The sequence below is a fragment of the Lygodium microphyllum genome, chromosome 1, assembly GCF_053477565.2.
Source record: "Lygodium microphyllum isolate KBCC chromosome 1, Lygodium_microphyllum_v1.1.10, whole genome shotgun sequence".
In the NCBI taxonomy this organism is placed as follows: Eukaryota; Viridiplantae; Streptophyta; class Polypodiopsida; order Schizaeales; family Lygodiaceae; genus Lygodium; species Lygodium microphyllum.
In genome coordinates, this window is record NC_141135.1 from 48,154,133 (window position 1) to 48,226,221 (window position 72,089).

At 40.4% G+C, this 72,089-nt stretch overlaps 1 protein-coding gene across 1 annotated transcript; it reads left to right on the plus strand.

Moving 5' to 3' along the window:
* Positions 1 to 38,483: 38,483 nt before the first annotated feature.
* CRSH (Ca2+-activated RelA/spot-like protein) lies at positions 38,484 to 59,745 on the plus strand. Its single transcript, XM_087676623.1, has 12 exons — positions 38,484 to 39,944; positions 40,436 to 41,374; positions 41,502 to 41,786; positions 41,876 to 42,787; positions 43,065 to 43,131; positions 54,018 to 54,196; positions 54,278 to 54,535; positions 54,621 to 54,722; positions 54,859 to 54,969; positions 55,163 to 55,264; positions 55,367 to 55,468; positions 58,936 to 59,745. The coding sequence occupies exons 1-12, from the start codon at positions 38,925 to 38,927 to the stop codon at positions 59,206 to 59,208; spliced, it is 4,350 nt and encodes a 1,449-aa protein (XP_087532749.1). The 5' UTR covers positions 38,484 to 38,924; the 3' UTR covers positions 59,209 to 59,745.
* The last annotated feature ends 12,344 nt before the right edge of the window (positions 59,746 to 72,089 follow it).

Below are 72,089 nucleotides of genomic sequence, written 5' to 3' on the forward strand. Positions count from 1 at the left end.
AGAGACAGACATCCACTTGACAGATTTCAGCCCTCTATGCATTATGTTTTGGTTACAAATGCAGGAGAGCCTTTCACTTATGATGAGGCTATGCGCAGGGGTGACAGTCACTCCTGGGAGAGGGCTATGCAGTCTGAGATAGACTCCCTGCATAAGAATGAGACTTGGGATTTGGTTGCCTTGCCTAAGGGCAAGAAGGCTTTGCCATGCAAGTGGGTGTACAAGCTGAAAAGTACCCCTGGACACCCCAAGCCGGCATACAAGGCTAGATTGGTAGCAAAGGGTTTTAAGCAGGAACATGGTGTGGACTTTGATGAGGTCTTCTCTCCTGTGGTTAAGATGACCACCCTGCGCTTAGTCTTGGCTTTGGTTGCACAGCTTGACTTAGATCTATATCAGATGGATGTCAAGACGGCTTTTCTACATGGGGACTTGCATGATGAGATCTAGATGGATCAGCCTAAGGGCTTTGCAGAACCTGGCAGGGAGCACCTAGTGTGCAAGTTGAAGAAGAGCTTGTATGGCTTGAAGCAGGCACCTAGGGAATGGTATCATAAGGTTGATGCCTTTATGCAGTCACAAGGCTATAGCAGGAGTGCTATGGATCCGTGTCTTTACACGAAGAAAGCCCGTGATGGCAGTTTGCTTATCTTGGTACTCTATGTTGATGATATGCTGATAGCAGGGAAAGCTCATGATGAGCTAGATGCTCTTAAATCTCAGCTGAAGAAGAGCTTTGAGATGAAGGATTTGGGATAGGCCTCACATATACTTGGGATGCGCATTAAGCGCGATAGGCATCAGGGGCTTTTGTATCTCTCATAGCGGGAGTACATTCATAAAGTCCTTGAGCGCTTCCGCATGCAGGACGTAAAGCCTATTGGCTGTCCATTACCTTCTTATGTGAAGGTATCACAGGCCGATTGTCCGCAGACAGATGAGCAGAGGGCCGAGATGGCCAAGATCCCTTATGCTTCAGCTGTGGGCAGTTTGATGTATGCCATGATAGCCACTCGTCCAGATATTGCGCATGCAGTTGGTGTTGTGGCACGCTATATGGCTACACCTGGCAGCAAACATTGGGATGCCGTGAAGGGTATCATGAGGTACCTGAAGGCCACAGTAGATATGTGTATTTGCTATGGCAGCCAGGATACAGGGGTCGTGGGGTACACTGACTCTGATTATGCAGGACATGCAGATAGTAGGAAGTCCACTTCCGGCTATGTATTCACCTATGCTGGAGGGGCTGTCTCTTGGATGTCCAGGGTTCAGAAGTGTACGGCTTTGTCTACCACTGAGGCCGAGTATGTTGCAGCCCACTGAGGCTTGCAAGGAGGCCATATGGTTAGGCCATCTAGTTGCTGACCTTGGGATTGATGCTACACCTACACTGCATTCGGATTCTATGAGTGCCATTCAGTTGGCTAAGAATCCGGTCTTCCATGCGAAGACGAAACACATTGAGGTGAGGTATTACTTCATACGTGGTGTCGTGGAGGACAGGTCTGTTGACCTTGTCAAGATCTCCACTGACGAGAATCCTGCAGATTTGCTCACGAAGAGCCTCACTACTGAGCGCTTTGCCTTCCTCAGGAGGTTGATGGGCGTTGGATGAGATGTCGCCTTTCCTCATCCCTTGTACCTATGTACATTTGTACTGTCTTTTCTTTTTCTTTTCTCTCTCACTAGGGCAGATTCGCCTTTAAGTGGGAGGTTGTTGGGGGTAAAGGCGCCTCCGCCGTGCCGCCCCGTGTATTACTACACTGACAGTACCCGCCACTGCACACTGCAGGTGGCGGGCGCCCGTCACGTCACTTTATTCTTTATTCTTTTAGTGACAGTTTGAATAAAGGAAGGCCCGGTCACACATTGTGACCGTTGGAGTTCCCATTTCTTGTCTCTCTCTTTCTTGCTCTTGCTCTCCCGCCATAGCTCGCGTGCAAGCTTCGATCCTTCTCACCTTTCAAATCTTCCATGGACTCAATCCATATTTCTGCTTCAACCTCGATATTTTTGCCTTGGCCAGGAAAAATAACTCATATCTCAAGCTACAATACCAAGTTTCTGATTTCTTTTCGCTCTGATACTACTTGTAGTGTACTCGCCTTTGATTACGTGACGAGTAATGTTTTAGTTGTCCCCCAGAGTTTACCTTCTAGCCGTCGCCATCCATACTCTAACCAGAATGATTGGATTTTGTCCGGCTAGTTAACCCTAGATCTACCCCCCAAGGGAAACGTTGTAAGTGCTCCAATATTTAATTCAATCAGGATCTAGTCTAAAAAAATCACAAACAAGATTGATGTCTTCAAGAAGTTATGACTTCAATCAATCATGCAACTTTCAAGTTCAAGTGATGCTTAATCTAGTAGCAATTGACACTTGAGTTTCAAGTAATGAACCCTTCCCCTTGGAATTTAACTAGGGGTATCTAGAATTTGAGTCTCTAACTTCCCAATTCTTGTAACCAAGTTCCTTGACCTTAAGTCAGCATTTCTCAAGAGACTTATCTTATTTCTATCGAACTTGAATAGAACTATTTTAGAAAAAAAAACCTATGGTATCGGGGTTGGTAAAGGGACGTTATCCGTGCCCATGACTCCGTTTGTGACTCCCGTGCTTGCAACTCCAACTATTGCTTCCACATTAGTGGGGATTTCGTGATTTTTGCTTCTGAATTCCTTTTCTTTCGGGCCATAATAGAATAGAGGTGAGAGTAGAGGCATGATAGAATAGGATAGAGTTATTCAGTGTCTTCTCTTCTCGGATCAAAGTAGAAGAGGATGAGAGACCTTCAGCATATATCCTTCCTTGGGTTGATGCATCTTTGTCTCATGGAGCAAAGTCTCCTCCCTCTCGATCAGTGTCTCGTCCTCATCAAGATTGCTCTTGTTGCTCCTCCTTCTCGATCAGTATCTCGTCCCGTGTAAGGAATGCTCTTGTCGCTCCTCGTCTCATGGGAGCCATGGAAGAAGCCTGATGGGTTTAGGCAGCGCTTTCACGTAGGGTTGGAGAGAGAGAGAGAGAGAGAGAGAGAGAGAGAGAGAGAGAGAGAGAGAGAGAGAGAGAGAGAGAGAGAGAGAGAGAGAGAGAGAGAGAGGGAGGGAGGGAGGGAGGGAGGGAGGGAGTGAGGGAGGGAGGCTGATTACAGCAGAGCTTCATTGCATCAATAGCAATAGTAGAGAAACTTTTGCATGGGTCGTTGTGTGTTTTTTACTTGATGGTCTACCCCTATTTATATAGTAGTGAGACAGGGGGGTAAAGAGAGTGCGCCTCCTTTTTGGTATTTTTGATGATATCATCGATGACAAGATTTCGTTTTTTTCTACCCTACAACTTGTTTGGATCATAACTTCGTCGTATGAACTTCATATATAGACATTCAGGTACTTAAAACGATCGAAACGCATGTAGTCAACAAGCAAGGGTGGGCAAAATTACGAAAGTCTATCAAAAATAAACAAGAATAGTATTTTTTGTAAATCACGTTATTTTTATCTATCTTTTGTCTTGGACAACTTATTTCCTTCAAAATAAGTCACAGTATATATTTGAATCCATCTAAAGTGGAAATTAAGTCATCTAAATATGATACTAGAGATTTCAAACTATTCTAGTAAACCAGTCCTACTTCCTATAAATCTTGTAGAGATTTTGCAGTTTTTTTTCTTCTATGTGTGGACGTGTAACACCACGTATACGCACCTTAAAATAAACTAAGTAATAGGGACATTACAAGAGCAAGGACGGACTGGTTCAAATGAACCCTAACCCTAGGTAGAGGACCCAATAAAGTGGTGTTGAAGTTGTATGGATCGCAAAAAGGCAACGTCCATCGAAGTCATAACAGACTCCTCCAATAAAGTAACAGATGGTACATCAGGAGACAAAGAGGCTGTCAAACAAATCTTTCCCAATAAAACAAAGGCATAGTCCCTAGCAGTGGACATTGTAAGCCAACTACTGAAGGAAGCAAAGTCTTTATTCATGGGAGAATACCTCCTAGTAAAACCTGAATTGACTTCTAAAATCACCTCTAACAGCGAAATAAAAGCATGGATGTACTATTCTCACTGTTACATGGCGGTCGCAGAGTCAGAGATAGAGTTAGAAGCAGAGATAGAAGTAGAGACAGAGACAGAAGCAAAAGCAAAAGCAGAAGCAGAGGACATAATAGAGAGCTTATTCTTCTCTTACAGAACACCCACAGATGTAGAAACAGAACTTGAAGAGGACAAAAGTGATAATGCATATGAAGATTATGAATGCGAGCTAAAAGGATCTATCCTACTCACAGAGGGTAGAGATTAGGAAAACGTTCATGACGTTTCTGAAGCCTCAAAAGCAGAAGATCCCTTTTTGTTTGACAGAATGATTGTGGTACCCTTTAGACTGATCCATGAGTCATGTCATACGCAAAGCCTTTATAAGAAATGGATTAAGATGAATAAGCATTCCTTTGGCAGTGACTCTTGTCATCCAAAGTTACCCTTCCTTAAAGTAGATGATGACGATGCAGCTTGCCAACAACCCCCAGTCCTACAGCTCAAACAAAATGCAAGAAATTCCTGTTATGTGACATTCTCGAATGCATCTTTAGAAGAGGAATTCTCAAGCCACCAAGAAGTAAATCATCCCCAACCCAAACTTGAAACCTCAATGATACCCTTTCAGCCTCCAAAGAGCAAGCTAAGCCTCCATTAAAAGACAAGAGTAGTTCCAATGCATCATCAAAAGATGAGACCACTTCCTTGAAGGAGTCGGATATGTATCCAGAAGCAGTTCATGGGACATTTATCCGTGAAGTGAAAGATAAGATGTTGAAGGTACCAAATGACACCTGAAGGTGGGTTTAAATCTTCGAGAAGAAGGACTAGTGGTCCTGCGACACCTACTAAAGAAGAACTTAGACATGTTTGCATGGTCGTATAAAGATCTAAAGGGGATTGATCCCATAGTATGCCAACACCACATCGATCTAGAGCATGATGCCAAACCTGTGAGGCAAAGACATTGGCATATGAATCCCAATTATTCGGCTCTAGTGAAGGCCGATGAATTATTGAAGCTCCTTGAATCTGAGTTCATTTATCATGTGGGTAACACTGAATGGGTTTCACCCATTGTGGTCATACCCAAGAAGAACGAAAAACTTCAAATATGTGTGGACTTTCGAAAGCTAAACTCCAAGACAAAGAAGGATCATTTTCATATCCCTTTCACAGACCAACTGTTGGACACAGTAGCAGGCCATAAGCTCTACTTTCTCTTGGATGGATTCAGCGGGTACAACCAAGTTCAAATCCCAGAAGAGGACCAATCCAAAACAACCTTCACAACAGAAACGGGAAGCTATGCTTACAGAGCGGATACAACCAAGTTCAAATCGTAGAAGAGGACCAATCCAAAACAACCTTCACAACAGAATGGGGAACCTATGCTTATAGAGTGATGCCGTTTGGGCTGTATAATGCTCCTGCTCCTCTCCTTCATAAAAAAAATGTAAGAATGAAGACCTCATGTTGCTGGAAAAATTTCTCTACTTCTCTTATCCATTGAAGCTTTTAGGCTTGAAAGAGAAAAATACCCCCCTTCATGTCGACTGAGATAGAGAGAGAAAGAGAGATTCATAGGCCATCATATTGTGGAAATTTGAGAGTGAGAGAGTGTGAGAGAGAGAGGCCTTCTCAAACGTCAGGGGCGGAGGCCATTTTGATCCCCTCTTGCTAAACTTCTACCTCATTTTCATTTTCTCTACCCCCTACTACGCCTTTGTCCCATACAACCATATCGCTAAGGGAAACGCTCGCGAAATTTTTTTGGGCGACTACCAACTCTCTCTGAACTACCACATCAATTTCGCGTGACACAGCTGATGGCTCCGCGAGGTTGCAAAAATTCAAAAAACACATTTGAAGTAAGGGAAGCAAGGAACGCGGCCAATGGAGAAAATGACCCAGTAGGAATTGGCGAGACCCCCATTAGAGCAAACTTGAGAGAGGTAACATCTCTTGGTTCGGAAAAAATTAATGTCTTATAAGCTACTTTATTTGGCTTTATAAACGCTTATAAATGCATTCTAATGAAAATACATATGAATTGTCGCTTAGGAAAATAACCTAAGTGTAATATAATAATTAGCTATTTAGTAAAAAGACTCTTTCACTTGGAAAAGGATTATACTCTTGTCATTAAGAAAATATCTTAATTATGGTTTATTTTGTAATATTTATCATTATTTCATTAATGATGCATGTGACATAATAAAGAAAAATGGTAGACATTGTTAGGGAATAGAATATTTTATATTTTTTTCCTGAAAGTGACTATCTCTATTTCATTTTACTAATGATAAACAAATACATATGAATTTTATAATAATTATAGAAAGCCATTTAGATAATATCATGAAATAGTCAATGCATTAAATCAATGAAAAATTGCATAGGAAAATATATACTAGACGCACGTAAATTAGGTGAGTGGAAATATAATTTTATGTCTGAAAGATGAAAGAAAAATTACACTCGATTAAACCATAGAATATGAGCATAATAAAATAAAAATTATTTTCTTACTGAAAACACACATAATGTTAATATTAATGATTATATTAGCGAGAGTGTCAATATCATGAGTTGACCCACGTATGAATCAACGAGAAAACCTAACCTAAAATATCACAAATGTTGAAGCGAAAACAACTATGAAATTCTTGATAACCCTAAAACTACAATTATCAAGAAATTAAGGAATTCTATAGGACTTGCTAGACATTGATAATAATTTGTCGATATGCATTCCAAAGTCTAAACAGACTTGAAAAAGTATTTAAAATCTTGCTAAGCACAAGTTAGGGCAGGATAGCGCATGAATTGCCTGCCATAGACATAAATGCCCATATTATCTTTTAGGGTGAAAATACCAAATTTTTCATAAGGATAAAATAAACTTCTCATAATTAATTAGATTTACGAAATAATTTGCAGATCCCGAAAAAGAGTTGCAAGTAGGGAGTGAAACCCTAAGAATAAGGTGGGGCCTTAAAAGAGAAACCCTAGATTTGGGTGGGGCTCCTTCCTATGCTAAAAACACTTACTACTGTTTCTTTTTTATTTGTGCATGCATTGATGGTTGCACAGGAAAGATTGATTGTGCTTGCACTAGCTAGATCTGATTGTAAATATATAATCAAGATAATAAGAGGAAAGATCGCTCTATGCCTCCCCTACGGCTAGATGCAGAACCTTGCTCCAAGGGGGATTGTTTTGTACCCTTGCGAGGAGCTTTGGACCAACCCCGATGGTGAGAGGTCGCTCGGTGAGGAATCCATCAGGTAGGAGGAGGTGGGCTCTAGCAGTAAATCTCTCGATCGCTCCTAGGAACTGCCTGACCCTCACAAGAACCAAGATGGGATCTTGGAGTCCCTGGTACTAGTGAAATGACAAAATCTTAGAGATTTTCTTTTCTTCTATACAAAGAAAAGGGATTTTCCAATGAACGGAGGTTTATCTTCTACATAGGCAAAAGGGAAAAATCATTGTAAATAACTTTGTGAAATAATAAATAAATATGATTTGCCAAAAGATGGTTTTCTATGTCTTTGTGTTGTGTCGTAAAATTACACGGAGGAACTTGTGATAATGGGTTAATTAATGAAGTTGCTTTTATATGTCATAACTTAATGTGATAGGTAATTAGAAAACTAAAGAAAACCATTTGTGGAAAGCGGGTGGGCAAGATCCCTGATGATCCATCCTAATGATGGGTGGTCCCAGTAAGCTAGGAGCTTCTCTCAAGAGATTGAACGAAACGTTAATTAGGAAAAACTAGGTAGATCCGAGCATTGACTTACCTAGTGTTAGGTCTTAAAACCTTGATCAGAAATTATCTTAGGAGAAATGTGCCACGACTGTGCCAAAACTCCATTAAGGTTTCTTGAATCCTACCCAGTTACTAGAAAAGAGTGTTGCACTCTATGAACCAAGGGTAACTACGATCGCTCCAGTCGAGACGAGAAGCCCTTGTGGGACACCTCTGATAGAGCTAGCTAATGTATCGAGACCTCAATTGTCAAATTAGGATCTCGAGCTTGCATGTTGATCCTTGTGGGAATAGCCAATACCTTATGTCATGGGGTGGACTCGAGGAAACCTATACGATAAACCTCGTGCATTCTTGCGAGTGCCGAGTGAAGCCATCTAGGATAGTTCCCCGATGAATCACTAAAACATGCTACCAATGAATTGTTAGGTAGGCACATGACACGTGGTAATAGAGCATAATTGAAATTAAAAATATCTATGGTTTTTAAGACCAATTGTTCTAAGATAATTAGATTGCTAATTGTTAAGGGATAAACTTTGGAAGAATAATGAAGCTTGGAACCAATTCCTTGTTTTTCAAGCTATGTACACATCTACACTAAAGCCCACGAATGATGAGTGGAGAAGAGAAATGATGAGGATACTTGATTGCCTATATGATCCTTCCCCTGTGAATCGTGAAAGAAGATGGTTCTAGGATGAGTGTTACTGTTACATCAAGGCCGATTGATTCTTCAAGCAAACTAATCTAAAATGTCATTAATGGGTGGAAAATTTAAAAGTAGTTGAGGCCTTTATCTTTTGTCCGTCCAGAAGAAATCCACTTATGATTATCAATGGTCGGCAAATACGTCTAGACCGTTATGTCTATGACAAGGTAGTGAAGGTAATCCCAACCAACAAGATTATAATCCAAGGACGTTGCAACTATCAAGATTACTGTATCCATGGTTTTTCAGATCTGCCATTTCCACGGTATAGGTTTCTAGACAAAGACAACAATCAGCTGTGAGGTGCCCGCCCATCGGCTTTCCAGGCACTCTTTTAGTCGTCTATCAAGAAATGAATCTAAGCATCGCTGCTCGGCACTCCCAGGGAATGTTCCGAGTTTTGTCGCCTAGGGTTTCCCGAATCCGCCTCACAATGGAATGTTCACGATCCAACCCACTAGGATCGACCTGAAATTCGAGTTCCTAGTTGTCAAGGTCTCCTGATAGCATTCTAGAGTCGAGTTTTGGACATCCTACTTTACGCAGAGATACCCAATCCGAAGCAGACCCATGCCAAACTTGGTTCAAAGAGAATGGGAAACGAGAGGGATGCGTTGCTCAACCTCTCTGTCCATAGGGCATAGTCCCATTCCGGTCCCCTAAAACGGCATGAATCGAGGTTCTATCCTAATAATTTCTAAGGTCGAAGATGGTAAACCTTGTGATAAGCCTCCCAGCTTTTTGGGACCACCCTGTCGTAGGACGGACCCGTTGGGGGATTCCGCCCACCCGCTTCCCTTAATAGCTTTAGTTTTCTAATTAGGTCCTACCACATTTATGTGTGACACTTAAAGTCAGCTTCATTAATTAAGTCTTTTAGGGAACAGAGTTCGTTCACATAACTTATAGCACAGACACAAAAACAGAGCAAAGCAATCTATTGACAAACAAGTTCAAACAAGTTCCTTAACTTATCTTCAAGTTAATCTTTGTCTCCCGCCCATACAGGAGAAATTATGTATTGCTTCTGTCCAACAGAAGTATCCCTTTTGCCCTGCAGAAGTAACTGGTCCAATTCACATGGCACCACAAACTCAATCCTTTATCTAGAATAGGATCTCCCAACATGCCCAGATGTTGGGGGCCATGGAGGTCTTCAACTCCATTCTAGACCTAGCAAGGGGTGTCCAGAGCTCCAACTGACCCGCAAGCTGTCTAGGAGCGAAACATCATTCCCGTGGTTGGCCTTTTCACCACTCGACCTTCGGCCCATGAATCGAGCAGTGCCCTCTCGGGTTAATCCGCGGTGCGATCATGGAGGTGATCCACCTGTGCAATATATCTTTCCTTAATTAAATCCTTTAAGAATCAAGCACAAACAAGGCATTCAGTCCTAATATCATTTTTCAAGAAAACATTCCTTTATTCCCATGGCGACTTGTCATCACAGACCCTTGCCATGCATTTACCATAAATCACAAGCACTTGGAATAATTATCCAAACAACAACTAACAACCAGTTGAATGTAAAAGCATTTAGGATGTTGTTCGATCAATCAACAAAACCAATTGTATTCTTTCCAACCAATGCAAGAATAGACGATATAACATTTCCATCGTATATTTGCTCTCCCCCTTGGGATCTAAGAGCAATACTATGCAAAAATGTTTCTTAGCACTTCCTTCCTTCGGCTAGGGCATATGTTAAGGGTTCAAACACTATTCATGATGTAAGTTCTATAGGTCACTTACCTTGATTGATAACCCAGCCCTGGATTTGGATTGGCAAAAGTCATTGTTATCGAACGGATCTCAAGACATCTTAGTTTTAACCCTTGTGATTAATTTCTTGTACTAGCTCTTAGTCAAGTCATGAGGCAACTAGAAAATTATCCTCATATATCAAACATGTTATAGGCATAACGTGTAAATACTTGATAAGATAAGTGCGAGATGATCTCAAGTAATTAGACTCCAACAGGCCTTGCATTGAGCTAGAATCTAGTTTTTCTTAATATTTGGGCTCTTAGGCTAAGTACTTTTGAAGTATCTAAACTTTAAACTAGTACTTTCTATTCATGATTCTCAATGTCATATTCTTTTAGTAATTATGCTATTTGTAACCCTTGACTATACTTTAATCTAGCACTTGTATGCACAATCTTTTAATGTCGTTCTTTTGACGACTATGCCATTCATAACGCTTGACTAATTCTTCCTTGTAATTGCTCTACTAGTAAATAAGTCATATGTAACTAGGTGCAATTTTCTTCCCTTGATATATGCACTTCATAAACTCCCTCTTTCGAGTAGGTGAGATGAAATTTATCTTTTCCCATGACCTATACTCGTGCATTGTAGTATGGGGCCTAACGTATCTCATACGAGAATCAAAGCAAGCATCTATTAATTTGAAAATACATTACTTACGACCGGAACTGCAGTTGGATTGACAATGATGCCTTTTCCCGAAGCCTTGTTGCTAGTTGCAAGATTGTCATCCGCTCGCGACATTCTTCGCTTGGAGGCCATCGTCCGCAAGTAGACTCAAGAGATTAAGAAGGTGGAATAGATTCAAGATGGGAGAGCGTAAGAGAAGATGGTTAAGTCGAGGATCGAGATAGAGGGAATTGAGCTAATTCTCTTCTTTGCAGCCTCTCGGGGTGACTCTTCTTTCTCTCTCTCTCTCTCAAGCTCTCTTTCAAGCTCTTCCTCACAATCTCTTGGAGGGGTATCCTTCTCTCTACCTCTCTCTCGCAGCCTCTCGGGGTCTCCTTATGCGTCTTTATGCCTCTCCCATGCCTCATATTTATAGTGAATTAGAGAAAAGGGCTTGTGGTTGAGAAGTGGAGCTCTTTGTGGAGGGGGATCTTGGAAAGATCAGTGATCTGATGCTCAGATCATAAATCCGATGGTTCCATTTGGCTCCGAAAGGGGGGTAAAACTCCAAGACACTTGATTAGAAAGCTCTTAGTTCACTCCTTCTTCTTTTCTCTGTTTGAAGTGATGTTATCTATCTGTGGACTACAATCGCGGCGCACGCGATTTCGCAAATCACTTTTCTTTCTTTTTCTTTTTATAAATTCTCCAAATCTAACAAAAACATCACTTGTCTTTTCTTTTAAATGACATCTAGTTCTAAAAATCTCCATATCTTTTTTTAGGATAATATCTAAAATATCTAAAATATACTAGTTTTGCCCAAAATCTAATATTTTTGGACCATCCAAACTATATACATTAACCTAGTGATTAATATAACTCATAAGTCTCGTTCACATTGTAATTTACGTGAAGGATGGCTACGTTCCTTGCCAATCCGAGAAAAATATCGAATTTACGAATCGATTTTTCTAAATAAAATTTATTAATAGTTAATGCTAGTTAGTTTTTATCTTAGTTAGTCTTTAGTTAGTAATTTTACTAACTTATTAATTGACTAGCTAACTTTCAAACTAACCAACTAACTTTTATTGTGTGGAAATATTACATTAGCCTACTTTCTTCTACATGAATATAAATATCCATCCTTGAAAAAGAAAGCTATAATGATATCTTGTTTTGGAAATTGTACATAGCATCTAGTCTATCCTATCGATGCTAATGTATCTCTACTTGTAAACATCTGCCATTTGTAAATATTCCTTACTTATAAAAATCATAGCTTATTGCTACTAATAATAAAAGATAACAGTGGGGCTAGATTTTATAAAAATATTGTGCTCTTTGGCCCATCATTGTTTTACAAAACTAGTAAGATATGCTAATGTGGAAACGAAGCTGAAAAGTTTAAGTGCTAAACTAATTCGTTAAACTTGTTATTACCCAAGGTAATACAGCTATCGCTAGTCCAACTGAAATTCAAGAGAAAAAGTATCTCCTTAAGCAAGTTAAGCCACCAAAATTTGATGGCAAGGGCAAAGACGTTGAAGCTGAGATAGAGATTTGGATTGAGACCATGGAGGACTACTTTACTGCCATGGGAACTACCCCTGCTAATCAGGATATGATCGCCAAGTTGAAATTGGCCGGTGAGGCATGCCCATGGTGGAAACAGTGGTGTAAAGACCATGGACTTGCTGAGACACAACTATTACCTAGGAAAAGTTGAAAGAAGCTGTGCATGGTCGATATTTGCCACCAGCTTATCGCATGCTAAAAATTAATGAATTCTTTAACTTAAGATAGTTGGGAATGAGCCTCTGGAGGCATGTTACTCAAAGTTCATCTTGCTGCTTTAAATATGCGCCTTCCGTTGACTATTTCTCAGTAGGTGTCTAAGTTTTGTCACAGATTGAATGCTTCTCTAAACATATGCCTTGAATCTATGCGCCCAACTGATCTACAAGATACTTTGATTCACACAATACCTCTTGTTCAAGAGATTCAATCAAAACCAAGGAATAATGCGCTCTAGAATCAAAACAAAGGGACTTCATGGGGCTATGTTAAGCGAGCCCAATGTCAGTGTTTACCTGGTCAAAGAAAGAGGGCAAAAAAAATGCAATCAAAAACTTCATACCTACGGGAAGTAATTCAGGAGTACCTAGGTGTTTCCACTGTAATGAGCAAGGCCACTTTAAAAGGCAGTTCCCAAAGCTTGGCCAAATTCCAACATTACAGAGATCAGAACCAAGCTTCAATTGCAAAAGGAAAAGGATCTATTGTAATTCTTAAAGAGCTTGAAGAAGAGGGAAACCCAACTATGGAAGACGATATGGAGAGGGTATAAGTTCATTCCACCCTCCATAAGAAAGGCCCAAATCGCCAATTTTTGATGATTCAAACACCAGCAAAATATCAAGGTAAGTCCTTTAAAATTCTAATTGACTGTGGAAGCGCACCCTCATTCATGTCACCAAAGTGTGCCAAGAAATTAGGTATAGATAAAATACCTGCATCTAAGTTGCTTGTGGAACTTGCCAATGGAAAAGAAATCATGTCTACTCAGTCATTTAGCCTGGGAAGCAAACTCTCTAAAATGGGATTTAGGATCATGAATTTAGGGGCCTACAAATATCTATTGGGTATGGATTGGCTAATACCCAATGATGCACATATTTAGTGCAGAAAAGGCCAATTGACTTTTCAAAACCTAAAGGGGAAAAAAAGTGATGACCCAAGGTGAGGGAGGAAAACCCAAGGTCCAACTAGCCAAATCATCTCACATAATAAAAGTGTTAAGAAAAGGATTATATGTGTATCTCATAAAATTAAATAAGGTTGAGCAGAATAATCAAGACGAGGGAGAGCAATATTGGCTAAAGGAATATGATGTCATCTTCCCAGAAAAGCTGACTGAATTACCACCTCTAAGAGAAGTCTCAGACTTGCACCAAGAGCTGCTCCAATCACCAAGAGTCCATATAAAATGTCTATCCCTGAAGCAATTAAGCTAAAAGAGCAACTCAAGCAGTTATTGGATCAAGGAGACATCAGACCCAATAATTTGCTATTGGGAGCTTCAATATTGTTTCAAAAAAAAAGGATGAAACTCTCTGCCTTTGCATTGATTACCGAGGTCTAAACTAGGTAACAATCAAGAATAAGTATCCGATCCCAAGAATAGATGAGCTACTTGATAGGCTACAAGGGGCAAAAATATTTTCCAAGATTGATCTCTATCTGGTTATTACCAAAATAAGGATTAAGGAAGAAGATATCCCCAAAACTGGCTTTAATACCATATATGGATATTTTGAATTTCTTGTAATGTCTTTTGGTCTAACTAATGTCGGTGCTACATTTAACAAATCAATGCATGACATTTTTCGACCTTATCTTGATGATTTTGTCCTAGTCTTCTTTGATGGCATCCTAATATACTCCAAGAGAGACGAAGACCATGAGCTGAAATTGCGCATTGTGCTGGACTCAATGAGGATGCACAAGCTCTATGCAAAGAAAAAGAAGTGTGTCTTTTTCAAAAGATAGATAGAATATCTCAGGCTCATAGTATCTACTAAAGGAATCTCTGTAGACCTAGCCAAAGTTAGAGATGTTCAAGAGTGGCAACCACCAAGGATATTGAAGGAAGTGAGAAGTTTTTTAGGGCTGACTGGATGGTATAGAATTTTCATCAAAAATTACGCCCTAATAGCTGCACCTCTCACTAATTTGCTAAAAAAGAAAGCTGCTATTGTGTGAATGCCCATTGAGCAAACCAATTTTGAGTAGCTCAAGAAAAGTTTGGTAACAGCACCCATTTTAAAGCTACCTGACCTAAGTCAAGAGTTTAAGGTTGTAACAGGTGCAAGTTCTCTTGCACTAGGTTGTATGCTTATCCAACAAGGTCATCCGATAGCCTATCAGGCTTCAGATAGATATATATATGAAAGTAGAAATGTGCTAAGGGTGTGTTCACACCCGTACACATATAAAAGGCACTATGGCCCTTTATTTCCAACAACCTCCCACCTAAAGGCAATGTGCCTTAAGAGGACAAAAGAATCAACTAAGTCTAGGTATGTGTAAAGCTGAAATACATATACCTATCTGAGGGCTGAAATGATGAATGGATTGCCTCTTACCCATCCAACCTCCAATCCTCACCAAGAGAACTAAAGAGGGGCACCGCCTAGCCAAAGGGAGGATGGGCTAGGACATCCCTTTTCTCAAATAGAATCAAAAGAACCAAGACACAACTTCACAAGAGAGAATATATGTACTAGATACCATATTAGAACATGAGAGAGAGAGAGAGGAGAGGAGAGGAAGACAAGAGGAGAAGAGATAAAGAAAGCTTGCCACTATGCATTCATGGAATGAGAAGATGAGAAGAGAGGGAGACAAGAGGAGAAGAGGTAGAGGAAGCTTGCCATTATGCTACATAATAAAAGAACTCACTCATAGCTTACCTCAAAGAGATGGACTAGCATGAGGGTATTCTAGAGTGCTCTCATGTATTTGTCATTCTCCTTCTCCTTCTCCTTCTCCATGGGCTCTTTATATAGCTTCCATGAGGGATTAGATTAAGCTAATCTTCTTGATTAACATAATCCTAGATTATGTATGGCATCTTTGAAAATATGGAAAATAGTGGATGGGACAAGTCCCCACCTTGATCATCATGCAAGAAGCCAAGGGTGGTGGTAGACAAAATAGAGAAAGGGAGCTAGATTACAAGAGGTGGGTACCCAAAGCACATTATTATAATATATTTACAAGAAGGATAGAATGGAAAGTTGATGTGGTGAAAGAGAGAAGAAATTTGCATGTAGCCAGCAGTCTGTGCCTTTGTAACTTCAAATCGGTGAAGAATCTGAAAAAAGTTTCTTCTGCAACTTTGTAGATCAGGCCGAAACCAATCGGGTAACGCAAGAATTTTCTTGAAATTCGCTTTTCCTTGGGAGTTATTGAGATTATAAAAAATGGCTTCCAAAAGCTGCTTTGACTTTAGTCCCCCGTACATATATAAATACATATAAGCATATGACAAAAGGGATCCATGCTTGTAAGCTTTTGTGTAAGATCCAAATGACACCATGATGTGGATATTGACATAGGATCCCCTGACTTGTGGATAGGTACAATGGTGTGCTCCACGAGTCAGGGAACCCCTCAGACAATGCACGGTTGAAGAGGTGAGCAATGAGTGGAGTCAATGTGTCTCTGCCATATATAATATGCTCTGCCTGAAGATCAAACTGGTCTCGAGCGCGGCCATGCTGTAATCGTGAGATAGCATGTTTTTGTGTGTGAGAGAGAGAGAGAGAGAGAGAGAGAGAGAGAGAGAGAGAGACTCTATGTGTGTGTGGTATACTAATATCGGTCGTGAAAGGGAGCACAAAAACAAAGCACTTACATATCACATATAATAAGCTTCCATCTACAAGCACTTTAAAAACATAAAAGAGATATTTAATGAACAAATGCAACTCATGTATCGTAATAGGAGCAATGAAAGGACGTCTAGCAGTGACATTTTACTCCATTGAAATTTGCAAATCCTTTCTATTTGACACCATTTGCATGACTTAAGGTAGTCAAGTTGTGCGGGAAGAATGAATTTATTTTAATGCAAATTTGAAATATATATTAATACAAAAATATTTACAACCTTACAAAAGAACATAATGCTCTATTAGAGCATTGTAGCTTAGTAAATGCATTTTTCCAACTGATATCCTTAGCGCTAACCGTTATTAATGCTATCATCCAATCACAAAATTTGGAATCACTACCCTTAATGTCATATTTGGAAGGTAGACTTTTGTCAACACTTTGAAAAGTTGTTGTATGTGAACTCACCTCCTACACCATTACTTCATCTTCCCCTCATCGCCTCCTTAGGATTGGATTCAAAAATACCAAACCTTTCTTTCTATTTTCTTTCGTGAAGGTTGCTAAAATTAAAGAACAAATCTCTCTCTCTCTCTCTCTCTCTCTCTCTCTCTCTCTCTCTCTCTCTCTCTCTCTCTCTCTCTCTCTCTCTCTCTCTCTCTCTCTCTCTCTCTCTCTCTCTCTCTCTACACACACACACACACACACATGTGTGTGTGTGTGTGTGTGCGCGCACGCGTGCGTGTGTGTAGTTAGCTTGTATGCCCACCTAATGATTCAATGTGAAAGGAGGTTTGAAGATGTCTTATAAGACCTAGGATTGGAAAGGACAAATCTCTCTCTCTCTCTCTCTCTCTCTCTCTCCAACAACCCATGTATCTAATATGCTTACTCCCACATCACATGGCAAAAACTGTGAGGCCAAGTTAACAAAGAAGAAGAACAACAACAAAGGAAGTAGAAAAAAGAGAAAGAAGAGTGTGGGGCTTATAGTTTTCATCTCAATATCAGAACATCAGAAGATGATGATGAAGAAGAAGAAGACAAGGAGGAGGAGGAGGAATAAGGTGCATACCTATGGATCTATCTATGGCTTTGTTGACCCTATTTCTTTTGTTGCTCAATTCTTCATGTGCACTAGCATGGTCTTATGGTGTCACTATGGTCAACCCTTTTTCTTTGTTGCTTAGTTTTTACATGCACAACTTAGCCAACATGGTCTTGCCCTTCTACCCTCCTCCCCTATGCCCTAATTCAATAGCCAATACCTAGCAACACTCTTCAACTCCTCTTTCCTTTATACATTCACAACTTCCTTGTAGCAAAACCTTAGAAAAATGCCTCTTAGTACATGGGCATGACCTCTTATCATAGGCTTAGCATGTCCATGGAGAGAGAGAGTGTGTGTGAGTGAGTGAGTGAGTGAGTGAGTGAGTGAGTGAGTGAGTGAGTGAGTGAGTGAGTGAGAGAGAGAGAGAGAGAGAGAGAGAGAGAGAGGACCCATGTGACATGGGGCTTTCTTATTGTAGCTATTGTGACTATACATGGACACCATGTAGGATGGCATTGAATGATATTTTTAATTTTTGTTTCTTCAAAGGAAAAAGAGGAGATCTAGGGAGCATTATATAGATGATACATAGGATTGGTTTTAGGCTTGTGAAATCTATAGATGTGTTTTGTAAAACACAATCATTGGGTGTGATAGTACCTAGAAGTCAAAAAGCTTAAGCCTCACACATAGTTTTGAAAATTAATCCTCCATATCCCACAATTGTCATTCACACTACAACAAGCTCAATCTCACCTAAAGGGAGAGCTTGCTTTTAGTAGTGCCAAAATTGCTTTCAATAATGTCTATTTATACCCCTAATACATTAGTAAATAAAGATGTAGGATGGTCAAAATTGTAAAGAATGTGTGGTGATGATAATGCAATGGTGGTTGGAAATTGGAACATGACATTGCATGATGAGGATCTCTCACATGGTAAAGATGATATGCTAATGTAGAGAGAGAGAGAGAGAGAGAGAGAGAGAGAGAGAGAGAGAGAGAGAGAGAGGGGGGGAGGGTTTGGAGAGAATACACGATTTGCTGGATTCAGCACTTGTATTTAATGATTGATATAATAGACCAGAAGATATAACATAGAGGGGTGCTAAGGTTGATCGCTTATGGTTTATTACCATATTGTTGTGCTTCATGTACACAACATGTAGGGCTTAAGTATGTACTCTCATTCCTTCAAGAGCTCAAACACACAAAAGTTGGTGGTGTCAAGGCGTATGAGGTAGAAGGCCTTAACCACAAGGGTTGAGGTAAGAAGGTTGGTAAGAGTAAATACAGAAAAGATTAAGAAGAATAGCTGGTTATAGAATTCCAAAATTGAAAGACACTATATGAAGCCAAATCAAAGCCCTTCAATTAATGACATGTACATCAATCCAAGATCAATGGATGTACTACAAGTAATAGTGTAAACCCCTGATGGGATGATTTCCCAAACACTCTGAGTTAATAATTTAGTTGATACCTTGACATTGATCAATTCATTGCTATACATAGGTTCCCAAATCCATAAAATCCCATATAGACCACTAAATAGCACTTCAGCCCTATTATGATAGTTTGTTACATCAGCATAAAAAGTCCTCTTTGCTGCTCTAAATCTAGTCCACTCTGTCATTTTGATAGAGATAATAATTCCACTAATAGTTGCTTTAAAAAGCAAGTTTGAAGCTTTCTAGCATTATGGAGAGCATGTTGCCTTGTTTTACCTAGTTGTAGTCTGTCAATTTCAGCCCATAAACTTCAAAAGAAACTCATCACTTGCTGCCCAAGTGCACCCAAAGAAAGTTCCTCATGTACATCAAGCCTCTATCTCCTGTAGACAAGCAAAAGTCTTCATTTGAAGTATCCACATGTAAGTTGTGCTGTGAATTTTTCATTACCCCATACATACGCTAGCGTATACCTTGTTTTCATTCTCATGTTTAGCCCTAAAAGAGCCACAAATCCCTTCACTTGATGCCTCGATTCTTAGGCTATGATAGGGGTGTATCAGAGAGTGTCTCTGGCCAAAATCTTCATGAACTTTGATGAAATAGATGAAGAAAGTTCATTGTTGCTTTAGTGTCCTGTTCAGGATAGCATAGACTCTTTCAAATCAATCGTAAAATCCCTTCTTCAAGTCCTTTGACACAAGCTTTGATGGCTCCCCTCTATCCCCTGATTTGAGAGTTTCTCCAAGGCAATAAGATGCATGCATCTCCTATCCCTTGCTTCCCACTTTTGCCAGCAAGAAGACACTAAAATTTTGCACCTATTTTTCTCCTTTGCTGCCCACAATTGGTTCCGCTAACTCCCTCTTTTTTCTCTATTGCTTTTGTGCATAATCACTATTTTGACACTCTCTTCCTTGTCCCATGGATATTAGACACTCCTTCTTTGACCTTAGCATGGGTAGCCCATAAACTTATCCCTTTTTACACACTAGCATGTCTTCAATCCAGTTCTCCTACTTTTGACCATGATGAATAGTCATTGGACACTATCGCTTATAAAAGCTTGAGATTCAGTCTAATATACTGAGTCCTTTGGTATCGTGTCTTGAAAAAAAGCACTTATGGGAATGGAAGAATGAAAAAACAAAAGGTTAACACGGTACTAACTAAGAACATTGAAATCATGTGAAATAGTAATCCTTTCGGGTTTTTCGTGAGTGTACACAGTGCTACGACATCCATCCCCTCTAAACCGACACATCCTCTGACATGTCCCAAAGTATCAATCATCTCTAGGTTCAAAGCCCTCATCCTCCTGTCAAGAATCACGTGGTGGGGGGACTTCCTTGAGCTACGGCACCAAACACACACTGTATACATGATGCCATGAGGCATATTCCACAGTGGATTCCGTGCCACGATGGATTCCGTGAGGTTTTACAGTGGATTCCGTAAGATTTTATTAACGGGGCTCATACACAAAGTGGATTCTTTGTGCGAAAAGTCGATGGGGATGCCTATCCTTTTCGGGCGTTTTGTTAATTTTATGTGTACATGGGTGATTCCATAGCGGGTGATTCCACAAAATACATATTTAAATTAATAAACGTTTATGAGTTTAGAGTGTGCACTCATGATAAATTAAGGTTAGGATTGATTTCTAACCAATTTATTTATATAGCTGAAGACTGCTAGGTATTCACTTTTGTCGGTTTAATTGTATTATTTTTCTAACAATTGTGAATGCTTCAGTTGATGTGTAGAGCAAGCAACGGTGGCAATGGAAAGCATTGGAGGATAGCGTGTATTCAAATTTATCGTCAATATTTTGATGGGCGCGTATCTTAGGCATGGCGCCTATATTTTTGTCGCACTTATTTATCAATGCGCTTGATATTTATTTATTATTTTTGTATGCGCATGGGCACACGATTTAGATATTTGTATTGGACATTGTATTTGGGTACGCCTGACTTATTGGGTGCCCATTAGCTTTAATTCTTTATTAGCACAAAAGCAAACTCAAAAGCTAAAGCGTGCTATTTTGTAATTTGGGCTATTATTTGAGCTTGAAGATGAATAATATATGAAATACATGCTTTGTGGAGCGCTCACACAAGGTATGGGGGGAGATTGTACCCAATTGGTCTCTTGTTCATGTCGTGCAAGCTTTCTACATTGATTTGTGTACAAAAAGTAGAGTTCTTTTGTTCTTGGGGACCTTCTGATGCTCACTACGCGCGCATACGGCGACCGATCTGTGCACCAGTGGTATCAGAGCGAAGCTGAGATCGAGAGCTTCCAATCGCTTACCATCTTGCGCGAAGGCGGAGCTCCTGGAACGATCAAGCTCTATAGTCAGTTTTGTCGCGAACGATCGATACCAGCGTGTTCCTGGCGATCAAGAACCCCCTTCTACACTCTTTGATCGCGAAGACCAGCCTGTGGAGGCGGAGGACCACGTGGACATCTTCTTCTTCAAGTCGTCTTCAAACAGTAAGCTCCATATCCAAAAAGCTTCAAAGCTTTAATTTAAAGCTTACTAAGCCTTAATAATAAGCTTTAAAAAAGCTTACTCCATAAAATTTGACGAACGGCGGCAAGAGTATGTCCTGGACGGCGTCGAATCTGTCGCCAACATCCTTAGATACCCGAAAATCATGTAAGCTACATAAAGCTTAAAGCTCTTTAATCCTCCAAGTCTTCCAAGTCTACTAAATTATGCAAGTCACAGAGGTCCATAAAAGACTTATTCAACAACTCCCATAAAGGCAGTTCACACGACGTAGAAGCACAGAATCCGTCTATTGCTCTCTGGTAGACCCTGTTCATACCTGCAGACTTGCTGAACCAATTTCAGCAAGAACAGAAGGTCATACACAGGTTATACGAAGATTATACGCCATTTCTACGAAGACGGTTGTGACAACGAATACCGCATACGTAAAAGAGAAAGACCATAAAAGCCAAACAAAAATATACAAGCCTTGTACACCCGCCTTTGAGCTATGCTCATCTCACTAATAAGATTTCGAGAGTGTGAGGTCTTTTGGATTTTGCAAGATGGCTGAACAAAACATGGACGATTTTATGGCTGAAGGTGATTTACCCAAACCAACGATGGAACAAAAGTTGGATTTGATTATGATGCAGCTCGAAGAAGAACGAAGAGCCCGACAAGCTTTGCAAGCTCAATTGGCCAATTTGCAACGATCTACCACTGACCAAGATGGATCGCAACCCGAAGATCTTATACAACGTACCATCGATGCGACACTTGAAACTCAATCCATCCGCAAAGAAACAAAGATAAGTAAAAGAAACTTTAAATTTCGTACTTTCAATGGATCACGAGATGGAAAGACTGTACTTGCATTTATCAGTCAATTTGATTATTACTTCCATGAAGAAACATACGCTAAGAAAGACAAAATTAAATGTGTCACTAACCATTTATTTGATCGAGCATCCTTATGGTGGACTGTCGTCCACAAGAGCGTTGATTGTCCCACTACCTGGGAGACTTTCCAAAAGAAAATTTTGCAAAATTTCCTTCCTCCTAAATTCCATGAAAAAGCCATCAAGCAATGGGATCTTCTACAGCAAAGAGATCGCGAACCTATTTTCCAATACACTGAACGTTTTTGGAATGCCCTACTGCAACTACGCATGCTCGAAGATGTACTTGAAGCAACTCACAAATGCAAGTTTATGTCTGGTCTACTTGGACATTACTATACAGAAGTCAATATGTTCAATCCAACAACCCTTGAAGATGCAATTTCCTTGGCTCATGACACTGAAGACAAGATTCGTGGAAGAGACAAGCGACCACAACAATTTCCAACTAATGGTAACTATGGTTCCAAACAATTCAATTCAAATTTTCGAAGATTAATTCAAAGTCGTTTTCTTCCATTTTCATTCCGTAAGTCTTGGACACGACCACCTGCTTTGCCATCAAATACCAATCCAAACCCTAAGCCATCCTCACAGCCAAATCCCAACATTCCTAAACTTCCTACCATTACCAATAATGTATCTAAAGCCAAACCCATAGTTTGTTACAATGACATCAACCTGGACATCTAGCAGCCAATTGCCAAACCAAAAAGCCACCTGTCCATATCAATTATCTTGGCGCAATGGAAGAAGAAGAACGTGAGGAAATGCCTGACTTTACGGAAGATGATGATGACATTAGCACTACTTCGGATACTTTGCCAAGTATGCCAACTCCACATTCTTTGTTAACAATGAAATGTTCTGTGCATGGTAAAGAAAATACTATTTTACATGATGATGGGAGCACACATGATTTTATTTTTGCAAAATTAGTCAAATAATTGAATTTACAAACTGTTTTTACACATTATCGCATTAAAGTTGCATTCCTAGGTACAAGATATAATGGAACACAAGAGGTGCATAATTTAGAAATTAAAATTGGTGAATATATTGAACGAAGAAATTTCTTAGTTATACCTTTGCAGTCTAGTGACATTATCTTAGGAATGCCTTGGCGTCATCAATATAATCCTGACATAGATTATTCTACGCATTCAATTAAAATTTATTTTCAAGGAAAACAATTCACATTGCATGGTATGCACGCTTTTAATAATTTTCCAATGCTTATTCATACTCAAGCTAAACGTGCATTATGTAAAAGTAGCAAATCTTATTTAATTTGGGTGAATGAACTTCAAGCTAAAGAAATACAAACGCATCCTAGGCATACACAATTTCTTGCCCAATTTCATGATTGTTTTGCTATTGATTTACCACCTGGACTACCATCCTCATGTCCTAAAGATCACAAAATAGATTTAATTCCTGGAACACAACCACCCTATAAAGCACCATATAGGCATAACCAAATTGAACAGAAAGAAATTTAAAATCAAATAGAGGAATTGCTTAACAGAGGATTAATTAGACCTGGTAGTTCTCCATTTGGTGCATCTATCTTATTAGTGAAGAAGAAAAATAATACTTATCGCATGTGCATTGATTATCGTGCCTTAAATAAAATTACTGTTAAGAATAGATATCCAATTCCTAGGGTAAATGATCTTATGGATAAATACAAGGATCTACCATATTCAGTAAGATAGATCTTAAATCTGGTTATCATCAAGTAAGATTGGATAAATCTGATATATTCAAAACTGCATTTAGAACACAGTTTGGACACTATGAATTTCTAGTTATGCCTTTCGGTCTAACTAATACACCAGCTACATTTAGTCGTATGATGAATTGCACATTTCTGAAGCGTCAGCATTGTGTCATAGTATTCTTAGATTATATATTAGTATTCAGTAAAAATGAGAATGAGCATTATGAACATTTGTCTTTAGTTTTGAAGTTGTTAAAAGATAATCAATTGTATGCTAATCCAGAAAAGAGTGAATTCTTTCAAACAGAAATTGAATATCTATGACACATTGTTTCATCAGAAGGTATTAATGTTGACCCTAAAAAGATAGAAGCAATTTTAAATTGGCCCATACCCAAAAATGTGCATGAGTTACATTCTTTTCTAGGTCTTGCTAGTTTTTACAGAAAGTTTGTAAGGAATTTCTCATTACTTGCATTACCTTTGACTAAACTTTTAAAGAAGGGTATTGTGTATAACTGGTCTGACAATCAACAAAAATCTTTTGATTTATTGAAACATGCATTGACCCATGCTCCTGTATTATAACTACCTGACTTCAATAGACCATTCTTTTTAGTAGTTACTGACGCTAGTGGATCTGGAATAGGAGTCGTCCTTATGCAAGATAATCATCCCATAGCCTACTCTAGCTGTAAACTTAAACCATTTGAACTTAAATATTCTACCTATGATAAAGAATTACTAGCTGTAGTACAAGCCTTACGTCAATGGAAACATTATTTAATGGGATCTGATTTTATAATCAAAACTGACCAACAAAGCATTAGACATCTCCTTAGTCAATCCCAAATATCTGACCGACACATTAAATGGACAGCTTTCATTCAAAGTTTTCATCCCCTTATACAATATCAACCAAGAAAAGAGAATGTTGTAGCCGACGCTTTAAGTAGAAGACCGACAATTCATAATATTTCTATGATATCATTTGATTTTCTTATTCCTATGAAAGATACTTATCATCAAGATCTTACTTTTCAAGCTGATTGGAATAAATTAGTTGCAAATAATTGGATTCCTATTGATTCATTGTCTTACAATAATGGATTCATATTTTATGAAAAAAGATTATGTGTGACAGTTCCATTTAGATCATTTGTTTTGCATGAGATTCATTGTCCTCCATATCAAGGTCATACAAGAATTATATCTACTTTGCGTACATTGACTGAAGATTTTTATTGGCCACATATGGACACGGATGTATCTAACTTTGTATATGAATGTTTAGTTTGTTAACGAGTTAAAAGACACCATGGTAAACAATATGGTTTACTGATGCTATCATCTATTCCATCACGACCATGGGAACAGATTTCAATGGATTTTATCACTGGTTTACCTAATACTAAAGCTAACTATGATATGATTTGGATTGTTGTAGACAGGTTTAGCAAACAAGCATATTTTATTGCATGCAAGAAAACTTTAACTGCATCTCAAGCTGCTCAATTATTTTTGAAAACTGTTTTCACTAATCATGGTTTACAAAAGTTATTATTTCTGATCGTGATTCTAGATTCTGTAATAATTTTTGGATTACTTTGTTTGCTAACTTAGGAACAAAGATTGATTTTTCATCTGCATTTTATCCCGAAACAAACGGACAAACAGAAGCTACTAACAATACTATTTTAGATCTTTTGCGTGCTTACACAATTTCAAAACCATACACATGGGATACACATCTACATTTACTTCAGTTTGCATATAACAATACACCACATACAGCTACAAAGACAGCACCATTTGAAGTTATTTATGGATATAGATTGTCTGCACTTGTTGCATCATTATCAAACAAAATTCAAACTGCTGATGATATTGCTAACATGCATGCCGGTATTTTTTATGAAGTTAAAGATATGATTGCCAAAGCCCAGCAATCATATACAAAACAAGCAAATAAGAAAAGACAGGCTATGAATTTTAAAGTTGATGATTATGTTTGGTTACGAATAGAAAAACGTAGATTACAAAGTGTAGATAAACACCCAGTTGTGAAATTAGCACCTAGATTCTATGGACCATTCAAGATCATATACAAAATCAATGACAATGCATTTAAACTAGAACTACCACAACATTGGAAAATCCACAACACCTTCCATATCAATTTATTACGACCTTTTAGAGGCCAATTACATGTACACCCTGTTTATGAAAACCCTCCTTTACTAGATGATGAAACTAAAATCCTTGAGCCTGAAACTATTATAGATACTGACTTCATGACCACTAGAACTGGCCGTAAATATTCTAGATATTTGGTCAAGTTTAAAAACCATCCTGTTGAAGAGGCCCAATGGATGCACGCTAGAGACTTAAATGCTTTCCCTACTCTCTTAGCTCCACATTGAGCTAATAGCAATTGAGGACAATTGCTATCCCACCTTGGGGGTATGATGCCAGGAGGCATATTCCACGGTGGATTCTGTGAGGTTTTATGATGGATTCCGTAAGATTTTATTACCGGGGCTCATACACAAAGTGGATTCTTTGTGCGAGAAGTCAATGGGGACGCCTATCCTTTTCGGGCATTTTGTTAATTTTATGTGTACATGGGTGATTCCATAGCGGGTGATTCCGCAAAATACATATTTAAATTAATACACGTTTATGAGTTTAGAGTACTCACTCGTGATAAATTAAGGTTAGGATTGATTTCTAACCAATTTATTTATATAGCTGAAGACTGCTAGGTATTCACTTTTGTCGTTTTAATTGTATTATTTTTCTAATAATTATGAATGCTTCAGTTGATGTGTAGACCAAGCAACGGTGGCAATGGAAAGCATTGGAGGATAGCGTGTATTCAAATTTATCGTCAATATTTTGATGGGCACGTATCTTAGGCATGGCGCCTATATTTTTGTCGCGCTTATTTATCAACGCGCTTGATATTTATTTATTATTTTTGTATGCGCATGGACACACGATTTAGATATTTGTATTGGATATTGTATTTGGGTACGCCTGACTTCTTGGGCACCCATTAGCTTTAATTTTTTATTGGCACAAAAGCAAACTCAAAAGCTAAAGCGTGCTATTTTGTAATTTGGGCTATTATTTGAGCTTGAAGATGAATAATATATAAAATACATGCCTTGTGGAGTGCTCACACAAGGCATGGGAGGAGATTGTACCCAATTGGTCTCTTGTTCATGTCGTGCAAGCTTTCTACATTGATTTGTGTGCAAAAAGTAGAGTTCTTTTGTTCTTGGGGACCTTCTGACGCTCAGTACGCGCGCATACGGCGACCGATCTGTGCACCAATATACAAGAGAAAGCTCACTCAAGAACACAAGAAAAGAGGTGGAGGCCAAAACGTTTTCTTGCTGGTTTCTTCTTTTTCTTCCACGCACTATACAATGTACACAAAGTACAGATAAGATATAACATAAAGGAAAGTGGTCTATTAAGTCAAGCAATGCATAACCAACTACGCTAATCGACTGGCGCTATGTCTTTGCCAGCTGTAGGTCGGTGTAACAAACTAAATGTAATAAGTGATAAGTCCGTGGCCATGTGAGTATCATAATGACCACCAACGTGCTAAGTGTAGACATGCGAACCCATCTAGCCAGGCGGTCCATCATCAATATCCGCACATGTTGAGCTTGCCGTCTCAACACTCCCCCTTGCTCAACTCTATCTCTGCAACTCCAAGTAAGCTTCGAAACTTTCGAAGCTTCTCTACACCCAATGCCTTTGTGAAAATGTCAGCTATCTGATCCTATGTGCTGACATATACCAAGTCAATCTCTCCTACAAGTACCTTCTCTCTCACAAAGTGGTAGTGTACCTCAATGTATTTTGTCCTAGCATGGAACACTGGATTCTTAGCTAGCTGTATGCTGCTCATGTTATCACAATGAATGACAACTGGACCATCTCCCTGCACATCCAAATCACCTAATAACTTTTGCAGCCATACCACCTCACATGCTGCCATAGCAGCACCTCTGTACTTAGCCTCTGTACTCAATAAAGCAACTATAGGTTGCTTTTTGCTGCTCCATGTAACTGCTGCACTACCAAGGGAAAACATGAATCCACTTGTAGATCTTCTGTCCAACATGCTACTAGCCCAATCTGCATCTATGTATCCAAGGACCTGTATGTCCTTACCTGCCTCATAAAAAAGTCCATAATGTAAAGTAGAATTCACATACCTCAATATACGTCTAACTGCATCCAAATGAGGCTTTCTAGGCATCTGCATAAACTGACTGACAAGGCCAATAGCATAGCTCAAGTCTGGCCTTGTGATAGTCATGTAAATCAAACTCCCTACTATCCTCCTGAACATAGTAGGGTCTTCTATCTCATCTCCAACATCAGCACTCAACTTCACATTTTGCTCCAATGGTACTAAAAGAGGCTTACATGCTGTCATACCATACTTAGATAACATATCCAAGCCATACTGCCTTTGGGACAGCCATATACCATCATCACATCTGATCACCTCAATACCAAGAAAGTATCTCAGCTCACCCAAATCTTTCAACTCAAACTTCTTCTTCAAGAAGTCCTTAACTTCAGCAATACCATTGTCACTGTCACCTGTAATAATCAAGTCATCCACATAGATGACTATGATGACCAATCCTGCATCTCCCTTTCTCACATAAAGTGAGTGATCAGCATCAGAAATACAAAATCCAATATTGACAAGATACTCTCTAATCTTGTCAGACCATACTCTAGGTACTTGCTTCGGCCCATAGAGCGCCTTCTTTAACATGCACACATATGTGGGATGCTCTAAATCCTCATAACCTGCTGGTTGCTCCATATACACTTCTTCTTGCAATTCACCATGCGAGAAGGCATTCTTAACATCCATTTGCTACAAACTTCAACCTTTGGTTGCTGCCATAAGGCAATCACACATCTAACAGTTGCCATCCTAGCAACTGGACTGAATGTCTCTTCATAATCTATGCCATATGTTTGAGCATAGCCTTTTGCAACCAGCCTAGCTTTATACCTGCAAACTGAACCCTCTGCATTATGCTTGACTTTGTAAACCCACTTACAGCCAATAGCTTTCTTACCCTTAGGTAAGGATACCAAATCCCAAGTCTTATTGGCTTCTAATGCAGCCATCTCCTCATCCATTGCTACATCCCAATGAGCATGACCAACAGCATCCTCAAAACAAGTGGGCTCAACATCCTCAACTAGTTTTACCATATAAGCATAATGGTGAGCTGCATAACCTTCAAAACCAAATCTTTTAACAGGGTATCTGACCCTGCTAGATCTACATACCACCAGATCACTCACTGGAGCCTTTACATTACTATGAGCTCTCTGTACACCTGGTGTCATGACTGAAGGAATACCAAGCTCATCATCCAAACTCTCTGAACTACTGGAATCTCCATCAAATCCCAAATGATTGGTAGATGCATCATTACCATCCAACACTTTCTTCTTTCCTTTGTCCTTCCCTGCAGCACTTATAGATCCACCTGAAGATGTGGGACTACTTCTTAGTCTCCCAGACCAAGGGCTCACTGTAGGTGTAGTACCAAATGATGTTTATGGTTCACTAAGACTTCGTTATTCTTGTTTATCTTTCTGCACGTAGCTGTCCTGATCATTATCATCATCCAAAACATCACCAGCAGGTGTATACCAACTTTCCATCTCATCAAAGATAGCATCCCTGCTCACTCTGAACTTACCTGTGATAGGGTTCTAACAGCGATACCCTTTCTGCTCTAAAGAGTATCCAATAAAAACACATTTTTCTGCCTTTGGATCAAGCTTCTTCTGTAGCTCATCTGGCACATGAACGTATGCAACACAGCCAAATACTTTCAAGTGCGATACATCAGGCTTCTTATCAGTAAAGCATTCTTCAGGAGTCATCCCATGAACTGCAGCTGTGGGAGTTCTGTTCATAATGTAAATAGGAGTATGGACAGCCTCAGACAAAAAATGTTTGGGCATATTCTTTTCAGCCATTAATGCCCGTGCAACTTCTGCAATATGCTTGTTTTTTCTTTCTGCAACACCATTTTGTCGTGGGGTATACCTGCAAGTGCATTGCCTCTTTATCCCATGAGTCCTCAAGAAGCCACTGAACTCATTAGAGAGGTACTCTCCCCCTCCATCTGATCTCAAGCACTTTACTTTTAAGCTTGTTTCTGTTTCAACAACTGCCTGAAAATATTTGAAGTGCTCAAACACATCACTTTTTTTCCTTATGAAGTATACCCATAACTTCCTTGAACAGTCATCAGTAAATGTGACAAAGTATTTGCTGCCACCAAGAGATAATTCTATGTAGGCCCCCAAACATCTGTATGCACTACATCAAGTATTTTTCTACTCACTTCTTTGTCATGCGTGAAGGGTTGTCTTGCCTGCTTACCAAACTGGCATGCTTCACAAACTTTATGCAATTCTGCAACTCTAAATGAAGGCAACCCTGTAACCAATCCTCTGGACTGCATTAATTTCAGCCTTTGCACATTTGCGTGTCCAATACGTTTATGCCATATTTCAATATCTGCAACTACTCCTTTTCCTTTAGCATGCATAGTAGCATCCATTGCAGGAATTCCAACATCTAAAGTGAACATTTAGCCAACTCTACTTCCTTTTGCGACCAACCTGCACTTATCATTAAAGTCTTCCACAAAACAACCTTTTTCATTGAATTGGACCTGCAACCCCTGCTCTACCATTTGGCCAACAGATACTAGATTCTTTGTAATTGATGGCACATGTAATACATCTGTCAGACTCTTTGTCTGGCCATCAGACAAGGGAACCTTTCCAATGTGTGAAATTGGGTGGCATGAATCATCACCCATCTACACATAACCTGGGTTTTGTAAGTCCTGCATCTCTCCAAACCATTCAACATGACTGGTCATATGATTAGATGCACCTGAATCGACATACCATACATCATCATGTGTCCATTCTCCTGTAACTGCATTCATCATATGCTGCATAACAAACATACGCTCATTTTTTTCTTCAATCTGTCGTGAAGACGATGCATAGTTTCCTTGCTGCAATTTACCACAGTGAATATCATCCTTCTTTGCATAGCAATGGGTTGCAATATGGCCTGTTTTGCCACAATAATGGAAAACAATAACAGAATTTCCAAAACCTCTATTCTGCCATCCACCTCTTCCTCTAGAACTCCCCCTGCCTCTAAAGTTTCCTCTGCCTCCAGAAACCTGCATTTCACCAAACTGTTGATTGAACCTGTTTTGCTAGTTATCGCCAGCACGTTCCATACCACGGTCTCTCGAAGAGGATCTACCACGTCCTCTTCTGAACTTGAGTAAAATTCTTGAACCTGCTCACCATTTTTTTCAGATGAGTCACCCTGCATATTGATCTCTTCAGTAATCATGAGAGAGATCAACTCATCAAAATCTGGAAATGGCTTCCGTACATATATTGAAGTAACAAACGATTTCCATACCTTCTCATTGTTAATGCCACTCAGAGTGGATGAAACCAAATCATCATCATCCGGCATTACATCAATCGCTGCTAAAGCATCTGCAATGCTCCTCACCTTCAACGCATACTCATTAACAAACATTTTTCATTTCTTCAAGGCATTCAACTCTTGCTTGAGTTGAATCTTTCGTGCCTTTGTATTTACTGAAAACATGCTCTCAAAAATTGTCCAAGCTGCATGTGAAGTTTATGCATTCCTGATATGTCCTAACATAGTATTATCAATGACTGCAGATAGCTAGTACATCACCTTTTTGTCTTTCGCATTCCACTCTTTCCATGCTTTTAACTCATCTGCAGTCGGAGGGATACCCAGCTCTGGCTCCTTTTCTTCGCCTAAAACAAATTCATAAAGGCCCTTTTCCAACGAGGAAGTTCGTCACACGGAACTTCCATGAAGGGTAGTTGTTCTTGTCGAGCTTCTCAATAATGGGATTTCCACTGTTCTCTGCCATTATCACAAACAAGGATACAATATAGCAAGCTAGTCTTCTGCAATCTTTCACAACACGTACACAGCAATACACCAAGCAACCTTTTTCATTGATTGCTCAATAGTACATGTAATCTACAACCTGTTTGCAGATAAACCTTATGTTTGCTTCCTGCAAACACCTCAAAAATTATAGATTCGCAATCTATAACCTGCGCACCCACTTTCGATCAATATAGTCGAAATCACAGTGTACACTGAAACTGTTGTCCGCAACCTTGCGGATCTAAAACGGGGCCTGAAACGGCCTCAGACACCCAAAATAACTGCTTCTGGCGATCTTAAAAATATACAGTGATCTGGTCGCACACCAAATCTCACAGCAATCTGAGATTTTTGCTCGACCCTGCTTTCGATGCCTCCACAGGCACTATCCAAGAGAGAGAGTGGAAGAAAGGGAGAGCCGTTGTTTTCTTGCTCAAACCTTGCTTCTTCTCCTTCACTTTAGCCTTCGAAATCAGCCTCTCTCAGTGGCACAGCTCTGATACCATGTCAAGAATCGCGTGATGGGGGGACTTGCTTGAGCTGCGGCACTAAACACACATTGTATACACAAGAGGAAGCTCACTCAAGAACACAAGAAGAGAGATGGAGGCCAAAACGTTTTCTTGCTGGTTTCTTCTTTTTCTTCCACACACTATACAATGTACACAAAGTATAGACAAGATATAACATAAAGGAAAGTGGCCTATTAAGTCAAACAGTGCATAACCGACTACACTAATCGACTGGCGCTATGTCTTTGCCAACTATAGGTAGGTGTAACAAACTAAATGTAATAAGTGATAAGTCAGTGGCCATGTGAGTATCATAATGACTACCAATGTGCCAAGTGTAGACGTGCGGACCCATCTAGCCAGGCGGTCCATCATCAATGTTCGCACGTGTTGAGCTTGCTGTCTCAACACCTCCATCTCCACATCATCCTTTTTTTCCTCTTCTGCATTGTCATAAGTAGTATGTGTCTTTAGTTTATGTATCTCATATGCATATGACTCTTGTCTCTTAAAGGGTTTGATCCATTTCCCTACAATGGGAATTCTTAAGGCGGCCCCATCTAACTCACTAAGAGAATAGGTAGCATTATCACTTACATGTCTCACCGCATATAGACCAAACCACCTCTTAGAGACATTTCAAATAATACTATGCTGATTCTCTAAGATATTATCATAATTGAGCACCTAATCACCCTCATGTATTGCCCTAGGCCTGAGTCTATGCTTCTTGTCAAACCTTTTATTGTTTTGAAGCCTTGTTGTTTGCAACCTTGAAACTGTTGTCTCAATATCCTCCAGTCTCCTCTCCAACTATCTAATTCATAGAGTAAGTAGTTCCTCTCTACTCAACCCTTCTTGCCAAGGCATCACACTCCATGTAGAAGCCACCTCCTTAATTGGCATAATAAGCTTCTAACCATAAATTAACTTAGCAAGTGTAAAATCTGTCATTGCATTATGTGTTGTCCTGTCAGCTCATAAATAGATGGAGACCATAAAACCTGTCATTGCACTATGTGTTGTCCTGTCACAGATAACTCACAATGGGGAGCCCCTTTCTTCTTCTTTGTATGCTTTCAAAGATATCCATATTTCAAGAAGAACCCATATGCCTTTCTTTTAATCCTTTTGTACTCCTCTTTTGACCCTTCATCTTTCTTGGACAATGTGCTGACACACTGCCCTATTTTCAACCATTCACATGCATATAAGTTCTCTAGAAACACCTCCATGGTTGAAACATAAACCTATAATGTTTTCTTCCTATTGTCCAACTTTTGTCAATTGTTGAATACACTTATTGCTATACTTGCATTTATGACAGCTATACCTGTAATTATAGGAACTGCCACTCTAGTTTCTATAGTAAAACATGCATTTTTAGCAACAAAATCACCCTCCTCTTCATCTTCCATCATCCCCTCTTCATCCTCAAAGTGTGCTCTTGATAACATGTCAACAATTGGATTGCTACTTCGTGCAATGTGCTACAATTCAGGATTATGTGACATAATATAAGCAATGCAATGTAGTATAGCAATATGTGGAGTTGCACAATTAGCCATCATCCCCAACAATAGTAGGCAATATGTTTCTATAACCATATGCACACCAATAAAGTACTCTTGATCGCACTTGAGGGTTGTTACAACCCCCATAACTCTCTTTTCACTTGTTAACACCTTCTTTGCCTCTCATTTAGCACCTTTGCACTAAACCTGATAGCATACCCATTACCCTCTTCATCATCTTGTCCAATAACCAATCCAATACTAATCAGGCTTGTGTCAACTGTAAGGATAATAGGACTTCCTTTCGAATAGTCCCCTCCCTTAAAGTCAATGCAGACTTTCACACCCTCTTCAACTTCTTCATAGCTTTAATGTGCTTCTTTTCCCAATGGAACATCTACCCTTTCTCAATAACTACTAGAGATAATCAACCACATTTGCAATGTGAGGAATCCATATGAGATAAAAAATGCATGCACCTAAAAACCTCCTAACCTCTAATTCACTAGATCAAGTATTCTGCAACCTATCAATATCATCAATCTTTGCTGGTGAGGGCTTCTTGCCATAGGGTCCACACATGTGACCTACAATCAATACCTCATCAACACCAAATACAGACTTCTGACGTGATAGAGTTAAATGTGCTTCCTCTAACTGAGCCAAAATATGGACTTTTGACCTAATAGAGTTAAATGTACTTCTCTAACCGAGCCAAAATATTTTTCCAATCAATAATATGCTTGGCAACAAACAACACATAACCATTTTCATCAAATTCCTCATTCATTTCATCCACTACATAGCCCTTAATTGGTACATCATCAAGAAATGGTATAGTAAGTTGGGTATCTAGTCTTTCAAAACCTTATTCATTGTGTATATCATGTGGGCTACTACATGGTTTGTTGCTCCTTGTAAAAGGATACATATATGAACTAATCCTAATGGTATCTTCATGGTACTAGTATCTCTACTTTCCACTACAAACTAGTATTGATCATAACTTGAGTACAAATCTCCCAATAGATAAATAGCCCTTCTAACAAATGCCTCTGCAAACTTATCTACTCCATGCGCCCTACACCAACATTTCGTATTATCACTTTCTTGGTAGGCTACATATCTTGAATGAACCATAATGCACCATTTTTCTTAGGCACAGTAAACCAACTATTTGAATATGGAGCTAAGGATAGCTCCAAAATTTTAATCTTGAACTTCTCATTTAATAACTCCATCAATTTAGGCAAATAGGCTCGAGGCACAAGAATTGGTCTCAAATTCCATGGAACATGTAGCATTGTAAAAATCACCATCGGGGCCACAATACTCAAATCAAGACAACCAATTTTAACAAGCTAAAATGCGAAAGCCTTTCCATGCTTTGATAACATCTTCATAAAACAAGCACTTTCTACTAGTAAGACAAGCCCATCACACCCAACCTTCAATTCTTTCAATGTCTTTGCAATAAACTTATGCCCAACACCCCTTGGATCTTTCACCCCTTGGATCTTTCAGACTTGCTTGTTTTGACACTATCTCATACATCCCACCATTGCTAGGGGTTGAAGGCATATCAATTCGCTTAACCTTTTTATCAACTATTTTGTACTTTGTCTCCACAAGTGCTTGAGCCTATTCTTACTAAAATTTACATTCTTATTGAGCAAATTCTTACATGACTTTAAACATTGCCAAGGTGCATACCTGTAAGACATAGTTTTTAGCTATATTATTTGCATTAGTAATTACTGTAATTTTAGTCATAGTGCTTATAAAGAATATCCCATCAAACAGCCCTGAAATTCCTTCATCTATAGCCAAAACACCATATTTTTAAAGCTCTTTTTCAGCTTTCCCTAAATACATCCTTTCAATCCTACACATGGCTTCAATCCTCTTGAATCTTCTTGAACTGTTTCTTGTCCATGTATGAAAACCAATTGTAAATACATTTTTCCTTTCACTAGGAGGCGAGAACATCCTCTAGGCGTAGCACTATCATAGCCTCCCATTATCTAACCATGCTCTAGCCATCAAGTGGCCAACCACCATTCTCTAGCCATGCTCTGCATCAACTGGCCAACCACCATTTTCATATAGACTACGTGCCATGACATTTATTTCAATTCCATGATCAAGAAATGTAATGCAAGGGGTCTCTCACTCTCCAATTTTCATTACAATCTATCTAGTGGGTCTAGCCCAATATGTGCATGAATAATGGCTTCTAGGAACACAACTAGAAGCCTCGTCCTCATTAGATTGCAATTGCATAACACCCCCATGAATAGTGTTGTTATAAATAACATTTTCAGTCACAACTGACTTTTAGACCCTTGTTTTGCCCGTTTTAAGCCTCAGCCTGCCTTAAAATAGCAACAGATTCATAGTCAAAATCCAATTATAGTCCTTGCAAATCCATCCCCTCTTCAACTTGCATCAGTGCGCTTGAGTGGTTGTCCCTAAAATTGCCACTTTATCTTAATAAGATCTATGATTTCATCATGAATTTCATGCTTCACAATCCTTAGCACCTCGTCAAGTGTAAACTCCACCTTGCTATTAAGGATCTACTCCTCAAGCACTTTCTTGATATCAGATTGCAACTTATACCTAGGCTACTTGCCTTTTTTCTTTCCTTCATTTTTCTTATCCTATACTACGTCTTCCATTATATGTTTAGGTGTGACATTTTCAGCCACCTTCAGCTATTGTTCTTTACCACGTGTCATCCTCTTTGACTTGCCTGCCTCATTCTCATCCCTCATTCTCTTTTACATTGGTATTTTGCACTTTTGCCAAGTATGCGTAGGCTAAAAAAGAGTCCACCAAAGCATTCCAACATGTCATACCCCACACATACTCTGACTAGCACTTGTCAAATCAGCCATGGAAACCTTCCCTTTCTCTATAGAATCCAAGGCACATGTCCAAATTTCAACCGTAGTGACATCCATACATTTGCTAAGAGATTTCTCAAATTGTAAACCATAGGTGGCAGCATTTATAACTACAAATGCATTTCTTGCTACTTTTCCACCTTTGCCAAAGTTTGGCTCAAGAGGCAAACCTGTTTTTTTTGCATGGATGTTACCTTTCTTTCAAAAGATTAAATCTTTGGCCAATGCATTAGGATAGGAAGCACAATCACACCTGTCATGTTGAGGGCTGTCACACCATATACACCTACAAAAAACAAACCCCTATTGGGTAGGTTTTAAGGCTTCTTTCCTCCCTCTTTCTCTCACCTTTTCATCCAACTTTGTAACCTTTAGTTGTAGGTCATGCATTTCCTTCACTATCTCATCCAAAGCATCTTCTTTCATTGTTGGAATCGTAGGTATAACCATAGGTACAAATGGTTTCATTGTAGATTCTTTGCCAGAGGCAACAAGTATAGCCCCTACATGCAGTCTCGCTTTCATTTTTTCCCTCTTAATGATCCTATTAATAGCATCAAATAATTGTGAATTGTTTTCGGCCATGTCTCTGTTGTATCATCTTCCAAATGATCTCCCAACCTTTCTTGCAAGGTAGGATTTGCAACCTTCAAAAACTATTCAACCTTCTGACCCTCTAGAGCATGCTGCTCAACGACATCCAACTGTGCATACTTGCTCTCAAATTTTTGCAGCAAGGCAATGGCTACAAGATCTTTGTTGGGTTTCTCTACCTCGTCCATAAATGTCAAAACTATTCAATACCAAGGTATATACTACTTCTCAAGAGGAGTTTTTCCCATAGCTTGAGGAGTTATAATTATTAAAACTACAAGCTTCCACATGACAAATTCTCACCATATTAATGACCATGACTCTCATGTTGTGCAAAGAGTGTCACAACAAACGTGTGGTTACTCCACACTGATGAGAGTAGTAGCCCAGTTGTGACAGGTCTCTAGATCGAATCCCACAATTGGGTGGCTTTGAGGTGCCTGCACCTTTGGGTGAGAAACAATGGGGTGATTCCATACATGCAAAAAGACACATTGCAAAAAACTTGTGGTTGCTCCATAATGTTTCGTCCATATGTAAATGAAAAGTTCTAGTGTGGGGTTCAATGGAAGATTTTCTACAATTAAGCCGTAGGTTTGTGAGGAGGACAAGGAGGGGATCTACCAACCAAACACGACCACGTGTAAGGTCAAGGGAAAAGCAACGCATTCAAATGTCATTTTTGTGCTAATATGCAGAATTTTTTGTGTTGGAGGTGGTATAGTGTAGGCCACAAGAAAAAGGGGAATGGAAGAAACAAAAGGGGAGAAATGCTAATAGTGAGCATGGGAGTGCCACGTCTGAGAGGCCCTGTGTCGCGCCACAAGCCCCGAAATATATCTCGACGGTCTGTAGGCCTATGCCTGAGAGTATCCACAATTTGATTCGATTTTTGCGATTTTCCACCTTTTTTTGAAAATCCCTTTTTCTTGCTCTTTTCCCAAATCAACCAATGCGGTGGTTCTCATCATCATCCTTCGGAAACTCTCTCTCTTTCTCTCTCTCTCGCATCAGCTTTGTTCTTCCTTCCTGCCTTTTCCATTTCCGTCACTGCCGTGCCTGATCGTCTGACTCCATTCCCGCCTCTCGTTCCTTTGCATCGCAATCATAGCTCTCTCTGCTTCGATCACCTGCCGTTTTATCGTTTACAATACTGGATTGGTTGACAGTGTACTAATCCAGGAGCTGCTCTCACCTTTCAAGGTTTTCAAGCCTTTCGAGCAAAAACGCCCGCACGCTTGCAGCTGAAAGCCTCAGAACACTCAGAAGGGGAGGAGAAAGCATCATTGTTTGAAGATTGAAGCAAAGCTGCTCCCAAACCAGGTATTTCAACGTCTGTACAAATTTTTGATTGAAGGCCGAGCCCCCCTGGAGCATCACCGCCTTTGGTGTCGAAGGACGATGCACGTGCTTCTCCCGAATGGCTTGTGCACTGCAAATATGCCTGCCTTGCTGAGACACCTTGGCTACTCTGACTGGTCTGACAGCTCTCGCCTCAGTCTTGGATCAACCTATCGGGACAAGATCTCAACTTGTAGAACAGCCTTTCCTCTGTGCTCTCCTGGGAGTCCGCGGAAGCACGGCCTACTTCGTAGACGAAGATGTAAAGATGTGGTTGCTAAGCTTGAAAGTCCACCTCCGCCTAAAAGACTGGTGAAAGCGCACATCACCAGGGGCTTACGGACATTGGTTTTGGAGAAGGAACCAGATGATGCAGAGAAAGGTGTGTCCGAGGCTTCGACATTGTCAGGACCACGGAAAATTGAGGTGGTTGGGAGGGATATCGACTTAGAACATGAGATGCAGTTGATGAGGGAGAAACAATCCTTATCTTCAAGGAGAAGAAAGAAGCAAAGAGAGTCCAAGATTAAGTTGGAGGATCTCCAGTCCTTAACTGTATACATTGCTGATCAGGTAAGCAGAGCTTCCGAGGCCACTAAAGAGGTCCAAATCAGGTCAGAAGGTGATGCAGCAAACCTTGCCGAATCAGATGAAGGTCATTTCAGCAGTGACAGTGAAAGTGTTTTAATCCTTGGACGAGGACAACACATAAATGGCAGCACACACGTTGCTACCAATGTAGAGAAGGATTTGGCATCTTCTGTTAGGTCTCTTGATGGACTACTCGATTCTAATGACGGCAGGTCTATTAGTCCTCTTGAAGGACTAGTGCCAGTGAAGGAACAGTCAACTTTAGCTCTCTCAGAACTTTCGGGAGGGGGCCGTTTAGTTGCCGATTTCACAACTGCCTGGGATGGCTTAGCTGGAAAATTGTCTCTTTCATCTGTTCCAGCCAAACAAACTCAGCAATTGCTCATTGCATTGAAATTGTGTGTGTCGGCAGTGCGTCGAGCATCTAAAGATGGGAGGACCCTGCTCTCACGATCCTTGTCGATTGCCTACACACTCGCTGATTTGCAGGTATCCACTAAACTATAACCAGCAGGTTTTTAAATAGGCAAGTGAATAACAGCTTTCTGCACACTCTCTTTCACTCTCTGTTTAGTTTTATTCCTTAAACTGTGGCTCGATAGCATGGCCTTTTCGTGTCATATCCTACACATCCGCTTGGTCCTTGCAGTTGTTAACGTTTCTGCTTTGCTAGTATCTTTCACGTTCAGACTTCGAATTTGTTGGATGCTCGCCTGATTCAGCCCCTCTAGGAAACTTCTGCTTCCCTATTTTTGAAGTGTTCGAGATACAGTGGCTTAGAATTCTTGTTGTGGAAGTTATATCTGCATGCCAAGAATGCCGGGATATGAAAAATTGAGATAACTGTCAACCAAGTAGCTGGTCGGGGGTCACTAAAGTAGCTTGTTTGCCGTGCTTGACAATGCATCGTATCGTTTTAAAGTCTAAACAGACCGAGATTCTAATTAGTATGTTTCTGAAACGACTCGAGTTTTGTTTAGATGGACGCAGTGGTGGTCGCTGCCGGTCTTCTCCATAGCGTGGTCGAAGCAGGTCTAGTAGGCACGAGACTAGTAGACCAACAGCTCGGTAGTGAAGTGAGTCGACTACTTCATGACTGCATGCGATTCAAGAGAACAGTTGATCAGATGGACTTACTGGATGAAGAAAGTGCTAGAGCTGCCAGGCGATTTTGCCTCTCATACCATGATATCCGTTCCATAATTATTGGGTTTACAGCTCAGCTTTACAGGATCAGGCATATGCAAGACCTTCCGAGGTATCATCAACACATGTTGGCCTTGGAGGCTTTACATGTCCATGCTCCTCTCGCCCAAGCTATTGCTATGGAAGAGGTATCCCAAGAGCTTGAAGACTTAGCCTTCAAGGTTATACTGCCTGAATCATATGAATCTTTAGATAAATGGTTCAGGAGTCAGTGGCCTGATGTCAATGTACTGGAGAACTGCAAACGAAAGTTGTCGGTATCTTTAGAGGAGGATGTACAGCTCAAAACTTTGATTGATGGCTTCACAATTTCAGGCAGATGGAAAAGCCGATTCAGCACCATGAAGAAGCTACTGAAAGATGGTCGGAAGCCGGAGGGAGTTTATGACATTGCTGGTTTACGAGTAGTGGTCAACCCTCATCGTAGCTTAACTCCTTCTGAGGCTCGAGAGAAAGGGGTTGAAGCATGCTACAGGGTACTCGAGATCGCCAGGTCTTTGTGGCGGGAAGTACCTGGAAGATTGAAGGATTACATTGCAAAGCCGAAGTCCAATGGATATGAGAGTTTGCATGTGGCGGTCTATCTGAACACTCCAGACTTCAAGCGATCAATAATGGAATTGCAAATTCGAACGTCAGTTATGGATTACATGGCTAGTGGTGGCGACGCTTCACATTCTTTCTACAAAGGGGGGCTAACAGATCCAGAGCAGGTGATTTCATTTATGCTTTAGGTTTTTGAGCTTTTGTACTACTCACTGATCCTCATGCATAGCCAATTTGTATTTTGTTCTTTCAACGCAAGATTTGTTTTCTTTACATCAGCTTATTCTGCTGCAGGTACAACAATTGAAGAAATTAATGATGGCTGCTGCCGATCGAGCCGCTCTTTCCCTTAAGGAGTTGGCTGGGGAATCGATGAGTCTCAGTAGTCCGGCTGAAAAAGATCAGGTCTTCATGTTTTTTGACAAAAATAGTGATGGCAAAATCAGCATGGCAGAGTTCCACCAAGTTATGGTCGAGCTAGGAGCTGATCAAGACGAGGCAAAAGAACTGATGCAGCTGGTTGACACGAACAACGATGGGTCCGTCAGCGCTGATGAATTTGCAGAATTCAGGAAACAGGTAGTAACCGCTTCCCTCTGGGCGTGCCTTTCTTGTCAAGTCCGCAACACTATGGCGGTGTTGACGTGTTATTTGAAATTTCTTTCCAGGTTCGTTTCTTGCGAGGATTTGAGGGCTTTGATAAGCATTTCAGCAGCAGATTAGGCTGGACACTCAGGGACGCATCTCGTAGTAGGAACTTGAGTTCGGACAAAGGGATATCCAACGCTCGTCCGTTAGAAGATGGTACTGCAAAAACGCCAGTAGCGGAACATAAATCTGAGGACGGGACTTCAAAAGTAGTTTCAGTTGAAGGACCTCAGATAGATCTCAATGCTTCCTTGAGACGCCTATCTACCACACCTCACATGGATGTTTACAACAGTACCACTGGATCTGATAAAGATGGGAATAGTAAAATGTCACCAGGGGAAAATAAATCTGTAAATGGAAGTGCCAAATCTACAGTGGTAGAACAGAAATCCCGAAATGGTAGTAAGAAAACATTAGCAACAGAGCGAGAAATAAATGGAAGTTTGAAAGCAGGTGCAGTTCTTGAGTTTGAGTTGAAGTTGATGACTTCTTCAAAATCACCATCCACCACCAACAGCATGAAATCAACTGAGCAGGGTCCCGCGAAGTCTAAGAGTGATGCGGGTGACTTGCGGGTCGGCCATTCCTTTTCTGATTTCACAGAGATTTTAAGGGATGATTCAAGTTTTGACGCACTATCAAATTGGAATGAAGAAGAAGCAATGAGATTGGAAAGGATAGAGAACTCCAGCAAGAGCAGCACCAGCTTCAGTGATGTCAACCTCCATTCACTTCGTCCAAGCAAGCTTGCTGGTTTATTGAGGCCAACTACCCCAAGTTCACGAAAGGAAACGACTACCGGGATGGCAGAAACAGCTAGCGAGGATGGTCAAGAAACGAAGCTTCTTGACTTACAAGAGGGGCTGAGAAATATTCGGCGACTGATACGCGCGAGGAAGTTTGTAGCTGCGAGTAGCGTTGCCGAACAGGTATTGTGTTGAGGCTTTCTTCTGCACGTTTTATGAAGTTTTCGAACTTAGCAGTGAAGAATTGGTTTCGTCTATACGACAACGCGTTTCACTCATTCATCTAGTCATATTGCATACGTTTCGAAATTCTATGTTACTAATACGCTTTAGTAGTTTAGTGGTTTGAAGCCCCTCATCCAAAGTGTTTCTTTTCCTAAGAGCTAGCTTTGTGTTCTATTGATTTCTGAATACCGATGCGGGGCTCCAATTAGTTATCCAAGTTTCTCTCTGAATGCAGTTGTACAAACAGTACCCTGACAATACAGATGTGCTGGTGGAGTATGCCTACGTGAAGAGACAGCTAGGTAAGGTTCATGGTAGTTTTTAATGTGGTTCAAGTTTGTGTCCCTCTTGCCAGTGAATTAAGTAGTTCGTAATTCTTGTTGTGTGGGTTGCACTTTCATGGACTTTAAAGGTCTCCCAAAGGCGGAATCTTTCCGTATTATTCTGTTGTGAACTTACGGATAGGAATTGAACTTATTCATAATCAATATTCTAACGGGTGGGAATCGAACTTATTCATAATCAATATTCATAACGGATTATCATCGGTTAGTAAACAAAAGAGGGAAACAACCACATAATGTTGAAAAGTAGATTTCTAAAAGTTAATGTAAACAGAAACTGAAAACTAAGAGTTATCAAATTAACAAAGGGCCCCTTATTTAGGTTTTCCCTTGTTGGAATACTTATGTTTGTGACCTGGCTTATGTTTTATGAACAAAGGAGATAAATGGCTAGACTAGCCTTGGATAGTTAGCCTTTAGTAGAAACTTGTGAAATAAGTTTTTGGGATTGGGAGATGTAGAAGGATAATACATATGCAATAGTTGAAAAATGATAACGATCTCAACTATGAAAAGAACAATCAAACGCAATGCGATAATGACATGCAATTGTATACGATACATGATTATGGTACTTAAGGTTGCATAAACCCTACAAGTACTGACTATAAGGGTGTATAATTGGACTACTTAAGGTTGCATGAGAGTACGGGCTATGGTAATGTTGTTGTAGTCTTCTTATGAACGGCCTTGGTACAAACAAGATTATCAATGGGTAAATCTCTCGGTAAAGTTTGTGGTTTAAAAAAAGCTTTATAACAATGTGTAGTGCGCATAGCTTTGGTGGAGTGTTGGGACAATTCTCTTCGAAATTTATAAATTTAGGGGGGCTAGGTCTGTGCCTTTCATTGTCCACTAGTGCTCATATCATCCTAATATACATGCTTTAAGAATTGACTCACTAACTTGGTTTGTGATGCTCCTCAATTCTCTTCGATAGTTGTAGCTCCTTTCTCCTCTTGTCTTGCTAGAAATACATCTCGAGCAAGCTTTAAGTCTTGCCCCTATTGGGGGTTAAGGTGCCTCTGCCTAGCCGCCCGTATATTACTATACTGACAGTACCCGCCATTGCACACTGCAAGTGGCAGGCGTCCGTCACAGTCACTTATTTTTTATTCTTTTAGTGATAGTTTGAATAAAGGAAGACCCGGCCACACATTGTGGTTGTTGGAGTTTCCATTTTGATTTTTCTCTCTCTCTCTCTTGTTCTTGCTCTCCATCCGCCATAGCTCTCATCGCCAAGCTTCTTCCTCCTGGGCTCTACTTCCCTTTCAACTGGTATCAGAGCAAAGACATTAAAGCTTGCCCGGCATTCTCTTCAACCTGGATTTGAAGAGCTTCAACTCGAGCTTCAATGGCAGCCATGGCACCTCCATTTGCAGGTATGTTTTGATCTCTCGCCTCCTCCCCGATCTTCCCGACCTTAATTGGCACCTTGCAAGGCTGCATTGGAGCCCACTGATCATTGCGAAGTGCTCAATAGCATTGTTGAAGACTCCCCAGCCTCCAGGAGCAACCAGCGCAAAATGCAAAATGGGGTGCATTTTTAGGGGGTTGGACTGATCCACTCCTGGCATTTCCAGCTCCTTTCTCGGCTTTCGGGCATTGTTTACAAGCTTCCCGACTATCTCCGGACTCCCCGGCCTTGGTTCTTGGCTCACGGTGATCGATATGAGTGTTTCCACCTTCAGCCATTGCTGTACACACAGTCCCAGGACTATTAAAACAAGGCATCACTTGACATTTGATGTTTGATGCTTTTTGGCATTGCTCGTTTGATGTCTATTGATGCCCGGTGATGCACGAATGTTATGGGATGCTATGTCTATGCTTTGGGATTGATTTGGAGCAGATTTGGGCACCGATTGAGCTTCATTTGACAGTGAATATGCTACTATAATACAGTGCGCTGAAGCTCATTTACTTGGTGTATGCATTGGTTCTTGGATATGGGGTGCTTACTGGCGATTTGAATGATCATACTAATATGTTTGGAGATTGTCAAATGCTTATTTTTGCTTCCGGAATGCTTTTGAGCTTGGATTAGGCTTTGTCTTGGTTGTCATTCACTGGCATTTGGATTGAGTTGGCGTGCTTTGGACTGGTTTATGCCTATTGCCACTACTTGACATTTAGACTTCTTGCATTTATGCTTTTGTCAGATATGGATGCCACTTGGTCTATCCATACTTGACAGCCATTTGGAGCTTCGTCTTTAGATGTATTTGAGCATTTTGGACCTACTGGGCATTATATTTGGTTGTCAATTACATGCTATGTACTCGATATGATCGTTGCTCGCTCTATTTGAATCTGACTTTACTTCTAGTGGGAGCCTCTTGGCATATTCGGATGTACACAGAGTTTTACTTACACTTGAGCTTGAGCTTGTGGGACAGCTACATGCATTTGCTCTCTTGAGAGCTTTATGTCAGAAGTTAGTCTATAGTAGGTTGACTTGATACGCCTATTGGGGCAGTCACCTATCTCTGTCACAGGTTTGTCAGTTTTGTATGCATCTTGGACGGTTATGCATTGAGCTTCTTGCTCTATAAGTTGTGCTTGTGCTTGGTCTCTTCTCTTACCCCGAGATCCATTACATGCATGACTTCTAGACCTATGAGATGTCTCTTGTCTGATAGGTTATTGGTCTGACAGTTCTTGGTACCTTCTTGCCCCTTGACACTCACTGTTGGATGTCTCTTGCTACCTGGCAGTTGCAGTGATATATTTATCAGTGATTGCTTCACTTTGAGATAGTTTAACATACTGCTGTAATTTATTCCAGCAAGCTGAAATCTGCAGTTTTCGAGTACTTGTATGAGAGTAATGCTTACTATTTGGTGTTATCTTGGTCATATTTGGTGGATAGGTGGTTCTCTTGGTGATATCCACTCTATCAACCAGTTTTAGCAGTGGTTTTAGTGTATTTTCTGCTAATTACAGTAACATGCAATTTTACATTTTTGCTTTGATTTGGGACAGTATGGTTGGTCATCTGAAAGACATAGCTCTCTTTAACATTGTTAAGTTGGATGGTACCAACTATGGGTATTGGAAGTCCCAGATATGACAAGTTTTGGTGCAGAAGTGGCAGATTAAACCATTGCGTTTCAAGGGTGCTAAACCCGAGGATATGGATGATGATGTTTGGATGGAAGTTGATGAGCTATGCAAGTCTACCATTATCTTGTCACTCTCAAAAGAGGTCCATCATAATGTTGTTGAAGATGAGCATCAGAGTGCATGGGACTTATGGGAGAAGATTCATGAGCTTTATAGACAGCAGAGTCTTGTGTCACAGATGTATTGGTTGAAGCAGTTGATGGACCTTCGCATGATGGAGGGGATATCCCTATCATCTCATTTCAGTTAGTTTCATAAAAATCTGTTGTCACAGGGTATTGAGTTCAAAGTCAACTTGCATCCATTGTTTCTGCTTGGCACTTTGCTTGAATCATGGGATGTCTTCTATACTGCCATATGCACAGACAAGCTTGATGGGCTGAAAATTAAAGATGTTGAGAGTGCTTTATTGACAAAGAAAATCAATAGAAAAAACAATGATGCTTTCCACTCTTCACATGCATTGACCGTTAGAGGTGACAGACATGGTAGGCATGATAATGATCATAAGGGCAAGGACTCTCAGAAGTCCAGGTCAAAGTCACGTGGCCGCAGTAAGTCTCGTGGATGGAAGTCTCTGATCTTACCTGTCATTACTGTGGGAAAGCAGAACATATTAGGCCGCAGTGCCATAAGATGCGCGATGATAAGCACAAGGAAAAGGGAAAATAGAAAGTGCAGGAAAAGTCTTTTGAGCACAGTATTGTACCTGCAAAGTCCAGTGTGAAGATAGAAGAGGTTAATCTCATGCAAGCCACTGATTCAGATGAGGATTACATACTTACAGCTTTTTCATGCGATGCCTTACAGGCTCCTGAGACACATTCTATGTATACGTAGTGCTGGCTTTTGGATTTGGGTGTGTCATTTCATGTGACACCCTGTAGAGATTGGTTTCATACCTATCGTACCATCTCTGGTTCTGTGCGTCTTGGTGATGACAGGTCTCTTGATATTATGGGCATTGGAGATGTTAGGTTGTAGTTTCTTTCTAGCAGTTCTTTTGTTTTGCATAATGTACGCCATGTGTCTGCGTTGACTCGTAGCCTTATGTCAGCTGGACAGTTTGATGATACAGGGTATTTTGTGTCTTTTGGACACTTTGCATAGAAGATTACTCGTGGTAGGCTTGTACTTGCAAGAGGTGCCAAGTCTGGCAGCCTCTATCCCTTACTTGTATTTGGAGCTACCTTGAATCATGTTTTGTCTGTGGGTTTTATACCCCATGTATTTGTTTGGCATGCTCGTTTGGGACATATGTCCCTTAAAGGAATGAAAATGCTCTGTGCTTTGCAGTATCTTCCGTCTTTTGACTCTTCGCATTTTGATTCTTTTGATCATTGTTTGTATGGCAGGCAGACTAGGAATATGCACAAAAAGTCTGGTAAAAAATGTATGGGTGAGCCCTTGGCTCTTGTGCACTCAAATGTATGTGGACTTATGTCCTGTCAATCACTACGTGGGGTAAGTATTTTGTTACTTTCATAGATGATTACTCACGTAAGGTTTGAGCTTATCACATAAAGAGAAAATTCGATGTCTTAGATATATTTCAACGTTGGCTTGCATTAGCAGAGAACTAGTCTGGGAATAGGCCGAAATGCCTAAGGTCAGATAATGGGGGTGAGTATGTATCACATGCTTTTGAGCAGTTTTAGGCAGTTACTACTGCAGTGCATCTCATTAAAAGGTCATCTAGCAGTGGCATTGACTTTTAGGTTGCAGAGGAGGTATGGGTAGGCAAGCCCCCCTCTTATGATCATTTGCGTGCCTTTGGATGTGAGGCATTCTGTCATGTGTCCAAGGACAAACGCAATAAGCTCGATCCTAAAAGTGTCAAATGCATTTTCATTGGCTATGGAGATGCAAGAGAGATGGGTTACCGTCTATGGGATCCGCAGGTGCGGAAAGTGATCCATAGCCATGATGTCATCTTTCACGAGGACAAAATGCATATGCAGCTTGAGAAAGTGGTTGAGGTACGTAGAGTTATCTTTCAAGAGGAGCTACTTGCTCCTGTACTGCTTGCTCCACGGCTAGCTAGACAGCGTGCAGCATCATTTGATGCTCATGGCCCAGATGTTAGACATGTTGATGTTAGACAGGATGTTGGTCAGGCAGCATAGCTTGGGTTGAGGCATTCTACTAGAGATAGGCCGTTTTATGCCCTCTGGATTATGTACTAGTTACAGATGCAAGAGAGCCTCTTACTTATGATGAGGCTATGTATAGGGCTGATTGTCACTTTTGGGAGAGGGCTATGCCGTCTGAGCTTGACTCATTGCATAAGAATCAGACTTGGGATTTGGTTTCCTTGCCTCAGGGTAAGGAGGCTTTGCCATGCAAGTGAGTGTACAAGCTGAAAAGTACCTTGAACACCCTAAGCCGGCATACAAGGCTTGATTGTTTGCTAAGGGCTTTAAGCAAGAGCATGGTGTTGACTTTGATGAAGTATTTTCTTCTGTGGTCAAGATGACTACTCTACGCTTAGTCTTGGCTTTGGTTGCATAGCTTGACTTGGACTTGTACCAGATGGATGTCAAGACGGCTTTTTTACATGGGGACTTGCATGATGAGATTTACATGGAGCAGTCTAAGGGCTTTGCAGAAGCTAAAGAAAAGTCTATATGGCTTGAAGCAGGCACCTAGGGAATGACACTATAAGTTTGATGCATTCATGCAGTCACAGGACTAAAGCCGCAGTGCTATGGATTCATGCTTGTACATGAAGAAATCTCGCGACGATTCTTTATTGATTTTGGAACTCTATGTGGATGATATGCTTTTAGCAGGAACAGCTCATGAGGAGCTAGATGCTCTTAAGGCTCAGCTCAAGAAGAGCTTTGAGATGAAAGATCTAGGACATGCTTCTCATATACTTGGCATGCGCATTACGCGTGACAGATCTCAGGGACTACTCTATCTGTCACAGAGGGAGTACATTGATAGAGTCCTTGAGCACTTTCGTATGCAGGATGTTAAGCCTATTGGCTGTCCGTTACCTTCTCATGTGAAGGTTTCATAGGTCGATTGTATGCAAATAGATGAGCAGAGGGCCGAGATGGGCAAGATTCCCTATGTATTAGCTGTGGGCAGTCTTATGTATGCCATAATAGCCACCCGTCTAGATATTACTTTTGCAGTTGGGATTGTGGCACGTTAATATGGCTACACCTGGCAAGAAACATTGGGATGCCGTGAAGGGTATCATGAGGTACTTAAAGGGCACAGTAGATATGTGTAGTTGCTATGGCAGCCAGGATACAGGAGTTGTGGGGTATACTGACTCTGATTATACAGGACATGTAGATAGTAGGAAGTCCACTTCTGGCTATGTGTTCACTTATGTTGGAGGGGCTATCTCTTGGATGCCCATGGCGCAGAAGTGTACAGCCCTTTTCACTACAGAGGCCGAGTATATTGCAACCACAGAGGCTTGCAAGGAGTCTATCTGGTTAGACCGTTTGATTGCATACCTTGGTATGACAGATGCTATACCTACACTACATTCAGATTTTATGACTGCCATTCAATTGGCCAAGAATCCGGTCTTCCATGCGAAGAAACATATTGAGGTAAGGTATCACTCATTCGTGAGGTCGTTGATGACAGGTGTGTTGACCTTGTCAAGATTCCGAGCAGAATCCTGTAGACTTGCTCACAAAGAGTCTCACTACAGGGTGCTTTGCCTTCCTCAGGAGATTGATGGGCGTTGAATGAGATGATGTCTTTTTCCTCATCCTGTTGTACACGTGTACATGTTGTACTGTCTTTTCTTTTTCTTTTCTCTCATTGGGACAGATTTGCCTTTAAGTGGGAGGTTGTTGGGAGTAAATGCACCTCCGCCTAGCCACCCGTGTATTACTACATTGGCAGTACCTGCCACTGCACACCTCAGGTGGCGGGCGCTCGTCACTGTCACTTATTCTTTATTCTTTTAGTGATAGTTTGAATAAAGGAAGGCCCGACCACACATTGTGGTTGTTCGAGTTCCCATTTTGAGTTTTCTCTCTCTCTCTTGCTCTTGCTCTCCATGCGCCATAGCTCTCACCGCCAAGCTTCTTCCTCCTGGGCTCTACTTCCCTTTAAGCCCCTTGTGATTAGTTGGCCGCTTTCTAATTGGGCACATTGTTATTGGAGCCGTAAAGAGGTTGGCACATTCCCTTGGCGCTGGGAAGGGGGCAAGTGGGGATGGCTTCCTTTTGTAGACTTCAATGATGCATTACTCCGACTTGTTGCAAGTCATACCTATACAGATCCCCTACAGTTAGCCATTTGTCTTCTTGTTTCAAGTTTCCTAGGTTATTGCCATCACCTACATGGTTTGTAATAGCCACTTTTCAACCAGTTCTAAGGTCTTAAGAGGTCCTCAAGCTTTCTCAAATATACATTACATGCATGCTAGCCAAATCAGCAACTTAAACTCTTCGTCCGGAGCAAGTTACTCTATGGCAAATTTAGATGTAGACAACTCCCCTGAATCGTACTCCACATTAGTCAGTACTATCCAGTCCACGTCTCATGCTTAAGCAATTAAATGGAGTTCATGGCTCAATTAGTATTGGATATACTTGTAAACCGTGAATAGAGAAGCAGCCCCTGACAATTAGGTTCTCGAAATAATGCTTTAGACCTGCGAAAGCGAGCTATCGAAACGGAAGAGTCTTGGAACCTTCATTTTCTACATTTATTTACATGCATTAGGGTCATGTTTTCTCGAGTCTTCATTATAGCTATCTATTCAGAGAGGATACATGGTTACACAAAGATTCATGTAAGAGCCTTGTCACACCTAGGGGCAATGGGGCAAAGGGTACTTGTGGAATATTAGCGATTAACAACGATTGAGTGGTAAGAACCTTGTCGCACCGAGGGGCAATGGGGTGAACAGGACTTGCAGAATATTAGTAATGCACAGTGGTTGCACCCACTCCATGAAATACAACATTTTGGAGGGAGAGCAAAAGGACTTATACAATCGATGTTAGAGGTGCTATTTTGATTGGTTATCTATTTCTATAACTTTGTCGTTGCCCAATGAAATTCGATATCCCCCACAAGCACAATGTTTGCACTCGGTCTTTCCCTAGTGCTAGTAGGGGAAATGGAGGGTTTAGGAAACCCCATTCCCCTCGATTGCATTTAGTGTGATTGTGTGGTATTGGGGGGAAGTGGGGTATCCCTTCCCCAAGCCCTAACTATGAAGCTAGTACTAAATTCTATCCTTGCAAGTAGGAAGTAGCTACTAAATAGTGAGTGTTGTATGAATGTCCTGGCAATGGAAGCATCTAATTATAGAAAGACTAAAGCAGTAGCTTGTATTACAACTACTAATGGGTATCCAGTCAAATTTAGGAGTCTACACATATAAACACGTGTATATGTTTATATTTACAACTTTTTGAATTTGGAGTCAAGTAGCTCGTACTACAACTACCAATGGGCATCTTATCAAATTTAGAAGTCTACACACATAGACAGTTATATATGTAAATATTATAGTTTTCAGGTTATCATTTTACCGTTTTAGACCTAGGTCAAAACGCTGTTTCACAACTTCGAAACTTGTCTTTGCATCTCCTCTTTTCCGAAACTCCCATCAACTATGCCACAATACCACCTAACAGGGGTTTCCAATCGTGCGTTTCAGAACTCACACATTGAATTAGACATTACTTTTCCTGGAATTCATGGTGGTTTTGTGCGTTTGAAAAGAGCAAAAGTTTTGCAACTTCTCTGCCAGTTTGATTCATAGCTGGTTACTTTGATCTGGAAAAGAGGTAAAACCTTTAGATTGTTGGTTTACTAAAAAGGAAGAAGACCTTCTGAAATTTCTCGCCAGTTTCACATTGGTTTTGCAACGCATGGTGAGAAGGTGCTCTAACCCTTGCCATCAAGTAACCTACCGATGGCCATCCACAAGTTTGACTGTTACAACGGTCTCGTCAACTTTACACCTCTCTCCCTCTCTCCCTCTCTCTTTCTCTCCCTCGATTACAAGTTCAAACTCTTTGGTTGCTGATCTATAACGTACCTCTCTCATAAGGTGATTGGTGGCTTGGCTATAGAGACAATTGGTTGCAAACTTGCATAGTTGCTGTTAGTTGCTTTTGTGATTACCTGAAGGAATATGACCCTCGATGACATGGCAATTTGCATGCTTCCATTTGACTTTTTGTAAGATTAGTAGATGCTAATGACACATGTTGAAGTGCGTAGCAAGTAATGCATATAGGGTGCTCATTAGGAAAAATTTGGACCCAAAAATGTGCTCTTTAGGGGGTTTGATTCCTCTCTCTCCTCAAAAGTGAGGCTACAATGAAATTTTTGCAAATAAACTTCAAATTTATCGGAGATTGAATATCTAGGATGTACTCTTCGAGCTCTTTGCGTTGATCTACCACACACACACCGTCATGGAATTCTTCATATTTCAAAAGATTTGAAATTGGTGTGAACCATTGACGCCTGTGATGTTGAACCAGGGTTCAAACTGGTTCAGCACCCCATGTCTGGTGTGAACCAGTCTTGATTTCAGCGGAGTCCAGGTTTCGGTTATACCTATCGGTCAACCTACAGGTGGTGGTGGAAAGTAAACGAAGTCAAATTTTAAATTCAAAAAGGAAAACGGGAGAGATGACATCGATCACCACGTCAACAGTTCAGAAAATTTAGTGCACTATGTTCCGGTCACATATGACTGGGAACAAGTTCGAGGCCCTACTGAGTATCCTACTGGGTTTGCAGTTCTCAGCCTGTTACAAACTCAAGCGCTATGTGACCCTACGAGTTCGCACACAAGTTCACAACCTGGATGCGAATCTGAGGTTGGTGGGAACTGGTTCTACATAGACACGTTTATGTATCTTTTATTTTCACATTACGATTTTACCTTTCTGGACCAAGGCTCAAACGCTGTTTCACAACTTCGTGACTCGAAACGTGTTTCCCTCTACCTTTTTCTGAAACTCTTGGCAACTATGCTTCATCAACAGCTGACAATCGCCAATCGAAATTAACCCAGACTCCATCGATGGCCATCCGCAAGTTAAACTTTTACAACCCTCTCGTCGACCCGGCCACATCTCTCTCTAATAGTTGATGATCTATAAACTTACCTGCCTCGTAAGGCTTGGTGATGCTTGGCCGTAGAGAGAATTGGTTGCGAACTTGCGAGGCTGCTGTTAGTTGCTTTTGTGATTGTCTCAGGTAATATGACTCGACGATATTGCAACTGGAATGCTTCCGTTTTGACTTCTCGCGACACTGGTAAATGCTAACGACGCATGTCGACGTTCGTAGCAGATGATGCAAACACGATGCTACAGGAGTAGAGCAGGAGCTACACTACCAGCGTTTATAAGCTAGCCCAGCACGTACACAGGCGTGCTTTATCTGCTCCAGCTGACGACATACCTGCCAGTTATGCTTGCTATATTATATATTCGTGCACTTGATTTGGCCATATGCTTGTTTGGCCTGATTTCGATGCGGCAAAGCTATTACATTGACATGTGGCTTTATCATCTTGCGAGCTTTCCTAAATGCGGCTGGGGCAAGGTTATCTGATTGAGACGCGGCTTTATCATCTGGCGAGCTGTTACAAATTCGTAGGCTAGCCTAGTAACCCCATAAAGAATTGTACATGACAAGCAGCAATTGATTAGAAAAGATATGCCGTTTTAGACCAAAAGATATAATGTTGTATCTGTCTGCAGGGGATCTTGTGGGTGCTGGAGCCTTGTATTCACATGCAGTTAAGGCATTTAAGCGACAGGACAATTTGGGCTACGAGTACATTAGGGCATTACAGTCCTGGGGATCGGTTGAGGCACAAGCTTTCAATACAGCGAGAGCACGTGTACTTTTTATGGATTCAATCAATGCCGCTCGTCGAGTAAGATTCACCAGCTCAATGTTTTACCTTCTTTGTCTCCGAAGACACAGCTTCTGAGTATCTTGACTTTGGGGAATGCAGGAAGAACGGCGCTCTCCAGGAACTGTTGATGGAGCTGCTGTCTATGGCTTGCATGCATGGGCAAAAATGGAAGAGAGGCTTGGAAACTGGAGCAAGGCCATAGAGTTGCTCGACAAAGCTGCAGAAATCCAACCTGGAAATGCAGTAGTTCATCAGTCCCGCGCCCTCCTTGAAGCGAAAGTTCATAATTGGGGGGCTGCTCGTCATCACTTCAGACTAGCCGTCAAAGCAGCTCCCAACGATGTAAAATGCTGGCAGGTGAAAATTATTTGGCAGAATATTCTCTTAGAGCAAATATTATTCGAGAATGCCCCTTATATACACTTAAGTTGTTGAACTGCAGGCATGGGCTGTATTTGAAGCTAATCAAAATAACCTTGAAAGGATGCGCCAATTGTTTCAGAGAGCTCTCGAGGTTGATCCTAAAAGTGTTTACTCTTTACAGGTATAGACGAAGCTATTATCATTTCGTTTTGTTGCAGTTCCTTGTCGACTTCTAAGAGGACTGACAATTCAAGGCATGTAACGGTGTGTCACTTTGGTTCTCAAAAACTTCCTACATATCGGATTATTTCATGCAGGCCTGGGCATACCAAGAGGCTCTCATTGACACACCCGACTCTAAAGAGAAAGCTCGATCTTTGTACCAACGGTGCACAGAAACAGAACCTGACAATTTGTTTTCGTGGCAGGTATATTCGTTCACATATGAGGGTAGAAATAGCATGGACCTTTCTTGGCTAACCCTGAAATTTTCATTGGACCTCCAAGTTCTTCGCCAGCCCTATTAATAAAAAAGCGAATTTTAAAAATACTTCTCTATGCTTTGAGAGAGAGAGAGAGAGAGAGAGAGAGAAGGGGGTAATGAACAGTTACAATGTACAGGCTTGGGCAGTGATGGAGCAGAATTCTGGCAATTACCATAAAGCAAGGGAGCTTTTTGAGAAGTGCCTCAGCGTGGATCCATTTTGCATTGCAAGTCTCCAGGTTAATTTTCTGTCCAGTCGTTTGCAATTTGCACAAGTTTGAGAACATGTGTGCAGGTTTTATCCTAATTGCATATTGGACGTTTGAACTCTTTTATATTAGGCCTTTGCCAAGATGGAAAGAAGCTGTGGGCATTTGGAGGCTGCCCAGAATTTGCTGAGGAGAGCTTTGAGGCTTCAGCCTGAAAATGCTGCCGTGTTAATGGTAAGTTTATGGTGCTTCATTTCGGTGATCCGTTTCTAATTCTGTCAGTTTTGTTGCAAAGACTTGATTCTTGACCATCGTTTGATGGTGTTTCAAGCCTTAACTCATGCCCACATCCTTTGTGTGTTCCGTCTCATTATGCACATGCCGTCTTGGTAGATTAGCATATGCTTTCTGTCCGCTTTTATTTAGATTGTATTCGCTGTCTGTCTTCCCTCTCAAAGTCTTGTATATCTCTATATGCACGTATTTGCAAGTGTGCGCACGGGCGAGCATGCATGTCTTTGGGGTGTGGGGTAGTGCCTTGTCTCACACGATGTCTTGTCGATTATTTCGTGATACCTTTTCGGGTAGGTTCCCGTTCTCAGGTCTTCTGAAGAATTTGGCTGTTTGGGAAGAGACATTAGCTCTTGATGATTTTACTAAGTTTTCTGATCTGCGTAGGACGTTTAGCTCTTACGGCAGTCGGAATGACCAAACCTGAGAGTCTGCACACATTGATCCATAGAATATTTGCCTATTTCAGCTTCTCTCTCCTGTCTCTCAGGCACATATGATGTGAGCGATGTCTCGTCAGCAATCAGATGTTTTTCTTGTTGGTGAGTGAGCATTGAAGGTTTCTCATCTAGACAACCACACACACAATCTGCAGGTAGAGTCCAGACATTGAACATAGACAATGCTAGAATTGTTCTCTATTAAGGATAAGATGTAAGAGTACAAGAGTAAAGGTGTCAAGACTACTCTTTGTCTCAAGGCTAGAACCTAATACACACACAGTGTGTTCACATGGGAAAAAACCTTTGTCCGGCCAAGGTAAAGCACCCATCCATGAGACCTTGACCACATCTTAACTTTCAGAGGTAGGTGTCAGACTTAAATCTAATAATCCTATTGAAGTGAATGATATGAATGGAGTAGGGTGTAGCAGATCCAACCTGGAACAGGGACTAAGTTTAAAGATTTGTGGTAAACTTCTAACTGTTGTCTTGAAAGAGGCTATGTGAAGCCATAAACTAAGCTGGCATGTGTAGGTGCATAAGTCATGGCTATTTCTTATGCATATAGCTGCTCCTTGACATGATAATGATGTTAGCTCAATACCCTTTGTACATACATGAAAATAAGGAGGGGGTGAAGTTTATTAATACTGTCTTTGCTAGTGCCTGATAGGCTATAGATGACAGTGTGATCATATAACATTGAGTCGGCTCCAATTGTGTCTACCCTTTGAGAGTGGACAACCTAGAATAGCAGACAAACTACTTGGCCTTGCTTAAGGCTAGAGATCTCTTGAAAGGCATGCCATAGGGGATACTTCACCTCTTCACACAAGGTGGAAAAGAATGCCCTGGAGATCCCATCCTCTCTTGGGCACTTCTGTTCATCCTATGATCCGAGGGCTTGAACCAACTCCTGCTCTATGAAGAGTGTAAGTAGGGAAATTCCCATCTCTTCTGTCTTTAGAGATGGGATACAATCTCACACATGCTCCCTGCAATGGAGCACCGGAGCCAACGCCTCTTGCTGAAAAGTTGTATGAAGAAGTCAATGGCTGGTCTCATCACCTCATCAGGGCAAAGCTGCTCTATCTTGAAGGCTGCAAATTTGGTCCCTCGTGGTGTTGGGTTGATGCACCTCGAAAAATTCTCGGTAATGGTCTTGTGGTCTCATACACAAGACAAGAAACCAGAGCCAATTAAAATGCAAACTCCACCCTGTGCATGGGTGCTGATGGAGTACTCCTGAGGTACGTACTGAACCTCCTGGAAGCACCTTCCTGACTCTGTTGGCCTGAGAGGAAGACAAATTGTGCTCCTGAAGTAACGAAATGTTGATACATTGGCTGCCAGACAATCAACTTCCTGGAGCCCTGCACTCCATGGAAGTGAAGGCTATTCATGTTCAAGGATAATAGATATACACTCATGAGGAAACTCTGGTGTTTTGCCAAACATATTTGTGTTCAACATGTTTAAGATGAAGAAAAAGGAGAAGTGGGTGCCATATAGTGGCGCCTGGTGTTAGGTTTGGTATGTGACTAGGGGGAGAAGGGTGTCCAAAGGCATGGTATCTGAATACTGCTTATACTGCCCTATGAAAATAATCTGCTGACTTACTAAAGAGTTACCGGCTACAATCTCCAACAGGTATTTTCTTGACATTTGCAATGGCACCCATACCTTGGGAACCCTGCTCCTGTCACTGCATTTGTGAGAGATGCTGGAAGCACAGTTCCAAAGAGGCAATTGAAGTCCTTCACCAGTTGGTGGTACTCTACCACAAGGCTTGGGAAAAGGAGAGTGACGTGGTATCAAAGGAACCTGTGATGAGATCCAAAGGTGGAGACTATGAAGCTACTATACCAAGGAACCATATATATAACCGCCTTCCTGGACACCACAGGAGAGCTGTCAATGAGTTCCTGTAGTCCGTTTGCATAGGTGAGATGAACCGAGAAGATACCCTGCCCCCATCAGCACTGCCCTTGTGATGCATGCTGATGCACAAGGTATAGTGAAGCCAATTTTGGAGCTGCACCTGGGAAGGGGAGTGACCCACAACTTGTCCAAAGACCATGGTCTCCAACTCCTCCATTGTGCAGGCTCCAACTCCTCCATGGTGCAGGCTGTTTGGGGCTGTTCCCAGAGAGAACCAGATGCAAGAAGAATGTTTGGGGTGCACTGCAATTGGACTAGAGGTTACCATCGTATGCATCTCTCAGAACCACCTGATCATGCTGCTGACTGACTAGAGAGTGGAGGGAAAGCTGCTACGAAGAATTAGGGATTTCACCATAGGTCCGTAGCCACTGGTGGTGGCTCTTGAAGTCACCCTAGCAGGTTTAACTCTGTGGCGCACATACCCAAACTCAGTCATGTGATGTTATACCGTTATTCCTAATATATCGTGCTGTTCTAATCTCTAAGTATTGTTTTGTTGTATGTGCATATTAACCAGCTAAGATTTTTAGGGCCGCGTCTAGGAACATTAGAATGTCAATCGTGTGAGAGCTGTTTATCAACAAGTCCAGCGTAGAATATACTGTATACAAGTAGGTGGTTGAACTAAAATTTAATTTTTGTTTATCTTAATTCAATGCTATATACATGGATCGTAGGGACAAAGTATTAATGATTTCTGTTTGGCAATTTCCTATTCTAGTGAGCAAATTCGGTTCAGTATTCGACTTTAATGAGCGAAGCGTGTGGGCAAATGTCCTTTTCTCTTCAGTGTATATCGGGACCACTGAATGATTCTACGTCCTAGACTCCTAGGGCGTGCCTAGATAACGGCATCTGTGGTCGCAATGCTCTGTGTGTAGGGTCAAAATCATAGTCTTACTGTCGTGAGTGCCTCTCCTTTAATTTAGAGTCGAGAAAATATTAAACTCGTGCTTTTCCTAATTTATTCGTCACAAGTTTTGGGATGGACCTGACCAGTTCTGTTACTTCTCAATTTCTCAGGAGGCTGCTTTTCTAGAGGAGGAGTTAGGAAATGCTTCTTTGGCTGAGAAACTGTTCAAGCTAGCGGGCATGGCAGACAAGCAGAGGAATAGGGTGAGACATAGGATGTTTTTATCTCGTAACGCTACTCGACCAAAGCGCAGTCTGCCGAAGTACAGGGCAAAGCATAAAATTTTCAGGCAAGGTAAACTCGAGGAAGGAGCAGTAAAAAAACAAAAAAGGCAGGAGCAGCAGAGCGGCTCACAACAGATGATTAGTGCCCTTGGAGCATAAGTTTGGGGCCGCCAAAAGCGAAAGAATGTTGTATACTAGTCAAAGAAGGGAGTAACAGTGGAGCTTTGGGAACTTGCCTAGCTCTGTACCCTGGAGGTAGGGAAGACAAAGCTATTCAACAGAACAACGATGCCCGTTGGAATATGTTTCTTGCATTATAACTTCTGGTCAGAGGTCGAAGTTGGCCATCGATTCGAGAAGAGCTAGGGCAGGGGCGTATGATGTTGTACACTATGTATAGATTCTCACAGGATTTGTACATACACAAGATGCGGCAAGCTTGTGTCAAATAGCCGAATCATTGTATCATTTTTTTCACTCTTATTGATTTTGTTCCAGAAGCTCTGGTAATTGAACACCAGTCCAGTCACCAGTGTATGAACCGGAAGAAACGCTCCCAACTGCCTGAAGTTTCAAATTATAACACTTTCCGTCGTAATCTGCTGAAATGAATCCGCAGGTTGATACGAGTGAATTTGAGCAACCGCGCATGCTGTCAATATTATATCGCATGTCTGTTCTCTGGTATATCCTTGCATTTCGCTTTTCTTTTTTAAAAATGAGAACTCGTTGAAGCATATTAAAAGGTAAACGGAGATATATACATCTGAGGGGCTCCCATTCCAATTGCATTTTGTTTTTCCTTTATTTGTTGTTTTGCATTTGGGAAGCGCAGTCATCTTGAACCGTGCTCTTCTATTTATGAGGCCAAACGCAATGGATCATTTCAAATTGAAGCGACAATCCAAGCGTGACGACCCCCAAAAAAGTTGGAAAGTATTTCTAAACCATATCATGGTAAGCAGTAGTGGTAGATAAACAAAGCCTGGGATCGCATTAAATCTGGTCGATTTTTCTAAATCTGAGATGCCTTCTGTGACGGTAGGCCCAATTTGGCATACTTCGGTTAGTATGGCTCTCACTGTCCCATGTCAGCTTTGGGTTGGTGGGAGGAATTGATGAAGAAAGGGATTTCTTTTGGGTAGGACGTAAATTTAGCTAATAAAGAAAGTTGTGTATACAGCTGGTCTAGATAGAGTTTTTCATAAGTTCCTCCTAGCAAAACTTCTCTCCAAGTTAGGCTGGTGGGGTGATTTTGTATAATCAGAACTTGCAACACAGAATATATTGGTATTGGATGTATAGTTCCAAAACAGGTGGGGGATAGATTCTACCTAATGCTTGCATCTTGAACATAGCCCATTGCCAATGCCAACTTTCGTTGCTTTCATTAGTCTAGAGACATCTGAGAGTAATAACATCCACATTAGGCAGGACATTTTTGGCAGGATTGCTTGGTTCCATCGATTATTGAACCTGTAACTCCATCGATTTGGTCTCCAATTGATATGCCATCTTTCATTTAGCTTGTGTTACAATGTTGAATTGTCTTCTTGTAAGTTTGATAAGGGGAGGATGGGCTTATCCCCCCTATTAGACATATTCCCCTATGGTTAAATGACTGGCTGAGGTTAATTGCAGACGAGAGGTGGAATCCCCATATCTCCCTCCTTTTCCTCCTTAGGAAGGCTACCTCAATTTGTTTAAGATTGTATTTATTTCTAGTTTGATCATCAGTCATCCAGTCTCTGTTATGATTATCCCAAATGTCACCCCAGCATCTATGACTTATGGAAAAAGTTGAACTAGATTGAATTGGAGGGAGAGTTAGCTTAGGGTGTGGTGACAATACTAGCATTTTCTTGTATTTAAACCAGGCCTCCCATAGTCCTTTTGCAAGGGCTGAGCATTCCTTTGCCTCGATATTTACTGGGCTTATGATAATTGTTAGTGGATCTAGGTTTTGGGCATCCTTCAATATATGTGTTTGGTAGCATCATTGACAAGGGTGAAATTGTCTTCATCTTCTCTATTTACGTTTCTTGCTAGCCATTTAGCCACTAATCTAGTTTCCAAGACTGGGATATTAGGGAGGCCAAGGCCACCCGAGTTCTTGGGAATATTGTATATAGCCCATAGACTTTGGGGATCTTGACTTCATCTCCATCTCCACTCCATGTGAAATTTCTACCTAACTTTTTCGATAGTTTCATCTTATTTTTGAGGGTCGCTAGCATGAAAGGAAGTAGTATATGGTGGAAGATACGATGATGTGCTTAAGTACTAGTCATTTACCAATTAAGTTTAGTTGAAGCCCTTTCCACTTTTCAAATTTTTTTCTTACCTTTTTAAGAACCTAGTCCCATCTCTATTTTAGTGTGATTCCAAAACACTTGGGGATCCAAAGTAATCTAAATACTTCACCTACTTCTATTTCCTTGTAGCCTTCTTCAAGTGGCAACCTTGGGAGATTGCTAATGTTTCTTATTACTTGTTTTGGCTTGGTTAATGGCAAAGCCATAAGCTCTACAGAAAATCTACAGGTAGTTCCAAAATGCTATTGTAGAGACAAGGTCATTGTTAACAAAGCCATCGGTGTCATCAACAATTTGAATGAGCACCATGTCCTTGTTGTTAGGAAGTTCAACCTTTGCTTGTATGAGCTAGCCAAATGTATTAGTAGCAATTGCAAATAAAAGTGGGGAAGGTGGGCAACCTTTTCTAATTGACGTCCTTATTGGGAAAGAGGCAATGGTTTCCCCATTGATAGCTATCTTGGTAGATGCATTGCCAAACAGGGCACACACGTACTTCTTGAATCTCCTACCCAGACCCATGTCTTGTAGTAATTGTAGGATAAAGTCCCATTTCAATCTATTATAGGTTTTGTCAAAGTCTATCTTGAAAAACACAAAGTTTTGATTGGTCTTTTGGGCATAATCTATGACTTACCAAGAGCAATAGTGGAAAGGATAAACCTCCCTTTCATGAAACCCATTTACTCCTTCCTAATCTAAGTGTCTAGATGGGGAGAGAGCCTTTTGGCAAGGGCTTTGGCATAAACCTTATATGCAAAAGTTAGGCATGTGATTGGTCTCTAGTTTGAAAGGAGTTACTTGTTTGTCTTGTGGATATGTTTAATAAATTTTTCATTCATTATGTGAGGTAGTGCTTCATATTTGAGAGCCTCTTTCCAAACCGTGAGGAGAGGAGTGACCAACTTTGAATCCCTTAAAGAACTCATTGTGTAGTTCATGTAGTTTAGGACTCTTGCCATTAGTTGATGCGTCCATAGTGTCCTCTATCTCTATAGGAGTGAGGTCAGTACCTAGTATATCAGCCATACTATTTGGTACCACTTTTCCCCTAATTAGAGCATTTTAGCTTTAGCACATGTGTCCTTTGTTTTTCTCTCCCTAAGGAATTTAAATATTTTCTATAATCAAAATTTCAGCATTGTCTTTGGCTTCGGTTCCATAATTACCAATTAAAAGAGGGATAGTGTCCCTTTCTTTCTTCTCCTTCTTCAAAACATTAAACATCTCTTTAGTGGGTTTATATGCTCTCCATGCCCACCATGGTGAAGAGCTAAATACTCGATGCTTCCTTATCTTCTAGTGTTCCAAGCTCTTACTTTAGCTTTAGTAGATTAGGTTGTAGGTGGGGTTCTCCCATGTTGTTTTTGATTTCTAAGGATTTACAGATTGCATATTTATTGGGTCTATCCTCTCTACTCTTTTGGACTTGTCTTGTCTTAACTACCCCAAGAAAGGATTGGGTGTGTTTGATTGCAGTTGTTTAGGTCGCAAGAAGGGATATTGGATGTTGAAAAGCTTGAGTTCATACACTAACAATACTTGTTCAACCTCCCAATTTTTAAGGAGTCTTTCTAAGTTTAGTATGGAACTAGCCAACTTTAGCTACTTGAAAGCTATTAGATAGAGTTAATTGTATAAGGACATTGCTATTGTATGAAACACCTTGCATTTTGTATTAAAGAATGTGGCAAAAGGCCAGCCAAAATATAAAATCTATTTAATCTAGCTTTGTTGAGATAGTTACTGCCTTGATTATTAGACCAAGCGAACCATAATTTATCACTAACGTCATTGATTGTAGTTGTCTAGGTTGCAAGAAGGGATATTGGATGTTGAAAAGCTTGAGTCCAAATACTAACAATATTTTTTTAAACCTCCCAATGTTTAAGGAGCCTAGGTTTAGTTTGCAACTAGCCAAGTTTAGCTACTTGAGACCTATTAGATAGACTTAATTGTATAGGGACATTGCTATTATATGAAACATCTTATATTTTTTGTTAAAGAATGTGGCCAAAAGGCCAATTGAAACATTAAATCTATCTAATCTAGCTTTCTTGAGATAGTTACTACCTCGATTATTAGACCAAGTGAACCATAATTTATCACTAATGTCAATCAAGCCATGGAAAGCCTTAGCATCAACCATTTCTCTCTCTTTATGTGAGATACACTTACCTGTGAGATACACTTACCTTTTTCAAGGCACCTGTCTTTAGGGGATTCAACAATATTGAAGTCCCTAACCATTATTATTGGGCATTGTATCACCTCTAGTGAATTCCAAGCTTTCCCTCTTTCCAAGGGGTTGTTAGGAACACACATAGACATGATGGTAAGCTCTTTTATACCTTTAAACTAGGTAACAACCTCCTTATGCTCTGGTTTGGGCAGCATTTGCCAACCTACCTTCAAATTTGTACCCCTTTCTCAAGATCCCAGCATCCCAAATAGGCAAACTATTAGGCCAAATACATTACACTCATATAATTCTAGATGGCATCCTGAACTCCTAGTTGAGTGACCTAAGGGAAAAGCTATTAGAGTCCCTACTCATCTTCTCTCTCTCTCTCTCTCTCTCTCTCTCTCTCTCTCTCTCTCTCTCTCTCTCTCTCTCTCTCTCTCTCTCTCTCTCTTATGTGTGTGTGTGTGTGTGTGCGCGCGCACGTGCGCATGTGTGTGTGTAAATATGTATATGTGTTAAACACATGCGTTTCTATTTTTGTGGTATCGTAAGTGTCTATCCTCTATCTCCCTTCGGAAATTCTTCTCTCATCTCCTTTTTTTTCCTCCTTCTGAGTCCCCTAGTTCTCATCCCTTTTCACCTTATATGTGTGTTTGTTTTGTACACGTGTTTAAATATGCACGTGTATGCATACTATATGTAGTCATGTATGTGCTTGTGTGTGGATGCACTTGCTTGCATGTGTGTGTGTATACATGTATGTAAGTGCATGCTTTTAAAACTTTGTAACCATTCTCTCTCCTCTCCTCTATTTCCCCTCTTCTCTCTTTTACAATTCTCTCTCTCTCTCTCTCTCTCTCTCTCTCTCATTGATTTCTATAGTCTCCCTCTCCCCCCCCTCTCTCTCTTCATTTTTAATCTTGCTCATATGTTTCTATGTGTACGGGCATGTGTGCATATGTATATACATGTGTGTATTAGTTTGCTCATATCAATGCATGCATACATGTGTATATATGCACGTATGTTTTTATCATATATGTACACTTTGGGATATTTTTAGAAGATGTATACATTCAATACACATGTTCAACCACTAAAATTTCATCTCATTTCTCTAAAAGAAAATTCCTCTCTCTTTTTACAGTGTATGTGTATTTGTGGGTGTTTTTAGAGCATATACACATTGCATGCACATGTTCAACCATTGAAATATATAATTCCATCTAATCTCATATGTTCAATTAGAAAAAAAACACACACACACACACACACACACACACACACACACACACACACACACACACACACACACACACACACACACACACACACACACACACACACACACACACACACACACACACACACACACACACACACAGAGAGAGAGAGAGAGAGAGAGAGAGAGAGAGAGAGAGAGAGAGAGAGAGAGAGAGAGAGAGAGAGAGAGAGAGAGAGAGAGAGAGTTCTTCCACATTAGTTACATTGAAAATAGAATGGATATTTATTATTATTAGATTTATCACAACACAAGGATTGTAGGCCAAATGCCAAGATAGGAACCAAACACGGTGGATCTAGCCAAATAAAAAAGAGGGTTGTATGAAAATGTCCTAGGTTGCAACTTGGATTGTTCACATATGGTTTACACATTTCGGTTGGGTACTCTAGTTTCTTTCATAGGCATGTCATGAGTTTGGTGAGACCCATAAGGATGCTTGCAAGCCAATTCTTCCTTGTCTCTTGTTTTTGGAAACCAAGCCAAGGATAAGAAGATTCTACTTGATGCATTCTACCATGATCAATTGCTATATGAAAAATTGTTTACTTTAGTTTTCAATTGAAGTTCATTCACAAGGTTTTCTACCATGCTTTATGCACTTGCCATGCTTTTGGTTGCCTTCATCAAAACTCAATGCAACCACTTGGTACACGCCTTTGATATGGGGTGCTAACTGTGATGATATAAGTGGTGTATTTTTAGCCATGAAAAACAATGTGTTGGTTGCATTTCTAGCCACAAGGAGCTCATGCTCTACTATCATTCAAACTTTGAATTGAGATGGAACTAGATTATTCGTATTTTCTGTTCGCCTTTGCTTGGATGGTGCCACTTAAAGAAGAGAGTTGGAGTGACTACCCTTTGTAGATAGTTTTGGATTGTACATTTGATTTGATCTCCAATTAATGCTACAAACTTAAATGGAATCCCAATCGACTCTTGTATACCATCCTAAAGGCATTGTTGATGTGTTTCAGAACTTTCAATCACTCCATTGCTACCCTACAATTCCTCTCATTAATCTTGTGTCTTGTAGAAATTACTTCCTTGTTTGGGCCTTAGGCTTACTTACACCACCTCTAGGTACACATTCAATAATTTAAAACCTTTTAAGGGCATCCCTTAGTTTTGTGATTTCAAGTCTTTGTAAAAAATCTAGGTTGATGAGAGCAATTTCCCAAATTGCTGTCACCAAATTTTCTCCTTTAACACAATATAATCTCCTCTCTCTATGTATAGCCATTGGTTCCATGGATCAGGGGAGTTTTAAGGTCTCAAAAAAGCCTTATAAGAGATGCTAGAGAGAGCAATATTTGAGAAAAATAGTTTTTGTGTTTTAAATTTTTTAATCTTTTGATAAATAAAAATATTTAAAATCCATAAAAACTCATTACCATAATGTTCTCATGGCTTACATAAAATGTAGAAATCTATGTGTCCATAAAAAGTTACTATCATAATATTCTCATGGCTTACATAAAAGCTAGAAATCTAGGCGTCCATAGAGGTGACAATGATTATCCCAATAAAGATCTTACATTCTCTTTATAAAAGCAAAAGTGAATATTCAATTTGGATTTTTTTCAAGTTTTGATTATCTCCCTCCAGTCTCATTATCTTTTTCTTTCTTCTCCTCCTTGCTAGTTTCTTCCTTATTCTTCTTCTATTTTGAATTCACACAAATTTTCCACACAAATCTTCTAATCATATCCTTAGCTATGGATCAATCATCTAACGGTATTCTTAGTGCTAGTTAAAGATCTCTTCATTATCTTCACATTGAGCTAGAGAATGAGTATGAACCAATAAGAAAAACAATAAAACCCAACATTATTTCAGAGTCTATGAAACATGTGCTCATATTTGAAGAAAAGAAAATCTTTATCTTTGGTTGGATGGAAGGTTATACCCCAAAGATCCCACAAAAAATAGCACAATTCCTCATTGACGAGGTTTATCAGCGATGTTTATAATTGATTTTTGGGTTGCACACTTAATCTTGTTGGTAGAGAGGGACGCTCTTAGATTGGAGAAATACTCATTAATAAAACATAGAAATGAGTTGCTGTACTTCATAAAGTACCAATCCATCATCTACAAAAATCTCCCACATGCTTGTTTTAAATGCCTTAAAATAGGGCATTTAATTAGAAGTTGCTCAAAGTGAAAATCTAAAAAATCAGGCCCTTCAAAGCAAGAGACTCGCCTTCCTAAAAGTAAAAGTCCGTAGATGCTGGATTTTAGACAATAAAAAGAAGAAAGGGAATAACACAAATGAGGGTTGGTTAGCAAATAAAAATGATAACAACAATAAGGGTAGGAGCTCTAATAGATATGCAACACTTATGATGAGCCTAGATGACAACATCCAAAGCACTTAGGGCAATGGGGAAACCAGCAAATCCCAAGAACATAATCCCTCATATTCTAACAATGATGAGATGATTGTTGAAGAAGTGTAGATTGAGAGGAAGAAAACAATAACACAATTGAAAACCTAAACATTGATCTAAATGAGCAAGCGGATGACATAGAATTCACACAAGTCGAGGAGGAGAAACTACCCCTGGGGGAGTGAATATTCCAATTAGCCCTCTTCTAATAGATTTCCCAAAGAAGGATAACCTTAACTCACATTCTAAACGTGGGTTGTCTAAAGCAGGGAACAATGAAAGGAACCCCTTTAGGCAAGGGAAAGATTCACAGAAACAAGGGAAGGTTTAAAAAAAAAAAAACCAAATGAATCTAATGATCAAGGTAAGAATTATATCATGCAACACCAAGTGGATGACTGACCCTAACATGGTAATGACTAGAAGGGAATAGTTTAAAACTAATACAAATATCCCAAATGTCATCTGCCTATAAGAGATAAAAACAATAGAAGACATGTTACTCAAGAACTTGCATATAATCTCCAAAGAACATGAATGTCACACAATGCTTGTATTGGTATTTCTCACACGCTTAAATACAAATTAATAAAACAATAATTGATAGTGAAAGAAAGGGAAATATGAATATCATGCAAGAGGAGATTTATGTTGCTTTTTTGCAAGGTTTGGGTGATTTTTCCAGTACTTAGCACTAGTTTTAGTAAGACTTAAGGCCATACAAAAAACTTAAGCCTTGGAGGCCTTCTTACAAAGTAGCGCATAGTTAAGAATGGAATGTCACTCATATGGAGGATCATAAGTATGGGTTGAAGCTTATGTCTTTAAAGACTCCGCTTTAGGCTTACTTGAAATGAAAATTTATCTTTGTTGTTAAATCCACTTACTCATTTTTTGGGCGAAGGAAGAGATTGGTGCTTGATCCGAATTTGCAGCTATGATGATGGCTTGGGGAGATGGAGTTTTCTTCAATGTCTTATGTACCAAGTATTTTTCTCACAATGAAAAGCTCAAAGGCTTATTGTGTCATGACAAGATCTAAAGAACTTGATCCTAAGGGAATATATTGGTTTGTGAAAAACAAGTTCATGTTCTATGCGGTCTGTTTGGAGCCATGGTCCGAAAAATACACATAAAGAGCATCTATTTTGAGATTTTGTTTGAAACTTATTCTTCTTATTATAGTTTCATTGTAATCAAAACCTGTTCTCATATTGTAATTCTTTCAAGTCTTTGGATTTTTCACCCATGATTTTAGATGTGATTTTTAACCACAAGAGAAATGGCCCATAGTTTTTGAGAAAACATGATTGTTGTAAAATTCATTTGGATGTTTCATTGAGAGAGGGGCTCTCTCTTGTGCAAATTGTATCTAATCGAGTAGCACCATGTGGTTATAACATGCATTATAGTCAATTGTTGGAGTAACTAGCTGCATACAATAGGAGGTAAGTCTTGTCATGTAGTTAGAAAAAGTAGCTAGATATCCAAAGGGGGGTGAGGAAACCAACTCTAGAATTCATGTATAAAAGAGATGAAAAATAACGGAACAAGCTATTCATGTGTGTGCAAATGCCTTCTAGTCTTCTTGCTACTCTATGTCATGAGTGAGAGTGAAGGAGAGGAAGTACATGTAGAGTGAGGGATATGGCAATGAGAAGCTCCTTGCATCCTTTCCCCTTCTTCTCCATCCCATCCCTTTGGTGAGTTGTGATTACAAATTAGAGTATGTGAGTTTAGAGTGTGAGGGAGTGAGGGATGTGGTTCATGAAGCTCTCTTCTTCTCTTCATCCCCTCAAGCTAGTTGTTGGCATCTCCTCTCATTCATGGCAATAATGGAAGCAACATCAAGAGTGAAGGAGTGTGTATGATGATTGAGGACATGACTTGCCAATGCAATAACTACAATGTGATGAGTATCAATGTGTGTTTTCTAATCATTATATGCATTTAGCATGTGAGTAGGCTAGATGAGAGAGTTGTGCATTTCGTAGGTTGAAATCCTTGAAGGAATAAAGATCCATTTAGCATATGAGTAGGCTAGGTGAAAGATAACCATGTGCTTCATAGGTTAAAATCCTTGAAGGAATAAGGATTTGTTTACCATGTTAGTAGGCTAGGTCAAAGATAGCCATGCACTTTGTAGGTTGAAATCCTTGAAGGATTAATTATGTGTCCAATAGACTCAGTGTTGAGCTCGTAGAGTGCACTATTTTGGTTCCATTGTCAGGATGAAGGACACGTTGCTCATGTAGTTACGTGCATGCATTCCATAGTGGAATAGGAGAGATGCACATGTATCAACTTCGAAACACATGCAAAAAGTTAGGTTTCAATTTTTGTTAGTTGAAGAAAACACATTGTCTTGCACATTATAGAGTTTTTGTTATGATTTATTTTAATCAAATGACATTGCGATGGAATGAAAACATATTAGGACAATGGGTTATGCTCATAATATCTTACATTAGTGTTGCATAAGGAAGAACATAAGTAAAATACTTCCAAGAGAATATTAGATGAGAGTAAAATGGACACATGTGGGCTACGCTTTGGGAAGCTTAGAAAAACTATATTGAACAAGTTATAATATAATGCACAATTGTGCTTTGGGCATCATAAACTCACACTTACAAGAAAGTTTGTAAACCATGTAGCTAGAAGCTTGATAAGCATGGAAATATATCTTATGTGTGAGAACAAAGGGTTAGTAAGACTAAAAGAGGGGGATGGGATGTGGTATAGTTTTCACCATCTCATACTTCAGGTCACTGTAGCAAGGCTCCAAATAGTCTTGTGCCTAAACCTCATGAATTTTCATCCCCCCACATATGAACTCTCCCCTTGATTAACTTACCCTTTAAATAGAAAGCATGTAGTTTATTTTCTCGTGGCTTTAGTCTTATTCACTTCTAGGTCTTTGAACTTGCTTTCTCCACATGAATGGCTCATGCAAAGTAAACCATGTGACCCCATATGCTTCTTGCCCCATCTACTTCTTGGGCAAAACTCAAAGTAGCCACTATGGCATGGATAAAAATTCCTAAATTTCTCATGCCAAAGGAGGGTCATATTCTGCATTTGGCCAAGTTTAGCTGTCAACTACAAAGAAGAATGTGCTTGACAAGTGAAATGGAAAGAGGCCAGGGAGGATGACAAGGAGCTATGATGCTCTTGATTGGAGTAGGAGCAATGCCTAGAGCTAGAAGCTAAACAAATATATTGATCGTCATAAAGCAAGTTGACAAGTATAGGGCAAGAGATGACTCATATAGCTATGTTAAATAGTTCGAATAGGTCTATGAGGCAAATAACCTTTGGGTACTAACAAGAGAGCACAAGCTTTCAAGTTGTGTCTTAATGAAAAAGACTGGACATGGTTTACAAGCCTCGATGACATTGAAAAAAACAACTGCAACACACTCAAGGACTTGTTCATCAAACACTTCTCGAAAGTGGGATACTTTGATAACCTAATTTTCAAGCTCATGAATGTGAGCTAGAAAGACAAAGAAGAATCCGAGATTACATCACCCATGTGAAGAGTCTCTATAAGGGGATCCTAGAACCTAAAAGATCTATGCCTAGAGATGTGCCAATTCTATTCATTAATGGAATTAAAAATGAAGAGTTGTATAAAGATTTGGCTAGCAACTCGAGCTTGCAGAGAGATGCATTGGAAAATGTATTTGATGAAGCTATAAGAGTTGACAATCTACTTAAGGAAAGGAGCACAAAAGCCAATAGGAATCATCACTATTTGTAGTGACAGATCCACCATATGTAGGGAGCATGCAACATTTGAATCATAGGATAAGGACAAGGGAGTGGACTTCTCTTAGGATACGTCTAACCTCAAGCTAGAGATTGTCAAATGTCAAGATACCTTGCGAAGACCTACTAGGCTAACATCTAGTGTGTACACTGCAGAAGCAATCATTTGCCAATAGAATGTCTAGAACCAAGACCTAGGACATGTCTAACCTCAAGCTAGAGATTGTCAAATGTCAAGATACCTTGTGAAGACCTACTGAACCAACATCTAGTGTGTGTACTGTAGAGGCAATGATTTTGCCAATAGAATGTCTAGAACCAAGACCTAGGACATGTGCTAATTATGGCAAGTATGGCACAAAGCTATCCATTTTATATTGCCTCGATACTTGTTGTACTAGCAATCTTACCAACCATCACAATACCCAATGAATCACCAATACCAATTTGGTCAAGGAGCCCCATTAGCTCTACCTATACCTAATGATCGGAAGCCAACTGTGGGAGCTTTCGCTCAACCGCCAAGACCCACGGACCGCTTATTGTTTCAAGCGTTCCAAGCCGAGCACTAATGGCTACCTCTCACATAGCCGACATGCCATCCATATCTATGGATGTAGTGAGCTTACCTCCATGCCGATCGAGTTACCTCCTCTCTCGCGCACTTCGGTAGCTCAACAATCCAAGTGCGAGCTTCAAGCAAGCTCCATCCTCAAGCTCCATGCTCCAAGATCCATCACCGCGAGCAAGAGAAGAGAAGAGAAGAAGAGAGGAGAAGATGGAGAGCTTCTCCTCCCCGGTCCCTCACCCTCACACACTCACTCCCTCACACTCTCACACTCCCTCTCTCAAGCACAAGCTCAAGCAAGCAAGAAGAAAAAGAAGAAGAAGAAGAAGAAGAAGAGGAGAGCCCACTTTTGGCCACACACAAGAATGAGCTTCTCATTCACTTTTCAACTTTATATACAAAACCCTAAATCCCTTTTGGGCGGTCATCCCCTTATCCCCTTTTTTACATGGCCGGCCGTGTCTTAAGTCCTTTTTCCCATTGTCCTTCTACCTTCCTAGCTTCCTTTCCACCGCCCGTC

Bases quoted from the DNA above. Each gene is read 5' to 3' on its own strand.
- CRSH (XM_087676623.1), top strand. From the start codon at position 38,925: ATGCACGTGCTTCTCCCGAATGGCTTGTGCACTGCAAATATGCCTGCC. The intron at 54,970-55,162 runs GTATATTCGTTC...TACAATGTACAG, and splicing joins ACAATTTGTTTTCGTGGCAG to GCTTGGGCAGTGATGGAGCA. The intron at 55,469-58,935 runs GTAAGTTTATGG...TCAATTTCTCAG, and splicing joins AAAATGCTGCCGTGTTAATG to GAGGCTGCTTTTCTAGAGGA.